Source organism: Paramisgurnus dabryanus, chromosome 3 (assembly GCF_030506205.2).
Source record: "Paramisgurnus dabryanus chromosome 3, PD_genome_1.1, whole genome shotgun sequence".
Classification (NCBI taxonomy): Eukaryota; Metazoa; Chordata; class Actinopteri; order Cypriniformes; family Cobitidae; genus Paramisgurnus; species Paramisgurnus dabryanus.
This window is the reverse complement of record NC_133339.1, coordinates 52,591,252-52,663,340: the sequence shown is the minus strand read 5'-3', so window position 1 is coordinate 52,663,340 and position 72,089 is coordinate 52,591,252. Positions and strand designations below refer to the sequence as shown.

Here is a 72,089-nt window from a genome sequence, read left to right as displayed (position 1 = left end):
ATTACTAAAACTTTTGTTTCTTCTTTTTGATGTACAATTTATTTTGTATTATGTATATTTTCTTTTTATGTATATATTATCTTGGCATTATCTACTTGGTGGGTGGTCAGGGGGTTTGTTTTACAATCTAATATGTTGTTTTCTTTATATCGATCTGGCTACTCAATTTTAGGCCAAAAAATTAGGTCATGGAGTTGTTGTGTTAGGTTGTGAGAAGCAAAGCAGATACTTTATGCACACACGCCCTACTGCTTGAATTGCAAATTAACTTTGTGCTATAGTTTGTTCAAGAAGTATTGTTCTCAGACTCACAGCTGCTCAGGTAAAAAGAGAAACACAAAAAATAACAAATAACAGTGAGTCCTTGAAATATGTAAAGATGTTTAAGTATAGTCTTTTATTTCATCTTAATATAGAGAGGTAAATACAAGTCTTGAATAAGATGAACTACATACTGAACATTGCAACGCAGGTTCAACCAACTGTGTGAGCAATGCTGTTGTCATTTAAATGAATGACTGATGAAGAGATTACTACACTTGTGATTGATGGATTAGGTCTGCATGAAGATGGATTAGCAGAGGATGATGCCCTGTGTGCAGTGCCAAGTCTGTGGGATGTCCAACCAATAATCAGTTTTGATTATTTATGCCCATTTCTATTGTAACAGTTTAATATTCAGCATATCGTCTTTCATATATGCTCTAGAGCTGTTTTCAATATATGATCAATCATAAATGCAGGACTACAGATAAAAAATGCTACATTTGTTTCTGAATGTCCAAACAGAGACGAAGTGTACAAACAGAGACAAATGAATCATAGTTTTGTTAACCAAATCACAGCCACAATGATGGCATGCAAACTGCAATTGAAATTTGAATTAAACATGGTAATAATGTGATTTAAGCAGACACTCAAACTCAGTCTGCAGATATTAGTAAATATAACAACAACAAAAAAAATTATGCCCGTTTCGCTCCACAGAAAAAAGTCCGGTGTTAAAATAATTCTAACAGAGTTGATTTCAACACATTTTCAGAGTTTATATAGCTCCACACTTATCAGAGTTAGATTTTAACATTTTCAAGATATTTAACACAATGCTAGAGTTTCTTGTTCTCACAAAAGTGTTGAAGGGGTCATATTATGAGATAAATAAAACAGCCAACAAACTTTGCAAGCAAGATGTAAAATGCAATTTTTAGCATTTGAGCATTAAAAAATTTGTGTAAATAATTTAGTTTTACTTACCGTTCAATCTGCAGGACACATGGAAACAGAAGAATGAAATGTATGGGATGTAACTCAAACTCTGAACAACAATTTACTCTTTAGGTGTTGAATTCAGCACTGAAATTTTAAATCTCCAATTTTTGCTGTGTCCATTGGCAAAACAGTGCATACATTTAATGAAAATCTAAATATCTGCAGAGGCTGACATCATTTAATTTATTTCACAGTAAAACCTGTGGCTAATAAAAAAAAAATTCCCTGTCAACCAAATTGTGTTCGAGACCTTCAACGCTCTTCCCATGCACGTGGCCATTCAAGCGGTTCTTTCACTATATGCCTCAGGCCGCACCACAGGCCTAGTGATGGACTAAGAAGATGCAGTGAGTCCATATCATGCCCATCTATAAAGGCTTCGCGCTTCCTTACGTCATCCTTCGTATGGACCCAACGAGCCGGACCCTGACAGATTTTCTCATGAAGATTCTGTGCTCTGTGGTGCCGGAGCAGGAGATGACGGCTGCTACATCCTCTCTGAAGAAGAGCAACTTCCTGATGTACAGGTCATCACTATCGGTAATGAGAGATTTCACTGCGCAGAAATCTTCGTTCAGCCTTCCTTTTCTTGGCGAGTGTAGGGACGTTTATAGATGGTTTCAGGAGTAACAAGATAAACAAACGGCTTTCGTGGAACAAACATAACTTTCTGTAAACTCTGCAAAGAATAAATAACATCAGAGTCCTTTTAGAGTAGTTTATTTCTGATAACAAGCAAATAATAAGTAGATTACCTTTGTTCTAATCATAGCTAAAGCGTAGCAAAAACTACATTGAGCCGGGGCAGAGCGAAGGAATGGCTTCCGCGGCTCAAGCCCCGAATATTTTGTCAAAAGCCCCGAATCTTTTCGGAAAGCAGCAAATAATTTAATAATCACAGTGGTGGTTAGTATTTGATGCATAAAATCATCATCTAGTGAGTTGATTTATTCATTTACTGTTTGATCAACCAAAAAGCATTTTTTTCTGTAAGTAAAATGAGATCCAGCACTTTAATTAAAGGTGACATAGAATGATTGAACGGGGTATTTATCCTTGTTCTGTGATGTGACATGTAAACAAAAAAAAAATTTGTTTGGGTCTGTAATGCCTTAGAAGCTTCCTAAAAACCTCTCTCAGATAGCTCTATTAGGGTGGGGGATTTTAAACAAGTGGTTTTGCACCTATTTGGCTCCCCCTACTGGCTTAACTTGCAATCTCATTACTGATTGGCTGACTTTGCTGCCACTCAAAAAATGTAGCCAATTATTTTAAAGTGGAGGGGCAGATAGATGCCTGTGATGTCATAAGCATTAGTTTTTCAGATTGGGTCGTTTTCTGGCTGACATTTCTAAAAGAGGAATTTCTATGAGACTGAGATGTTTAGCATGTCTAGCACTTTTTGTATGTTTGTGAATGTGGGTAGACTACCATTATTCAACAAAGACAAGGTAAAAATGGTTTTTCATTCTCTGTCCCCTTTAAAGTTTATAATTCTGACCAATTTTAAGACAATTTGCACATTAAAAAAACATTGTGACATGAAGACACACAAACATCAAGAATAAGAGTATGAATCTCAACAGTGGTGACAAAGCAGCAGAATCAGAGCAGTCAGATTTTTCTGTAAGCTCCTTATTGCTAAAAGTGGTTGACGTGTCTGCCAAAGTAAGTTTCACTTATGTAGATGATAGAAAAATATATAATTTTAGCAAAAAGCTGAAATAATTGCATTTTTGTGAAGGAATTTTCTTAGAGATCACATTCAGAACGATTTTTAAAACATACAGAGTTTAAAATTATATATATATTTGCTTAAGTTTTTTATGAATTGGCTAAGTGGATCTAGTAGAATCACGCTATTACAGATTAACATAAAACCTCATCTGGAACACGTTTTTTTCATACAAATATTTTCTCTTCATTGATGAGATACCTTGCCAATGGCGGGGAAAAAGTTAATTCAAATAAATTATTCATTTAAATAAATGTAATCTTATCGCCATACCTTCCCTTATGAAAATGAACTATGGTTTCATTGTGGTAAAAGTGTAGTAACCATGTTTTTTTTTTTGGTGTATTGATTACTTTCAGCAAAACCATGGTTTAACTATGGTTTTTGAAAACCATGATTGTTATAACCATGGTTATTTTGTGGGTACCATGGTGGTTTTAAATGTATTAAAACCATGGTTCATTTTAACCCCCAGGGGTCCAAAAACGCGGGGACGCGTTTTGACGTGTTTTCTCCTTATCATAGCAGAATCAACTTAAAATACTCCATCATTAATAATCAAACACTTACGTGTTTGACATCATTTGAAACTCTGAAGGGTCCTCTTTAATTAGTTCACATTCACAATAACAAGAGATCTTTGTGTTTTTGTCAAATAAAGAAAATAAACAGGGTGCGCATTCAGACATTTCTGTCTCCGCCAGCTGTCTCTTAAAACACGTGACAAAAATCAGTTGAAACTCCGCGAATACTCGTCACACAAACATAATACACATATCCAAAGAAAGCCTGAAATGTCTACTTTTAAACAAGCTAATTATAATCAAAAACAAATATTTCCTGTTTATATAATCTGCATTGAAGTAAAGAGAGTACAGTTTTTCCTGGCTGAGCTCATTATCTCTAATGCGGCCACGCCCTCAGGCTGTTGACATGGTAATGAAGAGACAGCAGTTCCAACAATAATAAACAAAGCGTGAAGTTTTATCAGATTTAAAGACTTTACCGCATGTTTGGATTATAAACTTTATACACACACGTGAGGAATATCTTCATTTATGTTTGGACATTGAGGAAGAGAAGCGTTTATCTTTAACGTTACCTAAGAAGAGGAACGATGGAAGACGCATTGGAGAAGGATATAACTTATTCCTGAAGAAACTGTAAGTCATTTGTCTTCATTTATATTTGCTATCATGTAATATGTTATGGCTTGTGCAGTTCAGCCTACATAAGCAACATTAGCAGACTGCACGCTTCGGATTTAAAAACGTTCGCATTGTTTACAAACGAGGGCGCGTGATTTCACGTAATGGCGGATTTCATTGATACATGCTGTAAGTTACAGTGTTAGACAGAGTTATTCACTTTCGTATCCTTCATGGCAACTTTGAGTAATGCAGCTGCACTGCTGTATCTTTTAAGTGTGTGCTGTAATATGATTCCATGTTTACATGCTTGTTTACAAACGAGTAAGTTACGCGCGTGATCACGTAATGGCGGATTTCATTGTTACATGCTGTGTACAGTGTTAGACGCAGTTATTCACTTTCGTATCCTTCATGGCAACTTTGAGTAATACTGCACTGGGGGATCTGCTGTAATATGATATTGTTTACATGCAACGCATTCCATACATTGCGCTTTACACGCGACACTGTTTTATTATGAGCTCCGCGTTGTTTACACGGAGACGCGAGCTCGCGCACATCCATTTGCGATGTGTTTTTGAAGTTCATACTCGCTTACAGAAACGCGTTTAAAACAGAAGCTAGACGATAAGGGGATGGGCATCTGAAAACAGTCATCTGAAAACAGCTTTTTATATAACTAATCATTGCAGATGTTTATTTGAGATACTAATTTAGTTTATAATAGTTTATCTGAATGTAGTGCTATCATTTACCCATCAGTTATGTATGTAAGGGTATTTCTGTGGACAATTTGTGATGACAGCTGTTCATAACTCTCTTAGAGGTCTGCATCCCTCTCATCAGTACAAAACTATGAAGTGGAAAAACATATTCACACTCTTTGGACATAAAGTTATATGGTAACATGAGCCACATGAAGTTTACAGCTCTGTTGTTTATCAGTTTCTTATACAAGTTCAGTGTTTTAATAGGGTTTGTTTCCAAATAAATTGAAAATGTCCTACTGACCTTCATTTCTATTTTGATTATATTGTTAACTTCTTAATAAACCTCAAACAAACATGTCCATTTGTCCTCACATTCTTTACTGTAGTTCCCTCCTGCCTCATTATTATGCAGCTCATTATGCGAGCCTTTGTTTGCTAGCTGTCAATCAATCCTTCTCGCATACGGCCACTCTAAACAAAAAGTGTCTTACAATTTCTAAAATAATATATTGGTTTATGTGAATGAGTAGGCAGGATGATTTTCACATCATTTTAAAGAAAAAACTCTAGACTACTAGATTATGTTTAGGAAAGTCTTGTTAAACCATGTTTAGTAAGGGTTTTGTGAACTTATATCAGTGACTTAAAAATTTTACTTTTTTAAAAACCACGCATAAACCTTTTTCTCTCAAAAATACAAACATGTACATACATGTAGCTCATATAATATTTTAGCCCAGTTTGTGCTGAACACAGTGGTATGAGACACTTGCCATTATTATGTTTTAAAGCAACTGAAAAAAGACCAAATGTAAGAGCATGTCAGAACCTCTGAGAGTGTCCCAAAATGGTTGGACCCCAGAGGGTTAATAAGCGTCTTTGTCTGGGCAGATCTAACGTAAATGACGAAAATAACTAATTTTTACCATTTCAGTCAACTATTGCACTGGTTAAAACAATACTAGTTTTACCTTGTCTATAACTTGGCAAATGACCAAGGAATAAGCTGAATTAACAACGGCATGCAGTGCATTAAATGATTTTGGCTCCGCGACGTGCATTAAAAATCCTTTAATGCTCTGCTTGTCAAATAGCACTTTATGGCCTTCCCAAGGCAGAGGACATCAGGAAACAGTGGTTAGAATTTATGTTTAATACGGTTCCGGCACAATCCAGTCAGAAGTTGTTTATATGTTCACAGCTTTTTCACAATGACTGCTTCGTGAACCGTAATGAATTTGAAGATGGATTTACGCAAGGTCTAATCCTGAAAGTTGGATTACCATGCACTTCTGGATCACAGGCTGTAAGTATTCATGTTTTTTGTTAACCTTTTACGTTACCGGAGCTTAACGTTACGTCTGTCTAGAGCGAGCTTGCATAAACCACATACCATATTTACCCACATGTTTGTTGAATTATGCAGAATATCGGTTGTTTTTATTGTTTTAATTTGTTTTAAGATGTTGATTTAGACGTGTTTACAAACTTGCTAAGTTACCAGCTAAACTGTTACGTCATGTGTGTTGCTCTATTGAGGCATGTAATATGTAATACATGAACGTTGTAATGAATAGTTTTAACGATTTATTCCCGTTGTACCCTATTGTTATAATATGTTTTTTTTTACTAATGACAGGTTTGTTTTATTTGTCTATATCCTAGATTCGCAGCAGGACACATCCTTCTACACTGTAGGCAGTAGTAGACGTGATGTATAATGCCAAACATGCAACATCAGTGGGCACACAGTACACGAGGAGTCAGACTGGCATATGAGGAGCAAAGGTATGTAAAAGGTATGATGCATTTAGCTAGTGATAACACTACCAGTCTTAAATGTATAACTGATGATGACAAAGTTTTTTTCCTCTGCATAATCATAGGAACCCAGGCAGTAGCGTCGTTTCACAATGTTTCCATCACCATCATCAGTGGATGCCTTCTGTAGCCTGATTCTCAGATTTGCAGCAAAAAGTGTGATTTTCCCATTTATTGGAATGCTGTGCAGGTATTTAAGTATTTTAGTAACTGTGTTATATAAAATAGCATTTACATTTACAAAAAAATGTATTGGTTGTTTATATTTTAACAGGTTGTACCTTGCAGCCATCCATTACAATGAAAATGTAGAATGTCACCAAGCAGTTACATAAGCAGGAGAGGGAAAGTACAAGTTATGTTCCCAAAGTCTAAAAGGGGGAAATACATTGCAAGGCCAGTAAAAACACAAGCGACATACTGTAAGTAATAATATTTTTATTACTTTACGTTTACTTATTCGTGTGTATATATATTATATAGTATATCCTCTATAGAATCATCTATGTCTGGCTCTCTCTCAAGGTTTTTTTCTTCCTAGGAATTTTTCTAACCTCTAGCGAGTGAGCTGACATGTGTGTTCAAGACTTGCAGTGCGTGTGTTCACTATTCACTGGATGGGTTAAATGCAGAGGTCACATTCCAAGTATGGGTTACCATACATTGGCAAATACTTCACTTTGCTAGTACGGTTTAATCTTTGCCGCTGTATTTTGCTGCTTATGTTGTCCACTGATTTTTCTGTTTTCTCCTGCATTTATTAATGTAAAACTGTTTTGAAACAATTCAACAAATGTGAAAAGCGCTATATAAATAAAATCAAATTGAATTGAAAGAAGCCTGGGAGACAACCGTCACCCAGTTTGTGTCATATGTTTGTTTTGTAAACAAGGGTCAATGGGTGCCTGACATCTGATATCACAGCAACACTCCAGATGTCCTCAGTGTTCGGAAGTGCAAATGATCTGACCTGAACACACTCCTTACATTGACAACAAAGTCTCCTGTGTACTTTTCGTATTTGTTTATTGCCTTCATCATCGTAATTCAAATGAAAATCCATGCAAATGTGGTGAATGCTGATGGCTTTAGGAATAAAAGAATGAGAATTTCAACTCTTAACTTGTACTGTAGCCTATGTGTGATGACAAACTTGTAAATAAAAAAACAAAAAATATTTCAGTAATCAGGCAGCTTGTGTCATCGTTCCTTACTAAATGGCTGTACCAATAAACATCGATCAGATGTTTGGAATAATTAGGAAGTTAAAGACTGAACTGAATATTTAAAGTAGTCAACGCTACTGCACAGTCTGTGTAATGGGCAGAAATGATTTTACTTGTGTTTCTGTTATGCTGTTGAAAAGATCCAGATAATGTTATTTTATAATGGGTGAAACCATGTGGATGCAAAATGCGTCAGAGATTACAGTTTATAATAATTGTTTATTAAACATATCTAACTGTATCTATCTTTATTTGAGGAATATTCCCTTGATAATCCAATAATACTGTACAAAAAGGTGACCAGAAAGCGGGGACATTTCCTAGTTCAATTGTCAAAATATCATTGAAATCTAATATGTTATTATCTATGAATTAAACAATTCTTTTGAACAAAACCTTTTTGAATGTTTTCGTCAGGACAAAACACCAAAAAAAGGAACTGGGACATCTGGTCACCTTACTGTACAACCACATATTCAGAGTGAAAAACCCATATAGACCCACAGAAATCTGAATATTTCGGAGAAACCATGAATAAACAAATCCTAAATAGTCAAATAAGTCTCTGCAACCCAGACAATTTGTCCATTATAAAATGCAAATGATTCCTTCAATTATGTTTAAATGAATTTGTATTACAATGCAAACCTTTACCCTGTAGCTTAGACTGGAAAACAGTACCTAGTGAACAAGATAAACATATCTAGCTTGACATCTGTCAAAAATCCCATCATACAGTACTAAGAATCTACAGCATACTGCAGGGGTTTTCAAACTGAGTCATCATAAGGTGGGTCACACAAAGTCATTGGCTGTTGTGGTGAATGACACAAAACATGTTTTGTCCAGTTATTGACTCACAATGACAATGAGTTTGATATGATTGGTCTTCACCCCTGTTCCTGGAGGGCACCTGTCCTGCAGATTTCACTTCCAGCCCCACTCAAATAAACCTAAACCTGCGAATCAAGTTGTTCAGGGCACCTAAAAAATAGAGGGAGGTATATTAAAGTAGGGTTGAAACTAAAATATGCAGGTCCGGTGCTCTCCAGTAAAACTTTGGTCTCGAGTCCCAGCCTCAGGTTTGCTCTCTTTGAAGGTTCAAAGCTCAGGTTAAGAGCTCCCTTCGAGGACAGCAATACAAGTTTGTTTACTATTAATGATTAAGGCTGAATGGGCACCCGAACTAGTGAAGCTGCGATTGGCCAGCAGATGTCAGTGTTTAACTCTTTATCACTATTAATCAACTGCTAACAAAAACTGTATTGAATAATACAAACTAAAATCTGAAAAATAAATACATACATGTGATTGATTTAATTGTTGTGCTCAGAAGATTCAAAAGTATTTTTTACGACTGAAAAGTGTTATATATGAGGAGGTGTGTAATGTTTATTATCATATTATTATCAGTCCTGGACATACACTATTCCGTCTAGCTGGTCACATTGTCATTTTGAAGTCATTTTATAGAATAAAAGTTTAAATACATATTTAATCATGAGTATTTTAATCCACTTGAAATGTTTTCCCTCTAGCACAATCCATAGATTTACATTAATGCATTGTGCAAACACTTCTATCCAAAGCAGCTTGGATACATTTTATAAGTATTTGAGTTTTTTGGGGGGTTTGAACCCACAAACTTTTGCACTGCCAAAACAATGCTCTACCACCACCGATGGGAATAACAGCGTTATAAATAAACAGTGTTTCTAACGGCGTTATTTTTTTCAGTAACAAGTAATCAAATAAATGTGGAAGTGGATGACATATACAGTAACTGATAATTAATTTCCATTGTTAGCCAACCAGAGGCAGGCAGAGTTCATACACAAACACATGAACAGTGCAGTGTTGCCAACTTGGTGACTTTGTCGCTAGATTTAGCAACTTTCTAAACCCCTTTAATGACTTTATTTTTTTAAAAAAACGACAAGGACAAATCTAGCGATCTTTTCTGTTTAAAGACTGATGCGAGAGCAGAGGTGGAAAGAGTAATAAAATATTGTACTCAAGTAAAAGTAAAGTTACTTTAATAATATTTAACTTAAGTAAAAGTAAGTAAATTCCCCTCATTTGGGGAATCCAAGATGGCAGCATGTTAGCAACATGTTAGTGTCAGTGTTAAGTGTTGTCTGTTTTTTACTCTAAAGTAAGGTAAAGCATTTATATAGTACTTTGTAAATGCTCCTTAGTGGATTATTTAACTGGGATATTGCTTTACATTAATTGAACATATCCCTGTGGCTGTCTGAATTCTGGATCTCATGGACATTGTTTGCCTCTCTACCTGCCTGGCCTTTCCTTTGGACCAGGGTTGCTGAAGTGCCTTTTGTTCATTTTGCACTTTATTGTCAGTGACCTGTGGTGCACTCACATACACAGATGTGCATTTTCTGGACTAAGTCGATGGCGCTTTTTGAGATTTTACTATGCGCCTTGGCTGTGTGGGATTTACGAGCAAGCAATCGTTTCGGGGTGAGTACATCAAACAATGTGGATTGCCCACTGAACTTTGCTTTTGGATGCACTTGTTCTGTGGATGTTGTACAATCTGTGCAAACTCCTAAACGGCTGGATCAGGACATAAACTTAGCATGCATGCTACCCAGAGACTTACCTCATCTTCAAAGTCTCTTGGCTTTGAATAATTACTTTATATTCAATGAGAGATCTCATTCGGATTTTACGTATGAACTGTCTAAGGAATCATCATGTAATGTTGCTAGACGAAGAATGTTGATTGTTTTACTTTTACTGATATCTGGAAATGTGCAACCTAATCCTGGGCCTGAGTTGCAATGTATTCAGATGCCATCTGATTGTAAATCCTTGTCTGGTCTAAGTATTGTTCATCTCAATGTCCGCAGTATGATATCCAAAATGGATATGATTAGAATATGGGTCGAATCAACAGATGCAGACATTGTTGTAATATCTGAAACTTGGCTGACAAAATCAGTTATGGATAAAGATATTAGCATGGATGAATATAATGTTTATCGAGCTGATAGAGCAAAGAAAGGTGGTGGAGTTGCTATTTATGTGAAAACTAAATTTCATGTCAGGGTAGTTTTGTCTGAATCAATCTGCAAACAAATGGAACTTCTGGCAGTAAATATTGACATTGTTAAGGGCCTCAGTATAACAGTTGTTGGGTGCTATAGACCTCCATCTGCCCCAATTTCTGCATTACAGTCTCTAATACAACTTTTAAGTAGGTTAAATTATAGTGAAATTATTATAGCTGGCGATCTAAACTGGGATTGGCTTAAACCAGTATCTGATGATTTTAAAACTTTTTGTGATTCTGTCCCACTTACACAGTTGATCAATTCTCCCACACATCCAAATCTTAAATGCCCAGAGAAGTCTACACTAATTGATTTGATTTTGACCAATGTTTCTCATAAATTTTCATCTATTGGTGTCTTTTGCAATGACATAAGTGATCACTGTGTTGTGGCTGCTATCAGGAACACTAAGGTCCCTAAATCAAAATCAAGTGTCATTTGTAAGAGGAATCTTAAACATTTTAATGAACGTGGGTTTTATCATGATTTATCTCATTTTAATTGGAGTAGAATAGAGCTTATCCCTGATGTGGAGATAGCTTGGACATTTTTTAATGATGGTTTTACACAAATCATAAATAAACATGCCCCATTTAGAAGATATAGAGTAAAGGGGCGTGATAACCCCTGGTTTTCCACAGAGCTGGCAGAAATTATTTATGAACGTAATTTGGCTTGGGCCAAAGCAAGAAAAACAGGTTCAACATCTGACTGGCTTGCATTTCGACAGTTAAGAAACAAATGCACCTCTTTTATTAAGACCGCCAAATCTGAATATTATTTGTCTATTACTACAAAAAATTTAAATGATCCCAGAAGATTTTGGAAAACCATAAAATCACTTTCTGTAAGCAAAAATTCGCAAGTAGTGCCCACCTTTGTTATGAAGGACTCAGTTGCTGTTCATGACAAAATGGAGATCTTAAATAGTTTTAATGAGCATTTCATATCTTCAGGTTCTCTATTTGATAATACTTGTTCTGCGTCTGTGAATCCCATTATTGATAAGCCAGGATATATTAATCAGCCTTTTAATTTCGTACCATTTTTGGTATTCAATTCAATTCAATTCAATTCAATGAACTTTATTTATCCGTTAGGAACTTCATTTGTTTTGAGCATCAGTGCATGTACAATCCCACAACTCAGCATGATCCCCATGATCCAACACACACACAGACACAGACACACAAACATATAGGCAAACAGTAAATAGTTACCGGTAAATAGCAGCATAAATATAAGTAGTGACCAAAGCTTGTAAAATACAGTAAATAAATACATGATAAGTAAGCATTAAAAATAGTAAGCATTAGGCATTAAAAAAATAAAATAAAAAAATAAAAAATAAAGAAACAGCTAAAATATGAAATGTATCATTCATCATTGATTCATAATTCTAATAGATGTAGGCACAAAACTTGTCATGGCTCTCTTGGTTCTGAATACAAGTGATCTATATCTCTGGCCTGAAGGTAAAAGACAGTAGTGACTATGCAGTGTGTGAGTAGCATCTGAGGCTATTTGTGTACCTTTTGCTTTAGTCCTCCTATAATAAATACTAATAAGTGGTTCCTGCACCTGTCCAATTATTTTACTGCTTAGTGTTATTACTCTGTTTAGTGTATTACGTTGAATGTTAGATAATGATCCAAACCAAGCTGATATATTAAAAGTTATTATAGACTCAATAAAACATTTATAAAAAGCTATCAGCACTGACTGATGAACTTGAAGTTTACGTAGCTTCCTCAGGAAAAAGAGTCGCTGCTGACACTTAGAAAAAATGTTCTCACTGTTCAATTTGAATGAAAGTTTATGATCAAGTATTGTCCCAAGGTATCTATATGATTCAACCCTTTCTATTGGCTGATTGTTGACTAACAAGGCGGGGATAATGGAGATATCCTTACGAAAGTCAACAACCATTTCCTTAGTTTTCAAAGCATTGAGACCACAGTTCTGCTTACACCACACTGCGAAAGTGTCCATATCAGTCTGCAACTCTCGTAATGAATTAGTGGTGTCCATAATCACAGTGTCGTCAGAATATTTAATGTATGTTATACCTGGATTATTGCTCCTACAGTCATTAGTATATAATGTGTACAAAACCGGTGAAATTACAGAGCCCTGTGGTGCACCGGTGGAAATTATCTTAGACGAGCTGAGGTGACCGTTGACTCTGACCCTTTGGTGTCTGTTTGTCAGAAATGCAACCCTGTATCACATGAAATACGTTCTGAGGAAACTATTTTGCAAATCGCAATTACGTTACATGCCAACATATAAGCAGTGCTATTACGTTGGTCCTTAACCTAATATAAGCAATGCTATTACGTTGGTCCTTAACCTAATATAGCCAATTTTTTGCATTGCTATACGTTTGTCCACAACATAATACATCCAAAGCAGGTTTCTTTTCACACGTAGCAGCTAATGCTGTTCATTTTGTTTTAATTATTTACTCCCTTTATCCTCATCGGGTTACAAAATATTATCTGTGCCAGGGGGAGTCACATTGCGGAACCCAGATAATTTTTATCTGGCCCTCCAACTGGTTTTTGATGTTTAAAACCCCTCGCAATCTGATATCAAAGTCCCCGCAAAGGTTTAGCGTTTTCAGCGGTGAGTTTAACAACGCACGTGATCATTCAGCGGTTGCAAGTAAGCCGCTTTAGCGTTCTCTTGTCATAGGATAACGTATCGGGGGGACGATTAAAAACTGTTGAGTCAGGACAATACGTTGTGTTAAGAAACTTTAGATTTGTAAGGTGGCCATTTCTTATGACGATAAATTTTATAGAAGAAATTATAAAAATATAGCTTTCTGCACCAAATGTGCAGTTTGCGTTATTCAAGTTTAAGTAGCCTATTATAGGCTGACGTTACATTAGCTCACAACTATTATCCAACATTATACAGTTATTTATTTATTTATTTTAAGTTCTGCTGTGGCTTTGTTTGGTAATTTTTTATATTAAAATAAATGGGGAATTTATATATATATATATATATATATATATATATATATATAAAAATTCCCTATACTTGCATTAATTAACTGTTTGTCAAATTTTGTTATAAATTGTAATTAACAACTTTCACTGTATAAAGCGAATATCACATTCAATCTAGCCCATTCTGGCAACACAGATTAAGACAATACTAGGTCTGAAATTTTCAATTCTGTTTTTTTTTCCTCTTTTCTTCTTTAGGTCCCTCAAATTTGGCAGCTTCAAAGCACCATAGACATACACTGAGGCACTTTTAAAAGCCACGCCCATCTTGTTACTCTGTACTCATCAGTCAGTCTCTCTCTCTCTCTCTTTAAAATATTTTCAAAACTCCGACAATAATAGATGTCATGGCAACGCGTAGTAATGCAGTCGTGGAATCGCGTGCATTCCCCCCTTGACGTACGTGTAGCAAATAGCATTGAATTTTTGGCTAACTACTTGCATTTTCATTCAACAGCTTGGATGTAAACCCAAAACTGTATTAGACAATATGGAGAAAAACTGTTAATTCCCTGTTTGTAAAGTGATAATAAAGAATATGTTTCATTTCATGTTAGATGTGAGATTTTGAATAGGCTATTCTTTTAGATCTATTCATGGGACCTATATGCAACGTTTGATTACGTTCTGCAACTTTAGTATATAATTGCATCCAAATATATAATGTATTGGTTAAGCCTAAAAATATGATTAGGCCTATTATTCATCATGGGACGACATGACTAGAGTCAAACCTGTATATTTCATGATACAATTTATGTCATTTTTCATCAGCTAATATACAGTATTTAGGACGTGAATTTGCGGGGCACACATGCATCCCTGATCCAACCTGTCATTGGATCCAACTAACGTGTGTGTCAATGAGTTATTATTGTTTGGGCACTTACTCTTCTTCGTTTGTTGATTACAATAGTCCAGACAGCCTTCCGACAAACAGCGCCCCGTGCTGTGTCTGCAACCACTGCGCACTTTTGTCACTACTAGAATGTTGTGCAGATACAGATTCTCCGAAATAAATACATGACTAAAGTAAACCCATTTTAAAACTGCATTATATTACTCAAAATCTAGACTGCAATTTAAAGAAATAGGGAAACATTATGTAATGTGTTTGACCAATTACATCATTGAAAACCCCAGGTGATTTGATTCTACAAATAAATTAAAAAGTACACATAATAATGCTTCCAAATCTGACCTTTTGTTAGACATTTAGATGTGACTTAAGTCAAAACATTGTCCAATAGAGCATAATACATGCATGATACTTATATTATGACCTCAACACTTATGCACAAAGATATATTTATTAATGGCTATACAGAGTAAATGTCCAGTAAAATAAACCATATTACGCTCATTAAAAAATGGAAAATTAACAAATGAATTATATTCTTTTTTATTTAGACTGATTAAAATTACAATGGCAAATTCCAAACTGGTGCTAACTCCAACATCTCAAAGGCAGGACAAAGGCTCCCAACTGTTCTTCCATTTGGTCCCACTGTTTCAAAAGAGAGTAAGAAATCATATGAGAAAATGCAGCATCTGTTTTAATCTGTCTTATTCACTCTCCTATTTAACCTAAGTACAGTAGGGGCTTCTGTTTATGTAACGAAAGAGAAAATACTGTATTACCATTCAGCATGCACAGCTTTATATGCACATGACCGAGTGTCCATATTTCAGTAATATAATTGACATAGAGATTTTTTTACTATATATAGGACTGCAATAATAAGAAAATGTATATTATGTCATGTAAGTCTTGTTCTAATAGCTGTCCAAGTTAACAGGCATAATGTTTCACCTATAAAAGATATGGTTAGATTCATATCGTTACATAGTTTTGTCTTTAATAATGATCATTGTTCCCTCTGTTTGTATTCCCACACAATTCTCAAGTACAATTCCTCTCTAAGCTTTGTCTCATCAGGAACCTCACTTGGGTGCAAATGCTTGTTCAACCCAGACGTCTCTACACCACCATTCAGAAATTTGTAATGACCCAGGAATGTTCAAGTGTTTTGATAAAAATCTATTCCTTCCTTCACCAAGGTGTTGTTAAATTGATCAGAAATGTTAGTAAAAACCTAATTATTTACGGATGAGCTAAAACACTTATTAGGACACAAGTCTTTTTTGTTGTATTTAAATAATTAATTATAAATCTGTCATTTCCAACAGTGATAGACATTTGCAACATAGGCACTGGTAAACAATACATATTTTTATTAATTTAATGTCACCTTGGTGAATGAAGGTGTAATTTTCTCAAAGAAACACACACATTTCCTGGTGATTCCAAAGTTTTAAAGCAGAAGCTCGGTGTCACGGTGATCCGTGTCATGTTTTGTTTGTCTCTCCGATTACGTCACCTGGACATTCACGGACTGATTCATCACACCTGTTCCCTGTTTAGTGTTGTGTATTTATACTGCTGTCTGTTTCTCACCTGTCGCCGGATCATTGTTATTGTCATTACGTTCGTGTCTGTTCCCGTTCCGTCTGTTGGATGTTCCTGTGTTACCCACCTGTTGTTTTATTTCCGTTCTGTTAATAAATGTTATTTATTTCATGGTGAACCCAGCAATTGCGTCCTCACTCCTGTTACCGATCGTGACAGAATGATCCGGCCAGACTGGACGCAGCGGGTTCACGGAGGGCGGCTCCCCCAGGAATTTCGTCGAGGGGGAGTAGTGACATCGGGGTTCATTCTCCACCAGCCCCGATGTCTCTTGGGGACCACCGTGAGCGATCGCTCGCTCCTGCGGGTCTGCGGGAGGAGGATCGGCCCAGGCGGTCCCCCAACGGTTGAGTCGTCGTCGTCGACGGTCCCTCGGAGGACCACCGTCCCGCTCGTAGGGGGATCCGGAACGGACCACGCCCGATCTTTTCCCCGGGGTGGCTACCGAAGTGAGGGTCCCCATTTCCGCGAGGGGACGGGAGATGACTTCCGGGGGGCATCGGATCGTCGGCGATTCCCAGGAGGGGGGTAATTCGCCTGCCTCGGTCCTCGGAGCGATCGCTCCGGTTCTCCTGGCGCAGTCCGGCCCACCGTCCTGTTGGTTTCGTCCCGGCGGCTGCCGGCAGCGTCAGGGTCCTCAAGCCCTCCACCCCTCCCTTGGACTCTTGCTACCAGACTTTTGTGTTTGTTTTGTTCATGTGAGTGTCTGGTAGCCACTCTTAGAGGGAGGGGTCATGTCACGGTGATCCGTGTCATGTTTTGTTTGTCTCTCCGATTACGTCACCTGGACATTCACGGACTGATTCATCACACCTGTTCCCTGTTTAGTGTTGTGTATTTATACTGCTGTCTGTTTCTCACCTGTCGCCGGATCATTGTTATTGTCATTACGTTCGTGTCTGTTCACGTTCCGTCTGTTGGATGTTCCTGTGTTACCCACCTGTTGTTTTATTTCCGTTCTGTTAATAAATGTTATTTATTTCATGGTGAACCCAGCAATTGCGTCCTCACTCCTGTTACCGATCGTGACACTCGGTAGATCTGGGCTAAGTTTTCCGATAACGTTGTCTCTTAGCGCGCTACGAAGACTTTTAGGGGCGGTTTCCTGGACAGGGATTAGACTAGTCCTAGACTTAAACAGTTTTAAGAGCTCTCCAAACTGAAAACAACTTGCACTTACATATCTTAAAATACATCAGTGCCCTTTGTTTTACCTCAAAATGCACACAGGTAATGTTTTTAGTAAGGCATGTTTGTTAAAACTAATTATATTTCCTAATTAAACTAAGGCCTAGTTCTGGATTAAGCTAATCCTGGTCCGGGAAACCGCCCCTTAAGGTATAACTTAACTGAAGGTATACCATTTGTAGGTGTGTTCCCCGATCTATACCTTAGGAAGCTGCTTAAAGGAGACATATCATGCTAAATCCACTTTCTTGGCTCTTAAATGCATTTTGTTGTATATTTGTAGTGTTTATAAGTACATAAAAGTTGAAATTAGTCTCTTCAGGTGCTTTGTTGATATCTTTATATTCTGTTTTGGTCATATTTTCCAACCGGTTCTGATTTTTCTATTATCTATTACGTTTTTTGAACAATTACGTCACAGTATTTGCAGCGGAACTGCTAAATAAGGACATCGACTTCCAGCCCAACACTACGAGCAATCCGCCATTTTATATTTCTCGCTGCGATATTGTAGTCCAAGCTCAAGGATGCAGAAGTTACGAGAGCGTAAGAAATGTACTCACATCTGTGGATAAAGTCATTTTTGTGTGCCCGAGGCACTTTAAGGATAACTACTTCACCAATCTCCGCCAGTATAAAGAAGGATTTACCGATAGACTTCGTCTGATTGAGGGGTCAATTACTTCTTTCTTTGGAGACGACGAGCAGAGCACTTCGGTAAGCAGTTTATAACTTAAAGTAAAAAAGTAAAGTACACGGTGGTCATGGTTTAGCAGTGCTGTTTCTCACTCCGAAGGCTGCAGCCTGCGGAGATCGCTTTTGGGCATCAAGCCTGGTTTAAGTTAACTGAGCATTACATTTGCAAGTCATGAGCATATTACAACAACTTACGATTAACTAAGAATAATAGTAAACTTTATAATTGTTAATATTCTGAAATAAGACCGTCTTGATGACGCATGCAGCCTAGATATGCGACCTCCGGAGGCTGCAGCCTCACACCATTGCGATACCTCAATATGAAGACGTTGTTCTGCAGGTTCGTCGTCTTCATTTTCCTCTCAGTCCGTTTCCGACTCTGGCGCGAACATATAAGGCTGGATGGACAAGTCTTCCGTTGTTGACATTTTGTGAATAACGAGTAAATAAAAAGTTTCTGTGCAGCTAGATAATCGTATCTCTGCTATAAAACTACAAAAATGGCCGAACGGGGTGGAGTTTAACCGAGTGTCACCTCTGCAACCTTGAGAGGGGGCAGGGTATGACGTGCATTTAAAAAGACAGTACCAAAACGAGTTGCTCTCAGATGCACATCAGAAAAGGGGTAGAAAGGGGGCCTGTGGGGCTATAATAATGAGGAATTCAGACCCAAGCATTGCAGTTTCGCTTTACATAGACCACAAATAGATGATTTATATGTAAAAAGGACAGATTTAAAAGCATGATATGTCTGCTTTAAGAAATAACTTCTTATGTGCGACGTTACCCGGTGCTGTCCATATTGATGCTGCTGAATCTGTTGATATCGATGGCTCGAGAATCAATTATTCTCTTGTGCAGGGGCTGTTTATGTGAGAAAGCGGTGTTCTTTATAAAAAAGGCACTTCATAAATAGTTAAAAATTATAATAGATGCATTTATTAGGACTCATGGGATATTATAAAAAATAACCCAAACTATAAAAGCCTATAATAGCCTTGCCGACATATTTTAACATTGTATCATATATTGCTGCCATAATAACAATTTCAATTATTTATGTGGTTTCTTCTCTTTCCTATTTTTGTTTGCTTAGATGGAGCTGTGATTAAATATTGTTCTTGTAAATACTTTACAGCATTTCAGTAATAAAAGTGTACATCATACGTATGGTGCTCGGCAGTGATCAAAAAGGATTTAAACAGTAGAATTTGAATCTCTTCTTGTAAACTCGGAGATGTGGATTCAGACGGCAATTAAATAATCGTACGACCTGTTTGGCAAAAAACAGTAGGTACTAATTTGCCCAGGGATTTTTACGCGGGTTGGGTGAGAAAAAAACACTGATTATGGATTGGACGGCACTAAAATAACCGACTTACTGTACGAGCCCATGACCATGAGAAACAATATTATTGTCCGAATAGGACTTAACTGACAGTAGCCTATGCTTTCACTGGCATTTAAAAGTGCTCGTTAATTAAAATAAATTTATAAAATTGTATTATATACAATAATATAATTAAAATTCTAACAACAATCAGTGTAATGACAATTTTATTATTTGCATGAAAAAACACTTGAATTAGCCTAACTGAACACTGTCTTGGTGTATTAAAACTTCAGAATTATATTCATATAGACCTGCAACAGTGATAAGGTAAAGCTAAGAGTGGTTCAGACCAACCTTACGAAAGTATGACTTACAGAAGGTATACTTGACTAAGAACATTTCGGGAAACACGTATTAATGATAAGGTACAGCTTAAGGTGTAACTTAAGAACGACGTAGCGTTAAGAAGGTTTCGGGAAGCCCAGAACAGGTTTTTGAACCATCCAAATGATTTCTAGACAGTTTTATTAACTTAAAATTGTTACCAAGTTCTGCTTTAAAATCTAGGGGTTTTCCGAGGTTCTACATATTCAACAGTATACAACCATTATGGAATTTACAGGTGGCAGACTTGCACATAAGAAATCCCACAAGACTGACAGCCTGATTGTGTCTGTCTCCTTGTCTAGCCTGGGCAGTGTTGTACCAATTAATGCCACCCCAAGCAGACCCACCTGGCGTAATTGTAATGAGCTGAGCAGGATTCAAAAACACTGGCCATATTGATGAGGTTGTGCTGCCAAACAGCGACTTAAAGTTCTGCACCACATGTGGGTGATCCAAAGTAATGATCATACATGTTTAAATGTGTGCCAATAATATGGCAAGACAAGACACTAAACTAAAAACTACACTTTCTACCTACTCATTCTCTACTGATTTCATTCACTAATAAGTGAATTTGTACACTTTACTGTAGCCTTGGGTTAAAACTATACAGAGCAACCAAAAACTGGTCTTGAAAACATCAAAACCAATGGTTCTCAAAACCTCTCGAAGAAACCCCCAGCCATGCAATATATTAGACCAGGGGTGTCAAACCGGTCCTAGGAAGGCCAAGTGTATGCAGGTTTTCTCTTTTCCCTTGTACCAGACTGATGGAGAAGCTCACTAATTGGTTAGGATCTCTCCTCACCTGGCAGTCTAGGTCCTAATTATGCTCTAATTGAAGGGAAAGACCAAAAACCAGCATACACTAAGGCCCTCCATGGAACAGGTTGCCCCACCCCTGTATTAGATGTATTCCAGAGCTACAGTAACACCCTGAATCTACTTGGAGAGCTTGTTCAGGGCTAGAACAAAACTGTGTGGTGATCAGGGGTCTCCTTGGAGAGTTTTGAAAATCACTGTTCCAGGACATAGAGTGTGTTGTAATGTTGCGTAAAATTCATACATACCAGGTCGCACACGGACGCCATTGAATAAATACCTGAAAAATATGCATATGTTTTTTTAATCATTCAACATTTACATTAGACATTTACATCAACTGTGCAATGGATTGTCTTGTTTGTCTCCTTCACACCAGGTTTCTATTCCCCTATTAGTAGAACCCCCTGTTTAATAATTCACTTGTCCATCATTGTTTCCTGTCATTGTGACATCATGTGTCACGTTACATGCCTTCTTTGCTGCTGCTAGTGGATTCAGTATAAAGTTAAGTCTTCAGTTTAAGCCTTTGTTAACATTCCGTCGTTGGTCTCGCCCAAAATATGTTCTATTTGTGCCTGTGTATTAAATTTAATCAACATTACAATGCATTTTTATGGATTAATGCATCTCCCTCCTACCTACCATTTACCAACATCATCAAAATGACCCTCATCACCAATTCTGGACCAAAAAACCAGGGCTGCGTTTCCCGATAACGTTGTCTCTTAGCGCGCTACGAAGACTCTTAAGTTTAACCTTAACTACAGGAATACCTTTTCTAGGCGTGTTTCCTGAACTGTACCTTAGCGGGTTTCTTAAGGTATACTTTCTTACGTACGATGTTACCAGGTGCTGTCCATGGCGATGGTGCTGAATAGGTTGATATCGATTGCTCGACAATCAATTATTCACTTTATGTATAGGTTTTGCTGATTTATGAGATAGCTGTGTTATTTATTAAAGAAACATTTTAGAAATAGTTCAAGTTAAATTTATTAGGAATATCTTGTAAAAATATTTCAAATTGCAAACAATTAAATTCAACCTTATATATTTTATTTTATAACAAACCCGTGCAAAACCTGTAACTTCATTTCCAAACGTATAATGCATAAACTGCTCCAATGCATCCTCTATGCCTTCACTTTAAAGGGTAATTTATATCAAGGGTTCTCAATAAGTGCGTTGCACAGGGGAATAAAGTGGGTCATGCAAGTCACCTGGCTTGGCTGTGCATTACACTTAAAATATATAAAAACAAACTGTTGTTGTTCATTAGTTCACGTGTTTATTGTGCTTGGACACTGGATGCCAAGCAGCGCGGTTACAATGCGGATAAAGCATATGGACGCATGTCTGGAGCCTGTCTGTCTACCTCAAATATAACATATACAAATCTATACAGTATCATATAATATATGAATATATATTATGATTGCTTTAGATTTATGCTTTGATTAGTTTTAATGTGGAAAATTTGTTGACAAGCAGTAATCAGGTGGAGCAGTTTCTTTTGAATGCAGTTGCCTCAAAGTTATAAAACATAAAAAAACTTTGACGCAAAGTCGAAATAACATTAATAATCATAATTAGAAAAATCAACAATTATGATTTCTTGATGAATGTGCTCCTGTGGTATTCGATTTTTACCTGATTTATTTATTTGCAGCTAAAATACTAGCCGGTAGACTAAAGATTTAACGGATATGAAATGCACAAATGAAATAGTGAGATTCGCTGTACAACTGCCATATTTTTACCAACTGCTCCACCCAAAATATTTTTTAAATAGTTTTTTAAGTCTGTAGCATTTTATAGTTTGAAGCTGATGTTCCTTTGGGAAACAAAATAAAAAAATCTAACAACCATCAGTGTAATGATATCTAATTGTGTGAATGTTTTATTCTTTAAATATATAAATATTTGTCTAATTGAACATGGAGTGTATTGCAACTTTTTTTTTTTTTTACAAATATTTAGTTTTATAGACTGCAAGCTTTTATCACAGTGATTGTCCCTAGCGGAGTCAAGTGGAATAAGATATAAGAGTGCTCAAGACCAACCTTCCGAACGAATGACTTACAGAAGGGATGCGTAACTAAGAACGTTTCGGGAAACACGTATTAACGATAACGTACAACTAAAGGTACAACTTAAGAACGACCTAGAGCTAAGAGGGTTTCGGGGAATGCAGCCCAGTTCCACAATATTTCATTACTACTGTCTGGTCTGGTACATATTTAGACCTGGCTCATCAGGTGAGTCCAATTAAAGACATAGAACAGAAACTCAGCAGGCTTTATCTTTACAGTGTAGAAACAGACCACATTCCCAAAGTTGCTAGTACCAATCCCTAGAGCTGAACATAGAGACTACCATATTTTCCGGACTATATGTCGCACAAAGTTGCACTCAGCAAAAAACACATTGTTGCAAGGGAAAAACATATACTGTATAACTTGCTTTGGTTTATAAGTCGCATTTATATTTCAAGGCCCATTTAATGAACACATTTCTGGTAAACAAAGGCATGGTTATAAACTTATGCTTGTCTACTTACAATTTAGACGTGTATATGAAGATATCTCCAAAAAACACCCCAAAATAAGACAAGATAGTACCAACTTTGCTATGCCTCATTTTATAAATACAAAAACTATTTGTACTACTGTCGAAGTTTGGTACGATTCTGGGCATTATTAGTGGGGTAATGTACGAAGCATGTTTGGATCTATTAGCGCATGCATTTAGTCCATCAGCTGATAGCGCTTTCTCGACCAATGTTTTAACATATAAGGATATAAGCTGATGAGGGGTTGTTTGGAACGATGTCAAGTTGCAAAAAAACCTATGGTTAACTAACTCCGAACCATCACTTTAAATGTATTACTGACATTTATTATGCAAAATTTATATTTTATGAACCAAAAGCAGATTGAGCTTCCAGATTTGGGGATTTTATTTAAAAAAGAACATACTGTCATAAAAAAATACCACCCCCACAAAAAAAATCTTTATGAAATAGAAGAATCAATAACTTACCAGATCCCCTCTTTTTTTAGGATCTTTGAATAAAGAAAGTTTCCGGACGATGTCCGCTCTGCACATTCCTCGCATGGCAGACCTATATGATCACAACTGACATAAGCATTACGGAAGCATTGATGTTTTGTAATCAACATTATTTGATCACTTCAGAATGCAGTATATCAATAAGATGATAAGGAAAAGGAAACAAGATATTATACAGATACCTCACTTTTACATGTACAGGCAATTATAACACTAGGAATACCTTGATCTCTGATCTCTGTCTCGCTTTTTTTGCAAGAAAAGCACAGCAAAGGGCCAAGACGTTCCAAATACTTATGTGTCTTTTGACAACTTTTTCTCCCTTTCTTTTTTGGGACAACTTCTGTGTTTTTGGTGTCCTTGACTGCAACAAGTTATGATGGACAACAGTTTTTATAGGTTATTTACATTTATTTTTCATGGTTCTAAAGTGGGCCTAAACCCAATGTGAATGAATGCCTACCGTGCTCTGCATGCTGAACCAAATCACCACTGAATGTTGTTTGTGCCATGTCTTCACATTCAGCAACATCCATTGTGGATTCTGTCACTGCAGCATCTGGTCCAGCAGAATCCTCACACACAGTTTGATTTTCCTCCACACATGGGTTAAGGGTGAGCACCACAGTGTCAGATTCATTTTCCTCCACACATGGGTTAAGGGTGAGCACCACAGTGTCAGACTCATTTTCCTCCACACATGGGGTAAGGGTGAGCACCACAGTGTCAGATTCTAAAGGACCTTATAACAAAAGAAGAGTGTCATATAATGTTCTACCCATTACATAATAACAACATTTTTCATAGGTGGACATTACAAAAAGAGTTCACAGATACAGGCAATGTGATCATGTTTCATAAGAGCATAGTTGCAGAAAATGAATCTCCACATTAACTCTCAGAATAATTACCCTAGAGCTCAGGAAAATATTGAGACCTGCATTTTCTTTTTAAGAGTAAATGGATGGTCACAAGCCATCAAACAATGCTGAGCTGGTTGAATATTTGCACTAGGGATGGCATAAAATCACCCAATATCAATGTCAAACACTGGTAGAGAGCATGCCAAAATACTGTGATGCTTGTTGAGAAATGGAATTCAATTCAAATGTTCAAACAGTTTAGAATGGTTTACTAGATGAGAGTGTTGTGCATTTAGGACCTTGAGGCCTATTTGATTTTCTGCAGGGTCATTTAAGACACTGAGGGCCAGATGTACTTACATTTGCAAGCGCAGTGTTATTTTCACCTTGAAGAAGATGCAGAAAGCACTTTTATTGAGACCGCACCTTGCTTCATATTTATGTAGGTTTCAGGTGTTTGTGTAGTCTGCGCCTGTCTCCGCCCACTACATTGTACATTGCGCCCTTTAAACAATTGAATGGGCCTCTTTCTCTCTCTATCGGTCCGGTCAAAAGGGTGAAAAAAAGATTTAGCGATATGATCTGCTTGTTTATGAGTAGGCATCGAATTTAAATATTATACATGGACGGAATTCCACACCGTCAAAAATGAATGCCATCTGGACCGAAATTACAAATGATGTTGTAATATCCTCGACCCCCAAATACTGTAGGTGGAAAAGGTGAAAAAAGATGGCAGGACCTTAAACTTTTGCACCTATAGGATACACACAGATCCCTTTCTACGTCAGTGTGGCGTTGACTGGAAAACAGTCTGTACCTTGCTCCATCATATCCTCTTCCTGACCAGCTGACTCCCTAGCAGGGATACTGTCTTCAACTTCAGCTGCCTTCTCCTTCTCCAGATTTCGAGAGTGTACTAAAGAAATAGAAACAATTTTACAAACACTTCAGACAATAATTATGAACATTTAGAAATCACAAATATGAAATATTTCTAAATTAAATTATTAACCATAAATGTACAGTAATTACCACCAAATACATGTTTCGATTTTGAACATTCACTCACACTTCAGGATTGACCCAAAGACCTCCTTCAGCTTTCCCAGAAGCTCCTCGTGAAGATTCAGCCCAATGCTGCTGATTACATCTGCAGTAAATGTTGATTTTTTTTTACTCCCCAAAAGTAATATGGGGTAGTATCCAACAGCTTCAAGGCGATCCAGCTAAAATGTGATCACACCAAGATATGTGTAAATTACATTGCAAGTACACTAGTAAACTAGTAACAAACTAGTAATTGTATTACTTATTTCTTCTGTGAATATGAAAAGCTGCAATATGATCTCCATAATGGACATATGGCTCTGCAACCCGATTTCACCCCTTGCTAACATGGGATTACACTGTACATTTATGTGTTATTCATACAACAAATTACATTTTTTGTGTGCTATAGAAATGACATAGTTTTATATTGTGAACGGTTAAGGTTAGGCAAGAACTTACAGAGGTTAGGGTTAAGATTAGGTAAAAGTTTACATAATATATAATAGTGTACTGTAATTACAGGGGTCTGCGTGGCATAGTGGGCTAAGTCGCTGCATTGCCGGACAGTCTGCGTCAAGATGGTCGTAAGTTCGAGTCTAACATGTACTGTCTGACTTTCCTTGGGCCACCTGCCCAGGGTTTTGTTTACTTAAATCAGATTCTCTATCCTGTCATGTGGCTCTCCAGCGACTCCTTTATTGAAGTATATTCAATTAATGTTACCCATAGGTCTCAAACCAGTTCCACGGAGGGACTAGTGTATGCTGGTTTTACTCTTTTACCTTGAACAAAACTGATTGAGTAGGTCAGTAATTGGTTAGGATCTCCCATCATCTGGCAGTCTAGGTCTTAATTGGTCACTACTTGAAGATAAAGACTAAAAACCAGCATACACTAGGCCCTCCGTGGAACCAGTTTGAGATCTCTGAAGTAAACATTCTGTGCATGATCCGAATAAAGGTGAACAGTGAGAAAAAGTTGTTGGTTCAAGCGACATATTGTTGGATGAACCATGTACGTGCCCCTTGTCATCCCACAGACCTATACAAGTAGCAGCGAAGTGGCAGACAAGGCAGGATTTGCAACATGGAATTCAGAAGAGTTCACCTACTAAGAGTATTTGGGTAAAAAATAAATGTGAGTACACTGAAAAAATGGACAGTTGCGGTTGTAGATTAACATAAAAATATTATGTTTGATTAACATAACTATATTGTGTTTAACAGTTATTGTATTTTGGTGTTTAACACAATATAGTTATGTAAATCAAACATAATATTTTTATGTCAATCTCACAACCCAGCTTTCCTTTTTTTTCAGTGTAAGTATACTTACATACCATGCAGATTAAAAATGTTCAGAATAATCTTAATTCAAAAAGTCAAACTTTACAGGAAATTGCATTCTTATTAGTATGCACCACTTACCACTTTGAAGCACATGGGTTTGGTTACAGTTCTTCTTTATGCGTTTGACATATTCAGACTTTTGAGCTGCAAACTTGGTTCTGGCCTCAATCAGTCTTTTCTTGTAAGGCTGCTGTGCTTTGCAGTGAGGGCATTTTTTGCATGCAACATATATTAAATGCTGGCAAGCAACACACCGACGTTGGTTTTTCTTACCTCCCGGCATACCTGGATAAATACACACAGCTTTTAATAAAAACAAATAAAAAAATGCCCCGACCTTCCGGACCCCAATATCAGTAAAGCAGGCTGTCGAAATGTAGAACTATTGTACTTACTTCTTAATGTGTTCGGTTGATCGATTTTTTTCGCGATCGTCTGCAGTAACGATGGGCGAGAATGGACTCTGGTCCAGATGTGTGATGTCACAATAATCGATTCCCGCCAAGGCCTCCCGCTATAATCCTCTAATCAGTATGCGCGTAGGCGTAGTTTATTAAGTAGCCTGGGGTTCCCATTAGGCTTCTTCGACTTTATGGGGCGGCGTAAGAGCGGACAGTGGGATGACGTCAAAGTACCGCGTGACCGATTAGAGAAATCATACGAAGTCTAATTTCGTCTCGCTCTCGCGGTACTTCGATGTCATCCGGCTGTCCATTCTTGCAGCGCTGCATGAAGTCGAACAAGCCAATTGACTGTATGCTGCTGCTGCCTTGCGCGCACGATGTCTGGCGAGGCTATTCTAAGTGTAGTTCTGAAATTGTAATCTTTAACGTCCGACTTGAGTGCGTTCACACTTCACAATAACTGAATCCAAGTCGTCTAAATCAGGGTTTTAATTCTAATGAATTAAGGGTTTCGGGGAATGCAGCCCAGTTCCACAATATTTCATTACTACTGTCTGGTCTGGTACATATTTAGACCTGGCTCATCAGGTGAGTCCAATTAAAGACATAGAACAGAAACTCAGCAGGCTTTATCTTTACAGTGTAGAAACAGACCACATTCCCAAAGTTGCTAGTACCAATCCCTAGAGCTGAACATAGAGACTACCATATTTTCCGGACTATATGTCGCACAAAGTTGCACTCAGCAAAAAACACATTGTTGCAAGGGAAAAACATATACTGTATAACTTGCTTTGGTTTATAAGTCGCATTTATATTTCAAGGCCCATTTAATGAACACATTTCTGGTAAACAAAGGCATGGTTATAAACTTATGCTTGTCTACTTACAATTTAGACGTGTATATGAAGATATCTCCAAAAAACACCCCAAAATAAGACAAGATAGTACCAACTTTGCTATGCCTCATTTTATAAATACAAAAACTATTTGTACTACTGTCGAAGTTTGGTACGATTCTGGGCATTATTAGTGGGGTAATGTACGAAGCATGTTTGGATCTATTAGCGCATGCATTTAGTCCATCAGCTGATAGCGCTTTCTCGACCAATGTTTTAACATATAAGGATATAAGCTGATGAGGGGTTGTTTGGAACGATGTCAAGTTGCAAAAAAACCTATGGTTAACTAACTCCGAACCATCACTTTAAATGTATTACTGACATTTATTATGCAAAATTTATATTTTATGAACCAAAAGCAGATTGAGCTTCCAGATTTGGGGATTTTATTTAAAAAAGAACATACTGTCATAAAAAAATACCACCCCCACAAAAAAAATCTTTATGAAATAGAAGAATCAATAACTTACCAGATCCCCTCTTTTTTTAGGATCTTTGAATAAAGAAAGTTTCCGGACGATGTCCGCTCTGCACATTCCTCGCATGGCAGACCTATATGATCACAACTGACATAAGCATTACGGAAGCATTGATGTTTTGTAATCAACATTATTTGATCACTTCAGAATGCAGTATATCAATAAGATGATAAGGAAAAGGAAACAAGATATTATACAGATACCTCACTTTTACATGTACAGGCAATTATAACACTAGGAATACCTTGATCTCTGATCTCTGTCTCGCTTTTTTTGCAAGAAAAGCACAGCAAAGGGCCAAGACGTTCCAAATACTTATGTGTCTTTTGACAACTTTTTCTCCCTTTCTTTTTTGGGACAACTTCTGTGTTTTTGGTGTCCTTGACTGCAACAAGTTATGATGGACAACAGTTTTTATAGGTTATTTACATTTATTTTTCATGGTTCTAAAGTGGGCCTAAACCCAATGTGAATGAATGCCTACCGTGCTCTGCATGCTGAACCAAATCACCACTGAATGTTGTTTGTGCCATGTCTTCACATTCAGCAACATCCATTGTGGATTCTGTCACTGCAGCATCTGGTCCAGCAGAATCCTCACACACAGTTTGATTTTCCTCCACACATGGGTTAAGGGTGAGCACCACAGTGTCAGATTCATTTTCCTCCACACATGGGTTAAGGGTGAGCACCACAGTGTCAGACTCATTTTCCTCCACACATGGGGTAAGGGTGAGCACCACAGTGTCAGATTCTAAAGGACCTTATAACAAAAGAAGAGTGTCATATAATGTTCTACCCATTACATAATAACAACATTTTTCATAGGTGGACATTACAAAAAGAGTTCACAGATACAGGCAATGTGATCATGTTTCATAAGAGCATAGTTGCAGAAAATGAATCTCCACATTAACTCTCAGAATAATTACCCTAGAGCTCAGGAAAATATTGAGACCTGCATTTTCTTTTTAAGAGTAAATGGATGGTCACAAGCCATCAAACAATGCTGAGCTGGTTGAATATTTGCACTAGGGATGGCATAAAATCACCCAATATCAATGTCAAACACTGGTAGAGAGCATGCCAAAATACTGTGATGCTTGTTGAGAAATGGAATTCAATTCAAATGTTCAAACAGTTTAGAATGGTTTACTAGATGAGAGTGTTGTGCATTTAGGACCTTGAGGCCTATTTGATTTTCTGCAGGGTCATTTAAGACACTGAGGGCCAGATGTACTTACATTTGCAAGCGCAGTGTTATTTTCACCTTGAAGAAGATGCAGAAAGCACTTTTATTGAGACCGCACCTTGCTTCATATTTATGTAGGTTTCAGGTGTTTGTGTAGTCTGCGCCTGTCTCCGCCCACTACATTGTACATTGCGCCCTTTAAACAATTGAATGGGCCTCTTTCTCTCTCTATCGGTCCGGTCAAAAGGGTGAAAAAAAGATTTAGCGATATGATCTGCTTGTTTATGAGTAGGCATCGAATTTAAATATTATACATGGACGGAATTCCACACCGTCAAAAATGAATGCCATCTGGACCGAAATTACAAATGATGTTGTAATATCCTCGACCCCCAAATACTGTAGGTGGAAAAGGTGAAAAAAGATGGCAGGACCTTAAACTTTATGAAGAAAAAGTTGGCTTTAACAGACGATGCAGGTCCCGCAGTACACAAATTCAATGTACCACAATTTAAGAGGTTGTGCATAAACGCTGGTTGCTGTGGAATGCATGGAATGAATCGATAGCTGAGTAAAATTCACCCACCCAGCCATTGCTGATATTAAAAAAAGCTACCGGGATTATTGCAACACTTAAAATGTTCATTTATACTTGTCCACACATGGTTTTGTATTTTCCAATTAAAATGTCTAACATGCTAATGAAACGTAACTATAATATATGCCATCTTTAATTTGGACATTAAGGCTACATTTGGAGTTTTGGTTAGGCTATTGGCCATCTTTAAATGTAAGCTTACTAAATCGATTTTGTGTTTGGTCATTTCATTTTGGTAATTTCTCCGCTAGCTAATAAGGATAATAGAAAATGTCATAAAGCATAATTGTGATTTGCATTTGGTATATTAGCCTATTAGAAAGAGTACTACGTCTGGGCGCATATCCTGGTTCGCACCTGCTTTTCCCGAGGCAGAGAATTTTCACTGCAAAATAGTAGCGGTTTTAGTAGGCTACATAACGTCGAATACATAATTAGGCGCAGTTAACGCTTCCCCTCCCATCTCTTTATGTGATCCTCCCATGAATGCATATGCATTACACGGAAGGCGCTATTAGCCATTTTCAGTTTCAGCGCCAGGCAGTTTGCCTTTCCACCTCGATGCGGCCTGTTAGTACATACCTCGCCATTACAGCTAAAATTACTGTTATGGTACCCATCAATGTCTATATTTTAGCTATGCTACAGCTGATTCTAAAGATGTGTGGCTGGGTAGCAACAATTCTTTTTCAAATTGAAAATAGTAATAGAATAATTGGTTTTACATGGTTACAATGTGAGATAATATTAATATGAAATACAGAATTTGGACAACTATTTGCAAGCCCATTGTACATTCTTTTGCACCTATAGGATACACACAGATCCCTTTCTACGTCAGTGTGGCGTTGACTGGAAAACAGTCTGTACCTTGCTCCATCATATCCTCTTCCTGACCAGCTGACTCCCTAGCAGGGATACTGTCTTCAACTTCAGCTGCCTTCTCCTTCTCCAGATTTCGAGAGTGTACTAAAGAAATAGAAACAATTTTACAAACACTTCAGACAATAATTATGAACATTTAGAAATCACAAATATGAAATATTTCTAAATTAAATTATTAACCATAAATGTACAGTAATTACCACCAAATACATGTTTCGATTTTGAACATTCACTCACACTTCAGGATTGACCCAAAGACCTCCTTCAGCTTTCCCAGAAGCTCCTCGTGAAGATTCAGCCCAATGCTGCTGATTACATCTGCAGTAAATGTTGATTTTTTTTTACTCCCCAAAAGTAATATGGGGTAGTATCCAACAGCTTCAAGGCGATCCAGCTAAAATGTGATCACACCAAGATATGTGTAAATTACATTGCAAGTACACTAGTAAACTAGTAACAAACTAGTAATTGTATTACTTATTTCTTCTGTGAATATGAAAAGCTGCAATATGATCTCCATAATGGACATATGGCTCTGCAACCCGATTTCACCCCTTGCTAACATGGGATTACACTGTACATTTATGTGTTATTCATACAACAAATTACATTTTTTGTGTGCTATAGAAATGACATAGTTTTATATTGTGAACGGTTAAGGTTAGGCAAGAACTTACAGAGGTTAGGGTTAAGATTAGGTAAAAGTTTACATAATATATAATAGTGTACTGTAATTACAGGGGTCTGCGTGGCATAGTGGGCTAAGTCGCTGCATTGCCGGACAGTCTGCGTCAAGATGGTCGTAAGTTCGAGTCTAACATGTACTGTCTGACTTTCCTTGGGCCACCTGCCCAGGGTTTTGTTTACTTAAATCAGATTCTCTATCCTGTCATGTGGCTCTCCAGCGACTCCTTTATTGAAGTATATTCAATTAATGTTACCCATAGGTCTCAAACCAGTTCCACGGAGGGACTAGTGTATGCTGGTTTTACTCTTTTACCTTGAACAAAACTGATTGAGTAGGTCAGTAATTGGTTAGGATCTCCCATCATCTGGCAGTCTAGGTCTTAATTGGTCACTACTTGAAGATAAAGACTAAAAACCAGCATACACTAGGCCCTCCGTGGAACCAGTTTGAGATCTCTGAAGTAAACATTCTGTGCATGATCCGAATAAAGGTGAACAGTGAGAAAAAGTTGTTGGTTCAAGCGACATATTGTTGGATGAACCATGTACGTGCCCCTTGTCATCCCACAGACCTATACAAGTAGCAGCGAAGTGGCAGACAAGGCAGGATTTGCAACATGGAATTCAGAAGAGTTCACCTACTAAGAGTATTTGGGTAAAAAATAAATGTGAGTACACTGAAAAAATGGACAGTTGCGGTTGTAGATTAACATAAAAATATTATGTTTGATTAACATAACTATATTGTGTTTAACAGTTATTGTATTTTGGTGTTTAACACAATATAGTTATGTAAATCAAACATAATATTTTTATGTCAATCTCACAACCCAGCTTTCCTTTTTTTTCAGTGTAAGTATACTTACATACCATGCAGATTAAAAATGTTCAGAATAATCTTAATTCAAAAAGTCAAACTTTACAGTAAATTGCATTCTTATTAGTATGCACCACTTACCACTTTGAAGCACATGGGTTTGGTTACAGTTCTTCTTTATGCGTTTGACATATTCAGACTTTTGAGCTGCAAACTTGGTTCTGGCCTCAATCAGTCTTTTCTTGTAAGGCTGCTGTGCTTTGCAGTGAGGGCATTTTTTGCATGCAACATATATTAAATGCTGGCAAGCAACACACCGACGTTGGTTTTTCTTACCTCCCGGCATACCTGGATAAATACACACAGCTTTTAATAAAAACAAATAAAAAAATGCCCCGACCTTCCGGACCCCAATATCAGTAAAGCAGGCTGTCGAAATGTAGAACTATTGTACTTACTTCTTAATGTGTTCGGTTGATCGATTTTTTTCGCGATCGTCTGCAGTAACGATGGGCGAGAATGGACTCTGGTCCAGATGTGTGATGTCACAATAATCGATTCCCGCCAAGGCCTCCCGCTATAATCCTCTAATCAGTATGCGCGTAGGCGTAGTTTATTAAGTAGCCTGGGGTTCCCATTAGGCTTCTTCGACTTTATGGGGCGGCGTAAGAGCGGACAGTGGGATGACGTCAAAGTACCGCGTGACCGATTAGAGAAATCATACGAAGTCTAATTTCGTCTCGCTCTCGCGGTACTTCGATGTCATCCGGCTGTCCATTCTTGCAGCGCTGCATGAAGTCGAACAAGCCAATTGACTGTATGCTGCTGCTGCCTTGCGCGCACGATGTCTGGCGAGGCTATTCTAAGTGTAGTTCTGAAATTGTAATCTTTAACGTCCGACTTGAGTGCGTTCACACTTCACAATAACTGAATCCAAGTCGTCTAAATCAGGGTTTTAATTCTAATGTGAACTGAATAAACAGAATTGCTGTATCCTAACGAAATCACATAAGTATGTTGCACACATTTAAAATAGATCCATTGGTTGTGTGTGTAATGCATGTTAAACTTTGTCATTTTTGCAGCAAGTTATCAGTCGTCTTGTAAAATAAATCTGAAATACAGAATGAGACTTACAGTTTATTAGCACGTATTTAGCTGTTTCCACTCTCAATTTAAATGGAGTGATAATGTGACAAATGGCCTTTAAGCCAAATGCATTCAAAATATTTTAAGGAAAATAAATGTTTGCAAATTATTCTAGCAAAAAGTACTGTATTTAGTGCCCCTGTAAGAACAAGCTGTACCCCCTGCATGTGGCCAGCCTAAACAAAAATGTATATTGTAACTGGCCCCCCTAACAGTACAACTGGCCCCAGCTTGGCCCCCCAGTTGAACTGTTCTACAACTGCCACTGGGGCGTTGGACTAAATGAGATGTTGGAGGGGACACATTTCATATTTGTAAGTGTTCTTACTATTATACTATGCCAGGGATCTCATTACAAATTGTAGTTAGGGTCCCTGTGAATTCCATCACAGTTGTTAAGTGTGAATATATGTAATCATATATGTTCTGACTTAAGTCTTCCATGTTGAATGAGCTGTGAAAAGAATCAGACCATCTCGTACCTTGTTATTAACAAGATAACACTTAAAGTGTGAATTGAACATTAGAATTTGATTAAGCTGAAAAATTGGGTAACCCATTTTGTGTGTGTGTGTGTGTGTGTGTGTGTGTGTGTGTGTGTGCGTGCGTGCGTGCGTGCGTGTGTGTACCTGGTAATTATCACGTTGTGGGGGCCAATTGTCCCCACAAAGATAGGAATACCAGTGTTTTTGTGACCTTGTGGGGACATTTTGATGTCCACATGAAGAAACAAGCTTATAAATCAAACAAAATGAGGTTTCTTGAAAATGTGAAGTAGGAGAAGGGTTTGTGTGATGGTTGGGGTTAGGGAATGGGGTAGGTTAGGTAAATAGAATATACAGTTTGTACAGTATAAAATGCATTACGTCCATGGAATGTCCCCATAGAACATGGAAACCAGAATGTGTGTGTGTGTGTTAATGCAGCTTATAGAAATCAAAGATATGGTATCTCAAAAAAATCAGAATACAGATTTTCTAATACAGAAATACTAATAATAAATCAGCCTGAGAAGCATTTGCAGAGACTTTTTATCTGTCAATCTGGTTCAGTACAACCACAATCATGTGCTGACTTCAGATGCACCAGTATATATTTTTTTAACCACTATGCGTGTACACTCCGCATATGTATTCACATTGGTTGTGTTCTGTTTTGAATTTATATAATCCTCAACCTAACAGCCAACAAAGTCTTCTAGAAGTTGAGGAATGAGGAAAAACTCTACAATGTTCCTCTGTGAGATATTTAGCATCTTGAAATACAATGGTGTGCATAAAACTCCACCAACCTGCTACAGAATACATGTGTTCTGTCCAACACAGAAGTTGATGCATTTCATTCAGTCTGAGTGACCAATACTGAATATACACATTTATTTGTGTCTGAACATTTTAGCAAAGCAATAAAAATATAGTAAAATTTGAGTAACTTCCAAAATACCTCACAAATATATTGTCCAGTTCCTTTATATTTAGGAAGCGATGTGCACATCATCTACAATAAACATGATTGTGCATGCACTTTATTGTTCAATGCTTAGGGTTAGCAGGCAGCACCCATGAAGGTTTGGCTTTAGCAACAGACAGGTCCAGGCAAAAGGCCTGAGGGCAAAACTGCCCCTTACAGAAAAAAACAAACAAATGCATTTTACATGTGAAAAAGCACATGTGATCACATGTGGTTTTTAAACACTTCACATTCACACCTGTGTTCACACCAAGGGTGTAACTTTGGGTTCCACATTGGGGGGGGGGCTGATATCTAAGTTAATAATTCATCATCATGATAAGATTTTTATTTTTATTTATTTTTATTTTGTGTGTGTGTGTGTGTGTGGGGGGGGTTGGTTGCACTGACCAGTTTTGATTATTTACGGGGGGGTTAAATTACGCCTATGATTCACATGTGCGTTCACATGTGATTCATGATTTTCAAATATAGCAATATGTCACAATAAATTACATGTGGTTTTTATACACTTCACATGCATCCACATGTGATCACATGCGTTCACATGTGAAATTCATGTGTTTTTTGTAAGGGTGTTGTCTTCTTTAAATAAAACACCAAAAACTAATGAGGATTTAACAGGCTGAAGACACACCACAGAGTAATCTGTTGTCAGGTCAGGATGTTACTCAAGCAGTTTCGTTGACAGTTCGCAATTTAAATAATGCCAATTGTATAAACAATTATAAAATATACCTATTCGCTTATCACAGGTAAATGTAAGATATACATTTTATTTTTAATGTTTTGTACATTCGTTTTTTATTTATTTTTTTATTGTTTTTATATGTTTTGTACAATACTGAAAGAATAGAAATGTAGCTAATATATTCAATGAAACGGGAAATAAATTTGTAATGGTGCCATTTGAACCTGTCCTGAACCCTAATTTTCCGGAAGTGGGGTTTACGCGCAAGTTACGCGGGCCATATCTATCTATGACGCGGGCGGCATATATGAAGATACACCACTGCGAGTTTAATCCAGTTGAACGATATATTGAATAGACAACATCTAAAAAATAAGCAAACGTAAAATATTGCGTATTTCTGGAGTAGACGTGACATGGCAAGAAGGAAAAGACTACCGAAACAGATGGCTCTTGATGGGCCTAACGTTTCTACACTCACTGGAGACGTGGACGATTATGTTGATAGGCGGCTAATTGATATAATTAGTTCCGAATTAAGAGACAAAGTACATGAAAAGGTAAGCAAAGAAGTATATACGTTATGTTAGCCCAAACGAGTGGTAGCCAAAATAACAATTTATAAGCGTTTTAGATCAGTGTTTCACAAACAGCTGTAGGCCAATAATTCAAGACACGTAGGCATATTACAGTTTTTCTCAGTCGCTTTGGTGCATTTCTCACATCACTACTTACATTTGCACAACAGTTAATGCAGTTCTCAAAACAATTAGTACACCTCAGTTAGTTACACCTTACTGTATTTAGTGAGTACAAGACACTGAATATTGTATGTATGTTTCACATTTTTACTGCATATGCTCTTTGCAATTCTAATTTGTTCACAGCATTGTGCAAAAGAAAAAAAATACACCCTTCTTTACAACATACATGCACTCTCGTTGGGTAGAGCTTTGAACAACTGTAAACAATATTGCAGTACCTATTGGAACTGTGAACCATATTGGAACTGAACATACAACACATATAGTACTGTAATCATTCATGCACATCCAGACATTCCTCTCTGTCTGGCCACATAATTTTAGAAAATGCTCAATTTAGGAGATATTTTCGGGGGGGAAATTTTTTTTTGACAACTAGTTCAACATTTTTGTATGTAATGACTCAAGCAGTGAATTGAGGACTATTAGATTTATATGTAATGACTATTCAGCATTCACAAGTATAGTTAATTTTGACTGACATGACATAATCAAATGATAATGTTATAAAACAGCAGAGAATTGTATGAAAGCATTTGATGCATGTCCAAAAGCATTTGTAATTTGTTCGAAAGAATGAGAAACTGCTACTATGATGTGCACCAATGACTAAATGATGTGGAGGTTGAACTAACTGTTGTGCAAATGTAAATAGTGATGTGAGAAATGCACCAAAGCGACTGAGATAAACTGTAATATTAGGGTACTAAAGAGGTACTTTGGCTACAGTCACACAAAAAGGATGGTAACAACTGTTATAGGTTGCGGTGCCTTTCTAGTGAGATATCAATTTTTGTTATATTTAATAGACTCCAATGAATAACCTTTACAGATTGAGAAATGCTTTTGAGCATAGATTTAAGTTACCCATCTGAACCCAAATATGAACTGGATTTACTCAAATATAAAGAAATGTAACTAGACACATTCTCAAAATGGATGCAATTATAAAAATGATAACTGTTGCCATTTATTTCCATACTAGACTATACAATTCAATGAGTACAATTTCATTTAGCTGCAATTTATTAATCCGTACATTTATTCCAGAAGGATCCATGTAAAGATAAATGTAAGAGCAAGAACATTGACTCAGTGCGGTGGAGAAAGAGGGACCAGTTGGGACGATTGACTATTGAGAATCGAACTCCCTCAAGAGATAGTATGTGCCATGTCAATTATAAGCGGCATTCCTCTAAATTGTCATGAATTTTTAGACATTCTCTAAAGTTTTTATATGTTGTTTAGTCACACCTGAATGTCGAATGAGGTCAACACGACCTCAATATGAAGATTCATCAGAAGACGTTGCTGATACAACAGATGGTGAGAATGTACTATTATTAATTTTTATAACTAACAACATGCAGAACTGTTGTACATTTTAGCACTGCATGTATTCTTGCTGATTGTATTGTGTACCTATTGTATGTATTCCTACACAGGCACTTCACCCCGACGGTTTGAGGAGACACTTCAATTGATTGGTAAGAGACAATGTCAGATACAATATACTGTATGTACATAACTAATTTTGCATTTTACAGGATATGAAAATTCTATGGCTGACGCCATTTAGTACTAGCCTGGTAGAACCATCCTCTGCTATTTTGCTTCGCTTCATAGACAGAGTCTGGCTGGGCATAATTGACAATCATTTTCCTTCTCATGGGAGGGGCTTGTCTGAAGTTTAAAATCATTGGTCTAAACGTAAGCCAATCACATAACGTTTGGATATGATGTGCGTTATGCGCCAGCTCAGCCGCATCAAATTTCTGCTGTAAAACACATGCATGATGTGAAAACAAACCCATCGAGCGAAATACCGAAGTTAACATGGCTATGAACGACTTCTGCAGATTATGTAAAGTAAATCGGGCCAGAGCTAGTTGAACACTATCCTTACGGTGTCTTTCCACTCACGTCTAAGTGGAGGAACGCCCCTCTCTCCTCTCAAACTCTTCCACCAGACGGCCATAACCATATGTAAATTAAATCTTCCTACCTTTTTTTCTGGTTAATCAGGAACGTCACCAAAGAATGTTTGCCCACGCGTCCTCCACCATTAACTGTGAACAATGAAATTTCCTTCCATGATATCTCGATTGTTGTGCACGTCAAGCTGTGCTGCACACAGTTTCTTGCTGACGATCGATAATAGTTGATAAATTAAACTTTTCCCAAAACCTGTCGGGAGTAGGGCAACAACATAATCTCCCTTCAAAATGTTTAACAAACACTTTTCTTGTTCGGGATTAAGTTGGCAAGTGCCGGTTCTCCACAACAGAGCAAATAGCTTTCTGTGCCTCCATGTCCACTACAAACTACAACCGTACATTCGGCGCTTAGCGTCTACGTCACGGCTCTCAGCCCGCCCTCTGTTCATTGATTCTGCCGGTTGTTTTGAGACCTGAGGAAAACGGTTTGAATGGGAGGTATCTCAGACTGAGTACAGAAGCGTAATGAAATTTAGCGGAAGTACAAAGTCTGACGTAGTCAGGCTAATTTAGTACAGGGCTGGAAAAAACTGTGAAATACTTTAACTCCATTTATCCCTCTCCTCTAAAGACAAAAATATTCAAGAACTCAAGGAGAGCTTAGACAGCCCAGACATTTATCGATCAGAAACTTACAACATACGGACCTGGGGTTTGCGGCATGAACTATCTGGCGAAAAGTGGCAAAAATCAAGACCACATCTTTTACAAGCCATGTTAACAAGCGGAAGGACACCTCAACAAGCTTGCCAACAGTGTCATGTGGAAGAGGCTGTTATTCGATGCAGAGACTGCCTCCCCAAAGAACTGTATTGCAGTAACTGTGATGTGTCAGTGCATCACCAGTATGTTCTACACAACAGGGAGTCATTTGTGGGAGGCTTTTACAAAGCCATTTCACCGAAATGCATCGTTACAAAAGACAGCACTGGTGAACATGTAGTTAGTGAGCAAGGTATGTGACCGCTATATGGATTGGATTACATTACATATCAAGTGTAAACTGTTAAAATTAATATTGATGTCTGTTTTTCCAGATTGTCTCCTACCGATCGCTTTGCCCAACAAGATTTGCTGTTGTGGTGCTGAGGATGTTTCAGTGAATGCTGGTCGTGCCATTATCTTCATAAATATTAATGGTGCTTACCTTTGTTTAACTTACAACATAAAGTGTGTAAAACAAGTACACAGGCTTTGTATAGTTGAATGTATGGTTGTGATGAATATCTCTGTTTGACCCAACAGGTCGCTATGATCTCTCCCTTCCTTTGGTAACCTGTAAGTCTTGCCTAAAATCGTGGACACCTGAGGTCAAAGACCTTATATTAAATGGGTACTGGCCTGGAACCATTGAGTTTCAAACAGTTTACACTGTTGACCTGTTCAGTACCTTTGAAGACTTTAAAGTCACAGCACCTGGCCTATCCAGACAGGCCTTTGTGAGAATGCTGCAAAGCCGCTCAATGCGTTCTGGCAGAGTAAGTCAGATTATTACAAAATGTAATAATGTAGAGGATAAATGGGTGAGGGGGTTTATAGCCATTGACATAAAGGTTTGTTTTATAAATAAGAAAGTTGTGGCTAGATGTCAGGTTGTACTGTATAGTTCAATGCAAAAATGTATCTGTTACTTCTTAATCAACTCTCACGATAACTATTTTATGTTTACTAGGTTGGTACAATATCAGTGGACTGTTTTCAGCGCAGTTTTCTGGAATGGACGTACTGTAGACATGAGATGGAAACACTTCTTGGAGATGACCATTTCTCCTGTCCAGCTTGCAGTCAGGATATGGTGGCAGTGTCTCTTGATGGGAACAGGAAAATGTACAGGTTTAATCGCAACGGGTAAGTTAACAAAGTAATTTAACTTTTAAAAGACAAAACCTAAACCTGTCAGAGTCCATTCAGTGTTTTTTGTATTTTTGTAGGATAAATGAAAATCCATATTTTGACGGAACCTTCTTTGCCAAAAATGAAGAGGTTGCAGAGTTTTTGCAAACTATCAGAGACAAAATCAAAACTGTAAGTTATGGAAAAATACAGTCAATTAATGCTTCAGTCATAAGAGACAATTTTATCATGTACAACTTACAGGTCATCTATGATGATTTAACAACAATAATAATTGTTTGTGAAAATATTCTCTTAGTCACCAGGCCGACCCATTTGTGGAAACTCACACTTTAAAGCTGGTAGTGAGTCTAACAAGAAGTCTCAATCCAAACTTGATGAAGAGGGTGTGATGATTTCAGTCTGTAGACACTGCATTCTTTTGAATGGTAGGTTCAGCACTCTGATGAAGCCAAGCTAACCAAGACTTTCTTGTCTTTGATTATACTAGAATTCTGAACTAACTCTTTTGTAACAGGACTACAGATGTACCGTGGAGAAGTGTTTGCATACCCTCTTTATCTTCAAAAAGAGCTTGGCAAGACACAAAAGATTGAGTTTGTCTGCACTGATGTAATGTGCAAATATTACCCATACTTAAAAAGAGTGTGTGAGGCCTTTCCTGATCTACAGTATCTTTTGCAAATGCGACCATTCTTATCAGTTATGCATGCAAAAGGTCATTCAACCAAATGTGAGGTAATTGTATTTATTATATATTTATTTTTAATCAAATACATAATGAGTATTATATGAGTAATTTTGATACAATGCTGCAATGATTAAGCATAACAGGTGGAGTGGGGTGGCCGCAACCAAGAGGGAGCTGGTGAGTTTTAACTTTAGAGCAGTGGTCTCAAACCTGTTCCATTGAGGGGCCTATTGTATGCAGGTTTTCTCTTTTACCTTGTACCAGACTGAGTAGGTCACTAATTGGTTAGGATCTTAATTGGTCACTATTGAAGGGAAAGACCAAGAACAAGCATACACTAAGCCCTCTGTGGAACCGGTTTGAGACTCCTGCTTTAGAGGATCTACTGATAAACCTGTCATTGGATTATTCTCATAGACAGGTTAAATGTCCATATCGTAATTTAATGGCAGCAACTTTGACCCCTATGCCACTCGTACCCCGATGGATCTGTTCCTTAACATTTTTTATATTTCCTACTAATGCAGGTTTGATTGTTGGGGAGGAAGTGGAAGCAGTCAATTCATTTATGTCTCGTGCTGCATTGACAACAAAATATATGACCAAATCTGGTGAGTCGTTGGGTTTAATTAAAATCATTGTTAAATATGTGCAATATTTAAAATGGATCTGTTCATTTTTTTTATTCAGCACGCACAGATATGATCACTATCCATGTTCGTGGATGGAACCTAAGGAAAAAGTTAAATCTTCACAATTATCTTGCTCAAAGATATGTTAAGGTACATTTGGAATTATGTTTTTGTTTATTAATTCTAATTTAGATTAACCTTTGCATTCAGTGTTGGGTAAAGTTCTTGAAAAGTTCATTTTAGTAAAGTTCACAAGTTTTGGGAAATACCTAATTTAGACAAAATAATTGGGTAAATGGAGTTCATATCTTAACAGTGTTCTATAAACCAAATACAAAGAGTAAAGAAAATATTAATCATAGTCACCGGTAAGATATGAACTCCATATACCTGATAATTTTGTCTTAAAGGTCACATATTGTCAAAATCGACATTTTCTGGCTTTTATTATCATTATGAAGGTCTAGGTGCTATGTATTTACCTTCCAAGTGTCTACATGACGATTGTCAGACAAACGCACACTGCCTATATATAGAACAGATTTAGAAGCTGTGTCTGAAAACGAGCCGTTTTGAATTCCTGCATTTTGAGATGTCACAAATGCCTAGGCTCCTCCTTCAGTCACTGCACACACACTACAGTTAATTGTTCCCTGTGGCTGCCTGCTTGTGCATCTTTCAAATGGGCAAATCAGAAGAAAGGCTCGTGAACATTAATTAGACAGACCAAATCGACCTTTTTTTAGCAGAGCTACTGAGAAAAGAGCTTGCAAAACGCTATTTACTTGGCGTTTGATACTTATAACTGCAAATATAATTTCATAAGTATACAATTATAATAAAAGGTTACAATATGAGACCTTTTATTAGGGACTTCCCAAAACTTGTGAACTCAGAAAATGAACTAAAATAAACTTTTCAAGAACTTGACCCAACACTGTTTGCATTATATGTATAACTTCATGTATGTTACAGACATTACAGAGAACAGCTGAGGTGGCAGGGGAGATTGAGATGACCAAATCCCACCTGAACAAAACAAGTGAAGATCTTCAGCAGTGGGTCACAGATGTTCAATTGTGGGCAGCATCAAGTAAGTTTGTTACTAAATCTAAAGAAATCATGTCATGTGTGCAAGGGTGTAGGAATGAGTTTTATATTGAGGGGGACTCATTTTATTCAACAATCGTTGTTTTTATTGGGTGGGACCCACTAGGTTAACTGCCACTAGGGATCATGTCCCCCCTTCCCCACCCGCTCCTACGCCCCTCCATTTGTGAAATTTGAATGTTATAACTTTTTTAATATTATGTTTGTAAGCTTATCATTTTGTTTGCAAACAGCTCCGAGTACCATCAGTTCAAATGATCCACAGGGGCTGCAGCGTCTAATGGAAGGCTTGGTCCTTAAAATCCACCAAAAGAAAATGGAGTTGTACAGAGAGACAGGTTTGTGATTGAGTTTTTTTTTATTATTATTCATTTTGTAGGATGCTACACATTCTTGTGAAAGTAATCTATAAATCTGAATGGAAATGTCATAATGTGTGTACTTTATTAAAATGACATTTTACTGAAATCTGTGTTCATGTGTTACCTCCTTGTAGACAGCAACAAAGACAGGCGACGCAAGCGATCTGCCATTGCTAAAGAGAAGAGCAAACTAGAAGAGGCCATAACATCATACAATGCTCTGGTCTCAAATGCAGAGGCTGTGGATCCAGCAGACACCCTTTTAGCACAAGACTTTTTAATATGGCCTTGGGAAACAGGTAGAGATTGGAGCAGGAAATATTATTGTCAACGCAGTATTTAAGTTGTCTTTGTCTTCACTTACCACAATATTGCACAATTAGATTCCATGTAGTTAAGTTTTATGTTACATTTATTTATAAAGAGAGAATCAGACTGAGTCCTTGGTCTCTTTTACAGCTGAGCCTTGTGGACAGAATATGTAAAAGATAATTACAAGAAACATTATTAAGAATAACAATTACAGCACATTCAACAGAAAATAATTCAAGTGTAACTCTCGCCAAAATTTAACCTACGGTGGTTTTTTTATGTTTTCGAGTCAACCTTTTCATTAATAGCATAATTTGGATGTAAAAGCCACGTTTAAGATTTATTGTAGTCTCATTGTTCGGTCAAATAGCTGTTTGAATTGAAGTGATAGTCATTGCTATGATGGCATAAAAATTGCTATTCCTAAAACCCTAAAAAGACTCAACATAACATGAAACTTCTTTCAAATTATCACCAGGGGCTCTAGACATGAACTTGAACATTGAGAACATTGTGTTCAAAAAGTTTACAAAAATGCAAGGTTTTGTATAAATTATTTTTGCAGTTCGTGATTCCGGTGTCTGCCAATTTTGCCAGTCAAAAAGTGTCGATCTCTGATTGCAAAGTGACAGGGAGGAGAGTAAACATGAAAAAGCTCCTAAAGCTTAGTTCCATATAAATGCATGGGTAATTTGTTGTTTTGTCGTTAGTGAACAACAATATTGACCTTGTAGTTCCTAATATGGAGTCTATTCATTTGCATTCGGAGATCGACACTTTTGGACTGTCAACATAGAGGGGGCTGGAGAGAAAAACAGCTATGTTGACTTGTTAAAAACATTTATTTTTAGTAAACTCTGTGTACACAAACAATGTTCTAAATGCTTTAGATCATGTGTAGAGCCCCTGGTGATACTTAGAGAAAAGTTTAATGTTATGTTGAGCCTTTTTAGTGTTTTAGGAATATCAGTTTTGATGCCATCATAGCAATGCCCCTATCACTTTAATTCAAACGGCCATTTGACCGAACATTGGGTCTCATTCATGAAACATTCGTAAATATATGAGTAAATATGTGAGTGATTTGCGCGTAAAGATACATTCCCGAAAATTCTTCCCTGATTCACAAATACTTCGTAATCGTCAGATATGATAGTGAAATGTGTGTGTGGGTTCTCTCAATTAACCATAAATCCCGCCCATTAAAACCGACTGACAACTATATATGAGTATATATATATATATGTAATTACTATATATAAATTTTTTTCAAAATGCAGTGTACATATTTACCGATTAAGGTAAATTAAAATGCAGCTTATTAATGAGCAAAACGTTCGGATGTAAACACACTATTAACGCGTGGCTGGGAGCAGGTGTAGATTTCTTTTGTACCAACTAACATTTGGAAAATACGAACATTTTAATGAATCCAAAAATTTACGCCAGAACGTCTTTACCCCAGATTTACACATTCGTTCTGCTTGTGTTTCATGAATGAGACCCCATGAGAAAACTTTTTTTTAGAAAAAAGATCACGGTATTACGGTCTCACAGTATTAGTAAATATATAATTGGTTGCAAACTTTGGCATAAGATAGTGAAGCACACTCCCGCTGGGCTCTGGAGTAGTGAAAACATCTCAGGGCAGTTTCACACCTGAAAGTCCGGACTAACATTTGTGTTTTAGTACATTTTATACATTTTACATTATACATACATTTTTTGGTTTCACAGTCATTTTGCTAGCACACTAGTCCTTGCATTTTCCAGCAGGACAATGACAACCACAGTCTGCTTTGGATTAAAAACTCACCAGAGGACATGTATAATAGAACGGGCAAAAGTGTTCTTGCTAAACTGAACCAACTGGCATCTTTACTTCCCAAAAGCTTATTAAATGTTATTGATGTTACATAAAACAGTGGTAAACAGTCGCAAATATTTTGACTTGTGTTGCAGTCATCATTTTTAAATTTAGTGTATATTTTCTAAAATAAATGGAATACTACTATGTTTTCAATATAGTACAGAGTGACTGAAATTTTTTTTGCATTTTCAATACTGTCAACTTTTTCAAAATCAGGTTGTACTTTTATAGTGCAATACTTGGTTATGTTTTCTTTCTCGGTTGATACAAATCTTTATAGTAGAATAATAAAACAAAAGTACCAGAATACATCTATATAATGCTAAAGAAATATGAATATGTACAAATTACTAAGGTAAGAATGCACTGAAATCAAAATTGTATACACAGTGCTATTGGATTTTATGGCTTTTATACACAGATGGCACTGTACAGATTTAGCAGCACTGAAATTGTTTACAGCAGCTGTGAAAATTACATTTGAAAATGCAGTGGATAGGAAATAGGAGAGTGAATAAGACAGATTAAAACAGATGCTGCATTTTCTCATATGATTTCTTACTCTCTTTTGAAACAGTGGGACCAAATGGAAGAACAGTTGGGAGCCTTTGTCCTGCCTTTGAGATGTTGGAGTTAGCACCAGTTTGGAATTTGCCATTGTAATTTTAATCAGTCTAAATAAAAAAGAATATAATTCATTTGTTAATTTTCCATTTTTTAATGAGCGTAATATGGTTTATTTTACTGGACATTTACTCTGTATAGCCATTAATAAATATATCTTTGTGCATAAGTGTTGAGGTCATAATATAAGTATCAAAAGAACAAAGGCCTGTATACTGTATTATGCTCTATTGGACAATGTTTTGACTTAAGTCACATCTAAATGTCTAACAAAAGGTCAGATTTGGAAGCATTATTATGTGTACTTTTTAATTTATTTGTAGAATCAAATCACCTGGGGTTTTCAATGATGTAATTGGTCAAACACATTACATAATGTTTCCCTGTTTCTTTAAATTGCAGTCTAGATTTTGAGTAATATAATGCAGTTTTAAAATGGGTTTACTTTAGTCATGTATTTATTTCGGAGAATCTGTATCTGCACAACATTCTAGTAGTGACAAAAGTGCGCAGTGGTTGCAGACACAGCACGGGGCGCTGTTTGTCGGAAGGCTGTCTGGACTATTGCAATCAACAAACGAAGAAGAGTAAGTGCCCAAACAATAATAACTCATTGACACACACGTTAGTTGGATCCAATGACAGGTTGGATCAGGGATGCATGTGTGCCCCGCAAATTCACGTCCTAAATACTGTATATTAGCTGATGAAAAATGACATAAATTGTATCATGAAATATACAGGTTTGACTCTAGTCATGTCGTCCCATGATGAATCATAGGCCTAATCATATTTTTAGGCTTAACCAATACATTATATATTTGGATGCAATTATATACTAAAGTTGCAGAACGTAATCAAACGTTGCATATAGGTCCCATGAATAGATCTAAAAGAATAGCCTATTCAAAATCTCACATCTAACATGAAATGAAACATATTCTTTATTATCACTTTACAAACAGGGAATTAACAGTTTTTCTCCATATTGTCTAATACAGTTTTGGGTTTACATCCAAGCTGTTGAATGAAAATGCAAGTAGTTAGCCAAAAATTCAATGCTATTTGCTACACGTACGTCAAGGGGGGAATGCACGCGATTCCACGACTGCATTACTACGCGTTGCCATGACATCTATTATTGTCGGAGTTTTGAAAATATTTTAAAGAGAGAGAGAGAGAGAGACTGACTGATGAGTACAGAGTAACAAGATGGGCGTGGCTTTTAAAAGTGCCTTAGTGTATGTCTATGGTGCTTTGAAGCTGCCAAATTTGAGGGACCTAAAGAAGAAAAGAGGAAAAAAACAGAATTGAACATTTCAGACCCAGTATTGTCTTAATCTGTGTTGCCAGAATGGGCTAGATTGAATGTGATATTCGCTTTATACAGTGAAAGTTGTTAATTACAATTTATAACAAAATTTGACAGCCAGTCAAATAAATAAAATAAATAACTGTATAATGTTGGATAATAGTTGTGAGCTAATGTAACGTCAGCCTATAATAGGCTACTTAAACTTGAATAACGCAAGCTGCACATTTGGTGCAGAAAGCTATATTTTTATAATTTCTTCTATAAAATTTATCGTCATAAGAAATGGCCACCTTACAAATCTAAAGTTTCTTAACACAACGTATTGTCCTGACTCAACAGTTTTTAATACGTGATACGTTATCCTATGACAAGAGAACGCTAAAGCGGCTTACTTGCAACCGCTGAATGATCACGTGCGTTGTTAAACGCACCGCTGAAAACGCTAAACCTTTGCGGGGACTTTGATATCAGATTGCGAGGGGTTTTAAACATCAAAAACCAGTTGGAGGGCCAGATAAAAATTATCTGGGTGCCGCAATGTGACTCCCCCTGGCACAGATAATATTTTGTAGCCCGATGAGGATAAAGGGAGTAAATAATTAAAACAAAATGAACAGCATTAGCTGCTACGTGTGAAAAGAAACCTGCTTTGGATGTATTATGTTGTGGACAAACGTAATAGCAATGCAATAAATTGGCTATATTAGGTTAAGGACCAACGTAATAGCATTGCTTATATTAGGTTAAAGCAACACTATGTAGTTTTTTTACCTTTAAATAATGTCTCTAAAATTATTTCAGTGATAGAACAACTTTTAACTGGACAAATTGTACTGTTGCTGCAACCTGAGCAGCCTCCTAGCTCCTAAAAGCACACTCTGAAAGTGGCGGTGGAGGGTAGGAAACACAGCTCCGCCCCTCCCCCTGCCTGCAGAAGAGTGTCTGATACCAGGCACTGTTTCGCTTTTCAACCACATGGGGGAGCTGTAAGTCATTTTTACATGGAAACTACATAGTGTTGCTTTAAGGACCAACGTAATAGCACTGCTTATATGTTGGCATGTAACGTAATTGCGATTTGCAAAATAGTTTCCTCAGAACGTATTTCATGTGATACAGGGTTGCAGAAATGATAAAGTCCATAAAATGAGGTGCGGGTTCACATCCATTTGAAGCAATTTTTTTCCCAGCAGGTGTGGTTGCACTGTATTAAAAGCACTCGAGAAATCCACAAAGACCAGTCTAATGAAGGACTTGGGCATTTCAAGATGGGCATTACAATCCTTGGATTGTAGAAAAACCTCAGGACCTGACCTTATTGATCCTTATTTCTTGAAACTGGCGGCTGATTTTGTAGCTGTGCCTCTTACATATCTTTTTAATCTTACAGTGGAAAATAAGGAAATAATTGAAAGGAGGTCTCCCCGCAATTTTAAATAATTATAGGCCAATGTCTAATTTATCAGTTCTAGTTAAACTTCTTGAAGGTCTTGTGAGTGATCAATTAAAGGAGTTTTTATATTCAAATGCTATTTTATCAACACATCAATCAGGCTTCAGAAAAAGACATAGCACAATCACAGCCGCAATGAAGGTGGTAAATGACGTTTTGGTTGCGCTTGACAAGAAGCAGCATTCAGCATTACTCTTTATTGATCTGTCCAAAGCTTTCGATACTGTTGATCAGGAAGTTTTGAAATGTAGACTCATTAACTCAGGACTTTCAGAGCAAGCAGTTGCTTGGTTTTCAAATGACCTTAGTGATAGGTCTCAGTGTATTAGATGTGATGGTCTATGCTCCAAAACTGCAACAGTGACTAAGGGTGTACCACGGGGTTCTGTATTAGGTCCACTTTTATTTACTATTTACATAAACAATATGGGTAAAAAGGTGTTAAATGCCAATCTCCATTTTTATGCTGATGATACTGTCATATATTGTAGAGCCCCAACTCTTGTACAAGCAATTGAATATTTGCAAATTGCGTTCATTGAAGTTCAAAATAACCTTATGCAGCTAAAATTAGTTTTAAATGGAGAAAAGACCAAACTTATGTTGTTTCTAAATCCAGAATTAGGCCTCAAAGCCTCCCTCCAATAGTCACGATGGGGGGAAGTGAAATAGAGGTTGTTAACTCCTATAAATACCTGGGTCTTTTGATTGATGATTCCCTGACTTTTAAACCACATGTGCAGACCATGGTGAAAAAGCTGAGGCTAAAACTGGGTTTTTATTTTCGAAATAAGTTGTGTTTTTCTTTTAATGTAAAAAGGCGACTTGTGGCCACCACTTTTTATCTGTTTTAGACTATGGTGATCTTTTATATATGCATACGTCTGCACAGAATATTCATATGATTGATACAGCTTACCATGCTTCGTTAAGGTTCATTACAAATTGTAAAGCACTGACTCACCATTGCAAGCTATACACTCGGGTTGGATGGCCTCCTCTAGCCACCCGAAGGCTATGTCATTGGTACGTTTTTATATATAAAGCAATTCTTGGTTTGCTCCCAAATTACTTATGTGATTATGTCATACAAAAAGGAAATGGGCAACACTTTTTGCGTTCTCAGGACCTTTTTATGCTTTCTGTGCCAAAGACTCGTACGGAAATGGGAAAGAAGGCATTTCAGTATTCTGCACCTTCATCATGGAATACGTTGCAAAAGGACTTGAAACTAACTGATTTAATCTCGCTAAATGCTTTTAAAGTAAAAATTAAAGACTTAGAGGCAGACGCCTTAATATGTAAATGTTTTTAGACTGTAAGCATCTAAATTGATTTTATGAGGCATTGTTTTTTTTGTGTGTGTGTGTGCGTATTTGTTTATACTTATGTGTTTGTATTTTTTTATATGCTGCTGCCTGTCTTGGCCAGGTCACCCTTGCAAAAGAGGTTCTTAATCTCAATGGGATCCCTAACGAAAATTAAAGTCTAACACAGTATACATAGCAAAGGGTTGGTTAGTTTTTTTGTTGTTGTTGTTGTTGAAAAAAAAGATAGTAAGTCTTATATTAGGAAGTGAGGTAATGTCGGAAGAGATGTGTTTTTAGCCAATTCTTAAAGACAGCTACAGATTCAGCCGATCGTGTCGCGACCGGCAGATCATTCCACAGTTGTGGAACAGCTCCAGAGAAGGTACACGCTAATGTTTTTTTCCCTTTTTGAGATGGCACCACAAGCCACCCCTCGTTGACAGAGCACAGGGATCGAGAGGGTATGTAAGGCTGTATAAGCAAGTGAAGGTAGGGGGTGCTGACCCAGTGGTGGTTTTAAAGGCCAGGAGCAGAGCTTTAAATTTGATGCGAGCTGCTATAGGAAGCCAGTGTAACTTGATGAAGAGAGGAGTGACGTGCGCCCTCTTTGGCTCATTGAAGACCACTCTTGCCGCTGCATTCTGAATCATCTGTAGGGGTTTGGTCGTGCAGTTGCGCATTGCAGTAGTCCAGCCTGATTTAACAAGCCGCGCCCCTTCCTAGTTTCCACCTCGAGGAGGTCCCAAAGCCACCCCAATGACCAGACAAACAGAGTATGTGAGTATAATTAAAAGTATCTTTATTTAAATTATTAAAAATATTAAGGGGAAAGGGAAAGGGTAGGTTAAAACTGGCTTTCTTCTAGCCTCCTGGAGTGGGTTCCGTGTAAGGCGAAGGGACGGGGTTCCTTTACTATGGCTTTCTTGAACCCGTGGCGCCCTCTGCTTTCCCTGGAGGCAGAATACACGAGAGACACAATCAATGGATTAATCCAGCAATGTATCGCTACCTTACACTAGATCCTGCAAGGGTCGATGGGGGTACACTCGACCCTCCAATGTCTTCTCGGTGTCTGATGCTCTTCTCTCTCTCGCCCTTTAGGGTCTCTGTGGATGATTCGAATGGACTCCTCCCGGCCAACACGGTAGGCCCCTCTCAGTACACGGAGGTAAGCATTTCACAGGTTCCTGGGGCCTTAACCTTCTTCCTCAGGATCGTGCTGTAAGCAGAGGCAAGTAGTACACTAGGCTGGGACTTAACTTTCTTCCTCAGGTTCGTGCTGTAAGCAGAGGCAAGTTATATACAAGGCTGGGACTTCACTTTCTTCATCAGGTTCGTGCTGTAAGCAGAGGTAAGTTATACACAAGGCTGGGACTTCACTTTCTTCCTCGGGTTCGTGCTGTAAGCAGAGGTAAGTTATACACAAGGCTGGGGCTTCACTTTCTTCCTCAGGTTCGTGCTGTAAACAGAGGTAAATTATACACAAGACTGGGACTTTACTTTCTTCCTCAGGTTCGTGCTGTAAGCAGAGGTAAGTTATACACAAGACTGGGACTTTACTTTCTTCCTCAGGTTCGTGCTGTAAGCAGAGGTAAGTTATACACAAGACTGGAACTTTACTTTCTTCCTCAACCACAATGGTTAGTTCGCGCAACGTTCACTCTGGGGCAGTGGACTTACAGGGCAACAAATTTCACACAATGTACCTTCGATTTACAGGCCTCCAGAAAGGCAGGAGTAACACACAGCCTACCTGAGGCTCCTTAGGTATCGGGAGGACGTCGTGTATGGCCGTGCAGAGCCGAACGCTTCCCTAGCTCCCCCTCCTTGACGGTTCCAGGGGTACTGAACAGGGGCGAACTCTCAAAGAGGCTCCACACATAAGATAGTTATTTCATGCAGACGTTTATAGCAATGACCCTCAGTCCCGAACAAGATTTACAAATATTTTACTCACACTGGTTTGCAGGTACGTTTCACCACTGCCCTTTTGCAGAGTCAGAAAGGGGTTGTCGCTCGTATACAGGAAGTCTTATTTGCAACAGCTTTTTACCTCTGGTTTCTCTAGCCTCAACGTGCTGTAATCTCCTCACTGTTCCTCTGGGCTCAAAGCGGCCTCTGTCATCACAAGCAGAGCACTACACTGCAAGCTTTAAGTGTACACACACACAATGAAGACAAAGACTCACCCACGGCACTCCACACACTTTACGTGAACTAAGGACTCAGCCGAACTCGTCCCAGGGCTCTCGTGTGGCTGGTTGGGCGTTGTTCTCAGTAGAGGGGAAAAGTACCTAAGTGTAGACGTCGGACCTCCTGTATTGCTCCTAGTGGAATTTCTCGGCCCGCCCACGTTCCTCTTCACAGTGGGGCCGCTGATCTATTCATTCAACTCACTACACACATTCAGCAATATGTGCTCCTTAATACCCCGTATTGCAGTAGCGGGTGTTTACTCACATGACAGGACAATATAAGGACTATAGCCAGCTTTCCACTTAATCCACACCGGATCGATTCGGCCAACCACACGCAGTACGACCCGGACAGAAAAAAGCACTTTTTCCGTGGTGCTCCTTTAACGGCCACAACTCCTTTCTTTTCGCCTGTTTCGGCTACCGCACTCTTCCACTCGCTTTAAGCGATCCCCGGATCAACGGCGCCCTCCGGCTCTTCCATGGAAGGAGCGTGTGGTTTGGTCCGCCCTAGGCGTAAGGGAGCTTACCCCGAAAATCAACTTCTCCTCTTGTGTTTCTAACCGATCTATTTATATGTCCCATCTTCACCACCTCTTCCAATCCGAGTTGCTGCCTTAATTTCCCGCACCTGTTGCTCGTAAGCCGTGATTTTGTTGCCCCAGGAGACCAGGAATTAAAAGGTGTTTGTGAAATGAGGTCTGGCTGGAAACCATCTTCGGGCGGAACCAATCTTCGCCATCATTTAGTTCTGCCCTATATAGTCACCCGGTGACACTCACATCAATGGGTATCTGCTGAAATATATGATGTAATGTATACATATTATGTGGTTCTAAGATTGTAATTTTAAATCTATGTTTAGTATTATTTTAAAGGTCATGGTGCGATGAGTAAAAAGGTCTCATTTCTATAAGTCTAAGATAAGATGGATCAAGGTTTTAGAACTAAGGATAGAAGATGCATTTCTTGTAGAGGTGGGGTTTTGCCAGGATACTTCTGGCTAGTTTGACCGGGTGTTCTTTAAGGTCACTTGGTACAGGTCAAACTGGATTTTTGTAGTTTTACGATGTCTTTGTCTCAAGCTGTGTATAAAAGGTGGCCTAGCAAAATATTCTGGGAGGCATTTTGTTCAGAAGCTCCCACACTATGTGTGTCTTAAAACATCATGGAAGAAATCTTTAACAAGAATCTTCCTACACCATTTTGGGTGTATTATATTCATGATCAGAGGCGTCATGCCCATTCAAACTGAGGGGGCACAGTCCCCTTGGTTTTTTGAGCCAAATGGATTTTGCATGCAACCTGAAAATCAAACAAGCGTCCATCAATTGGTAACTTGTCTTTTAATCTGTTTAATATGCACAATATTATTAATTCTGTGCTGCATCCTTGTCACTTTTCAGAGATATTTGCTGTTATGATAGTGTTTTGAACATGTTACATTACTTTCTGGCGGCAGGCGCTGCAGTCAGAGCAGCTGCAGACGTCATCGTGAGCGCGCTCACGAGCTTTCATGTTGCTGCTGCATTTGGCTATCTGAGGAATTAAAACGTGCAAGAAACGCTCACAACATTTTCAAACCCCAGTACGGTAATGTGCAGTTAACCGCCTCTGTGTAGAAAATGTATGGTTTAAAATGTGACCGTCTCGACGTTATATTAGTAGAAATTTCTAGATTCATCTTCTTGGCATAACGCCAAAGCTCGCCAGAGTTCACGTGGGCACGGGATCACACATGTTCACATATGAGGTGAAATTTAATGCAAAAATTCGTTCCTCCAATCATTTTATCTAAACATATTTTTAAAAATCATTATTGAACATTAAAATCAATCACATTGCTATAGCTTATTTCATTTTCGTTGTTTATATACTTTATGGATTTAAAATGACATCAATTTCATAATACAGTCATTAAACAAAACTTAAATAAATAAAACATGTCGTTTCTGTTTTAAATATGATACCAATATCATGTCATTATTCCGATTGAATAGTTTTTGATATGAAAGTGAGTCAACACTTTATTTTGGAGTTTTTTGCATGAAGGCAGGGGCGCTCATATTGTTAGAAATGTATCTGTTTATGATGGAAGTACTCTGTAGCCAGAGATCCCTTCACCCACGCCATTGGATTCCGTCGTTGGGCCAATGGTTGGCTCCTTACACTGGCGAAAGAGGAAGAGGAGGACGTAGGGTTATGAACCCATCTGACACTACTACATGCCTCTGTCAGCAAACTTTTTAAACTTCAATGAAAGCAAAACTGAGCTTATTTGGTTATACGGTCCCACTTCTTCTGAAAAGTCAGTTAGGTCAGCTGACCCCTTTTTGTAAACTTGTAATTAAAAATCTAGGGGTACTATTTGATAACTCACTTTAATTCGATAAACAGATAAACTCGGTTGTCAAATCAAGTTTCTTTCATTTACGCCTGGTGTCAAAGGTTAAACCTTTTCTTTCGTTTTCTGATTGTGAAAAGCTGTGTTACAACCCCTTGGATCCGAGAGCCTCAACTGATGCGTGAAGTTTTGTTTCCATTCACCATACGAAACAACGCGATGTATCCAAACAGTCTTTATTTAATAAATCAGTGCGTCGACTTGCGACACCCCACAGCACCGTGAAAACTATACAAAAATAAATTCATATTCAAACATCAAATTGCATAAATAAACATCACAATCATTACACAAACATTCATTGATACGTTCATTTCATTAATCGATCAACATACCTTGCTACGCTCTCCAAGGAGTGCAAACCAGATATCATAATCGTGTTGTCAACATTAAACGTGCGTCCAATTTCATTCACATGATGCGAAGTATAAAAAATACACCTTAAAATAGCAACTCAAACAACTGGCGTCTAGCATATATGTCCACCTGCCATCTCATCATGATAACTTGTGCACCTGTCCACTACGGTGCCTGAAGAGGACAATTTCAACACAAATATCAGTGAGCTTCCGTTTGCAATTCACATACACCAAGTAAAAAGACATCAATTTGTATCGTGAATCAAGTTACAAAATTAATTACACAAATGCATTTAATAATTCATGACCTAATTCATACTTGCATAAAATACATAAATACAGTATTTTAAGTGGTCCCTTACAAGCTGTTACATGCGTTTGTGTGTACGAGACTTGATTACTGTAACTCTTTATAAGTGAGTGTCTGTCAAAAGGTATTAAACCATCTGCAATCAGTCCAGAACGCTGCCGCTAGGCTGCTGACGAGAACTTGCAAACGTGATCATATCTCACCAATTTTGTTGTCGCTGGGCTGGTTGCCTGTCCAGTACCGGATCGACTATAAACTTTTGATTTTTGTTTTTAAATCTCTGAATACATCAGCCCCATCTTACCTGTCAGAGCTTTTAGTAAGGCATAAACCGTTCAGAAACCTAAGGTCTTCGGATCAATCACTTTTAGCTGTCCAAAAAACAAGCTGCAAACGAAAGGGTGATCGGGCGTTTGTAGTGGCAACCCCAAAGAGGTGGAACAGTCTGCCTTCTCATATTAGAGCATCCCTAACGCTAACAATTTTTTAAAGTAAATTGAAGGCTCATTTTTTACATCTTGCCTTTCAGCCGGTAGTGTGTTGAGTTGTTTGTTTTGGGGTATGTTTTATGTGTCTGTATGGTGACGTCTGTTTTTTAGCTTTTTATTAATTTATTACACCTTTTCGTGCTGTTTTTTATGTACATTGTACAGCACTTTGGTCAATGCTCTGTTGTTTTAGTAGTGCTTTATAAATGAATAAATGAAATGAAATTTATATATTTGCCGCATCCAGAAGTCGAACAGAGGCGGAAAGACATCTTTAAAAGGACGTCTCTGCCTCAAAGCGAGTGAGATGCTGTAGGAATCACTTTTTTACTGTGTTGATGAAGCACACAGAGGAGCTGTGTTAAATGTTTAAGACTAGTATAATGATTAACACAAGAACCAAAATAATCGCCCCCAAAAAATCCTTTGTCTACTGTGTGATGCTGTGAAACATGTCAACTGCATCAACACAGACATTAATGTCATTTGGGCTTTGGATGGGTAGACAAGCCCCTAGTACTCCTGAAATCAGATGGTTGATAACTGTTACGTCCCGGGATTGTCATGGTTCTGTGTGTGTGTTCTCACCTTTGTGGGCGTGTCATACCCTCTTGTGTCTCTCCCTTTCCTCTGCCTATTTAATCTTCTGTGTGTGTGAGTCTCTTTGCGTGCTCGTGTTGTTTTGTTCGGTTGATCATTGCCACGTTTTGCTGCTCTGTTTTATTTTCTAGTCTGTGTTTTCCGAGTTCAGTGGTTGCCTCCAGGATTCACTGCTTAACGTGAGCTCCCGGTTTAAAGTTCCCGTTTCATCACAAGTGGATTTACCCTTTTTTCTCTCTCCAGTACTTCCAGCTTTCGTGTGACTGTGAATTAACCTCTCCCTCTCCAAGCGGGTGCTCGGTGTTTCTCGCCTTCAGAATAGAACCGAGGACTCTTTGTGACTGTGGATTATCTATTTCTCTCCAAGCTGGTGCTCGGTGTTTCTCGCCTTCAGAATAGAACCGAGGACTCTTTGTGACTGTGGACTATCGCCTTCATACCTGGCTGGTCATCAGGAGATTTACAGGGTTGCCCTTTTTTAAGAACTTTGGACTATAGCCTTTTAATACTTGGCTGGCCTTCGGAAGATTATTTATTGAGTGCTGCTACCGCTGTCTGTCTGTCTTCAAATAAACTTTTTACTTGCATCAGATTCCGTGTCTGACTACCTGATTCCTAACAGTACGTACACGGCAAAAGTATGGAATCTGCAAGTAATGACAGTCTGGAGGCGATGCAAGCAGCTCTGACCCAGCAGGGAGTGGTCATTGACCAACACTCTTCCTTACTCACGTCTGCTTCACATGATTTTCAGCGGCTCTCGGACCAGCTCTCGTCCCTTAATGATCGTCTGGAGCAAGTAAGATCAGCTGTTGGTGGTATGCTTCCTACTCCTCCTCCAGACGCAGCATCAGGTTCGGACCGAGAGCCTCAGATTGTTAACCCCCCCACTTACGACGGAAATACGAGTGGATGTAGAGCCTTTCTTGCACAGTGTTCCCTGGTCTTCGTCCTCCAGCGTTACGCCTTGGAGACTTCCAGGGTGGCTTACGTTTTAACTCTACTCACCGGGAGGGCGAGAGACTGGGGAATGGCTGTGTGGGAGGCCAAAGCACCATGCACGCTCTGCTTTGAGAGTCTCCGTATCGAGATGTTGAAGTTGTTTGACCGTTCGCTCCAGGGTGATATGGCGGCCACAGAGTTGGTCAGACTTAATCAAGGCAATAATTCTGTTTCTGATTACGGCATCAGATTTAAGACTCTCACCGCCTCCAGTGGTTGGAATGAGATTCAAGATGACATTGCATCACACGATCTACCTGTGTCCATGAAGGTGGCGATTGAGCTGGCTTTGCGGGTGGAGACACGTCACCATCAACGTAGTCATCGTCAATCATTTCGACAATACCTCACCAACTCCTCATCTCAGGAATCTAGTCACTCACACACACCGCCTTCTGCTGCAAACGGAGAACCCATGCAATTAGGAAGACTTCGGCTTACCAGCAGGGAGAGGCAGCACCGCCTATCTAATGGGTTATGTCTCTACTGCGGTAAGCCGCAACATTTGGCTGTCAGTTGTCCAGTAAAAGGGTCTGCCCGCTGGTAGAGTCGGGAGTACCGGTGGGCGCTTCTCCAGTTTATAATTCTCCCGGGGGCCGTACACAGCTTTCTGTGATCATAAACTTTAATAACTCTGAATTTCATTCTGTGGCTTTATTGGATTCCGGAGCTGAGGCAAGTTTTTTGGACGCTAAGTTAGCCGAATCCTGGGGCATTCCTGCTGAACCTTTAACCAAGTCTTTGTCCGCTTGGACATTAAAGGGCCAACACATGGCTTTGATCACCCAGTCTATTTGTTTCTGGCAATCATCGTGAGGAGATTGAATTTTACATTTTACACTCATCTTTATCTAGCCTGGCTCCGCCCTCCTACGTGCTTCCGTTTAATTTTCATTTCGCTTCAGCAGTACATCTGGGATGGCTCTATAGAGTTTCGTTTTCTCCTGCAAAAATCTGCAGGACCAATCAGCGAACAGATGGGGGTGGCTAAGAACGATGACGTTGAGGTTGTGCGTCAGTTTGAGTTGTAGTTCAGTAATGGCAGCGGAGAAAGACGTGAGAAAAGCTATTCGGTCCGTTGTTGCAAAACTGCCGAATATACAGAAGTTAAAGCTGGAGCAAGAACCAGGTTTGCTAAGTTTTGTTTGTCTGATTATTCTGACTTGTTGTTTCCGTCCGGTTTCGGTGCATGATATACGTCACGACCACACGTTAGCGATTGGCTATGGCAGATCCTGAGTGACTCTGGGCAGATCCAATAGTTTTAAACTTCAACAATGGACCCTCTTTAACGGAAGTAATGCTTTGCAATGGAGCGTGGCCAGACTCTCTGTACAAATGAAATGAATGTACGAGAGTCTGGTTGGACCAGGCTAATCTTTATCTCCCATCATTTTGGGGCACGATTGGTTAGTGAAACATAATCCTCATGTTGATTGGCAGAATAGTGTTGTCCTGTCTTGGAAACCGTCTTGTCATGTCTCTTGTCTTGGTCCTGCTTTTTCTTGTTCTGTCTGTTCTGTATTTCAGACTCCTGCTGCTGATATCTTGGGGGTGCCGGCGGAATATTCTTATCTGCATCAGGTGTTCAGTAAAGCCCGAGCCACCTCACTACCTCCTCACCGATCGTATGATTGCTCTATTGAGCTTCTCTCAGGCTCTTCTCCGCCTAAAGGTCGAGTTTATTCACTTTCTGAACCTGAGAGAGAGGCTATGGATAAGTACATTAATGAAGCTCTGAGTGCCGGTCTCATTCGCTGCTCCACCTCCCCAGCTGGGGCTGGATTTTTCTTTGTTAAAAAGAAGGATGGCTCTCTACGTCCGTGTATTGATTACAGAGGGTTAAATGAGATTACGGTTAAGAATAAGTACCCCTTACCGTTAATGTCATCAGCTTTTGAATTATTACAGGGAGCCTGTGTGTTCACTAAGTTAGATCTGTGCAATGCTTATCACTTGGTGCGTATTAAGGAGGGTGATGAGTGGAAGACAGCATTTAAAACACCCTCCGGACACTGGGAATATTCCGTTTTACCGTTTTCCGTTTTACCGGTCTCCCGAACGCTCCGGCTGTCTTTCAGACTATGGTTAATGAAGTGTTGGGAGACATGATCAATAAGTTTGTCTTTGTGTATCTCGATGACATACTCATCTTTTCCCCCTCTATGCAGATACAAACCCAACATGTTCGCCTAGTTTTACAACGGCTATTAGAGAATCAGTTATTTGTAAAGGCGGAGAAGTGCGAGTTTCACAAGGAATCGGTTTCGTTTCTGGGTTTTGTTGTCGCTGATTGGCCAGTTCCCGACACTCGTAAGGAGTTACAGCGATTTCTGGGTTTTGCCAACTTTTATCGGCGATTCATCAGAAATTTTGGTCAGATTGCTAAACCCCTTACCGCTCTTACCTCCACTAAAGCTTATTACCGCTGGAGTAATGAGGCTCAGAGAGCCGTTGATGATTTAAAGTCCCGCTTCATCTCTGCTCCGGTTCTCTCTATTACAGATCTGGCTAATCAATTTATAGTGGAAGTAGATCCCTCAGATGTCGGGGTAGGCGCCATTTTGTCACAGCGGTCACCTGTTGATGGGAAAGTGCATCCGTGCGCTTTTTTCTCCCACCGGTTAAACCCAGCGGAGCGAAATTACGACATAGGTAATCGGGAGTTTTTGGCGGTCAGACTCGCTTTGGGGGAGTGGGGTCACTGGTTAGAGGGTACATCGGAGCCCTTCCTGGTCTGGACGGATCACAAAAATTTAGAATATATCTGTTCCGCCAGGAGGTTAACATCCAGACAGGCTCGCTGGGCACTTTTCTTTGATCGTTTTAACTTCACCCTCTCGTACCGGCCAGGTTCTAAGAATATCAAACCTGATGCTCTCTCTCGTCTGTTCGATCACTCAGAATCCGAACGGATCGAAACCATTCTCCCGGAGGGGAGGGTGATCGGTGCCCTCGTCTGGGGGATCGAGCGGCGAGTGAGAGAGGCAGGTCGAGGGGTGGAAGTTCCAGAGGGGTGCCCGGTGGGTCGTCTGTGGGTTCCCGAGGCGTTGCGCTCCGATGTCATCCGGTGGCGTCACGAATCCAAATTTGTCGGCCATCCCGGAGTTCGGAGAACGTTGGCTGCCATCCGTTAGCGTTTACCCATTCCCTCCCGCCCCTGGTCTCACATAGCTCTTGATTTTGTAACACTGTTATTTTGACTGTGGTGGATCGTTTCTCTAAAGCGGTTCATTTTATTCCCCTGCCCAAACTTCCCTCTGCTAAGGAGATGACTCAGATTCTGATTAATCACGTTTTTCGTTTACACGGTCTTCCGACTGACGTGGTTTCAGATAGGGGTCCTCAGTTCATCTCTCGTTTTTGGCAGGAATTTTGTAGACAGATCGGCGCCACAGCCAGCTTGTCTTCTGGTTATCATCCTCAGACCAATGGGCAATGTGAACGGGCCAACCAGGATCTCGGCCGTACGCTCCGCTGTCTGTCGTCTCTATATCCGAACTCGATATCATAACTCCCTTCCCGTTTCCTCGACTAAATTATCTCCATTTGAATTATCTATTGGTTTTCAGCCCACCCTTTTTCCGTCACAAGAACCCGATGCAGTGGTACCATCTGCTCTGGCTTTCGTTCAAAGATGCAAACGCACTTGGAGGAGAGCTAGAGATCTTTTATTAAAGAACTCCAGACGGACCAAAGCTGCGGCTGATCGTAACCGGCGACCATCTCCTCGTTATGTATGTGGTCAGAAAGTGTGGCTTTCTTCCAAGGATCTGCCTTTCCATGAGCCTTCTCGTAAGCTGGCTCCGCGATTCATTGCGCCATACAGTATCATTGAGGTTGTCAGTCTGGTGACAGTTAAGCTTAAGTTACCTCCTTCTCTTGGTCGGGTTTACCCTGTTTTTCATGTTTCCATGTTTTTCGCATTAATTCTCCTGTTTCTGCCCCTAAGCCCCCCGCCCCTCAACTAGTGGATGGTGCCCCTGCCTATTCAGTTAGGAGATTACTAGATGTCCGTCGTAGGGGCAGAGGTTATCGATATTTAGTGGACTGGGAGGGTTTCGGTGCGGATGAGAGGTGTTGGGTACCGGCTCGGGACATACTGGACCCTAATCTGATTGAGGATCTTCGTCGGCGTCGGGGTGAGTTTCCCCTGGATCCGGTGCCGTCCTTTAGGGGGTGGGTACTGTTACGTCCCGGGGTTGTCATGGTTCTGTGTGTGTGTGTTCTCACCTTTGTGGGCGTGTCATACCCTCTTGTGTGCACCTGCTCTCTCCCTTTCGTCTGCTGATTTATTCCAGCTGCTGCTTATTCCCTCTGCCTATTTAATCTTCTCTGTGTGTGCGTCTCTTTGCGTGCTCATGTTGTTTTGTTCGGTTGATCATTGCCATGTTTTGCTGCTCTGTATTATTTTCTAGTCTGTGTTTTCCGAGTTCAGTGGTTGCCTCCAGGATTCGCTGCTTAACGTGAGCTCCCGGTTTAAAGTTCCCGTTTCATCACAAGTGGATTTACCCTTTTTTCTCTCTCCAGTACTTCCAGCTTTCGTGTGACTGTGAATTAACCTCTCCCTCTCCAAGCGGGTGCTCGGTGTTTCTCGCCTTCAGAATAGAACCGAGGACTCTTTGTGACTGTGGATTATCTATTTCTCTCCAAGCTAGTGCTCCGTTTTTCTCGCCTCCAGAATAGAACCGAGGACTCTTTGTGACTGTGGATTATCGCCTTCATACCTGGCTGGTCATAAGGAGATTTACAGGGTTGCCCTTTTTTAAGAACTTTGGACTATAGCCTTTTAATACCTGGCTGGCCTTCGGAAGATTATTTATTGAGTGCTGCTACCGCTGTCTGTCTGTCTTCAAATAAACTTTTTACTTGCATCAGATTCCGTGTCTGACTAACTGATTCCTAACAGATAACCCTGTACATTTGTTAAATGTTGAATGTAGTATTTATGGACCAGTGCTTGTGGTATAGGGTTTTGATTAAAACTTAACATGTACTAAATATTTCATTAAATAAATTCTTTATGCATTATAGTCTTAACCATCTTAGTGTTGTAGTCTAAAGAAGCAAATCATTATGTAAAAACAACGTTAACCCTTAAATATAAAATGTAATATTTTGACACAAAGTACAGGATATTTACTACTCCTCTTTCTTCTACACTTTCTTTCTTTCTTTCTTACTCTATCTTTAATTCTTTATGTCTCAGGTAATATTTTATACAGATTGGAAACAGTTAATTGTACATGTATTATTTACAACTTTATGCATTCATAGGCTGTGTCCCAATTCAAAGGCTGCGACCTTCTAAGGATGTATTTTAAGACCGATTGCGTCACAGCAGCGCGACTTGAGGCTAGTAAGGCCGTCCCAATTCAAAGGATGCTTAGAATGGAGCCTTAAAATGCGTCCTCATTTCTCCGCGCTTTTAACACTCTGGGGTCGGCTGCGGCGCGGGCGCCGCAAACTCTTTATTTTTCGATCACTCCCCAAAGAGACTTAGATAACTCTGCTGATTTTTGACATACAGATATGATTTATACATCATTTAAAACGTTAAATTGTCTAGTTTTTTTCTGTCCACTCCCAATAAAAACAGCATGTTGTGCTTTTTGCAAAATTAAGAAAATAAACATGATGCGCGTTTTGTTCTCTCTCCCTCAGTGAAGTCCTTTCAGAAACACATCAGAAAATTAACTGTAACTTAACGAATATTTGTCATATAAACAAAATATAAATGTCTACATAATGCTTGGAATGTCTGCTTTTGGAAGATGTAAGTGAAATCGAAAACAAATATTGTAATTCGTTGTTAACTGTATTAGAAGAGAGAGATGTACCGTCTTTCTTCTGTTGCTTCATTATCTATAATGAGCCACGCCCCGCTCCATTGAAGAAAAGAGCAGAGATCATCCATATTCATTAGTCAACCCCACAGTCAATGGACATTCCGTCTCTGCTGTGTTGAGTTTTAATCCGAGTGCTGGAAACATGACATCTACTTGTTTACTCGTGACTGTAACTAAAGTTATCTCCAGACGCGAGTGTGACTCGATCGACGTCCAAACGCACACACAAACACACAATGCCTCATATTTGAAGCGCTTTCTGGTATCATTATAAAAGATGCGATTGCACACATCACATACTTGTTTACTCGCGCCTAAATCTCCAGACAGACGCGAGTGTGTGTGCTTCGTCAGTGTGACGGGATCAATGTCCGACATATAAATCCTTATTTACTTGCGGATGTGTGTCAATATCTCCAGACGCGAGTGTTTTCTTTGTCTTCCGTCAAACAGCTGAGGCGACGGGAACGCACATACACAAACAGGCGAGTCAGGAAACTCGACGCGCTTTTTGGTATTCTTATAAAATACGCGATTGCAAACAGTACAATCCTTATTTAGTTGCGTCTAAGCGCACATCTCCGCACAGCACGTTTATTAAACACAGGATCACTCGCATGTGCACACATTCACTGCTTTCATGATCAACACGTGAGGTAATGGCGGCGGCTGTAAACAAACATTGATAAGTTTATAACGCGTGTCCCTGGTTGTGTTTCTACTATAATGATTACAAAAACACAAATAGGAGTCCAGACAACGATAGGCAGTTGTTCTTTTGAGCTTTTTACTGCACAAAAGTAAACCTCTCGCTGGCCAACCAAACACAAACCCTGTGTTCACTTTATGATGGCCAAACAGTACCTTTACCATGATTAGGCTACTATGGTTTTTAAAAGGTAACTTATACTTGTGATATTAATAGAAAATATTTCTATAGAAATATATATATATATATATATATATATAATGTGTGTGTGTGTGTGTGTGTGTGTGTGTGTGTGTGTGTGTTATGTGGCTCATTATTCAACTCTTTTGGCTCTCAGCTGTCAATCACTGATTATTCAGGAGCTTTCCCGCCTCCACGCATACAGCCTTTCCCAAGCAAAAGTGTCTTAGATATTGTAAATCAATGTATTGCTTTATGTGATTGAGTAGGCCATATGATTTTCACATCATTTTGAAGAAAAAACTCTATAGACTACTAGATCCTATTTTGAAAAGTCTTGGGAAAACATGTTTAGAATGAGTTTTGTGGTGTTATATCAGTGACTTAAAAATTTTGCTTTTTCAAAAACCACGCATAAACATTTTTCTCTCAAAAATACAAACATGTACATACATGTTGATTATATGATATTGTAGCCCAGTTTGTGATGAACACAGTGTTATGAGACTTTTGCCATTAATATGTTTTTAAGCAACTGAAAAAAGCACAAATGTCAGTGCATGTCAAAACTTCCCCAGGGCCCTAAAAACCCCTTAGACCCCAGAGGGTTAAGGATAGAACGAATGGATCCTTAACAGCCGAGGATATCCCAAGAGTCATTGCGCGTCTGCAACAGCTGCATTTAATGGGTGGATATTTAAGCAATATCGCTCGAGTAGGAGTGTGATATAGCTCCTACAGCCTTGTGCCTCTGGCCTAATCACAGCCGTGATGATATAGAGCTATATCACACGACTCCAAGAGCGATATTGCTTTTATACAAGCGATATTGCTTTTATACAACAGTTCGACGGCACATGTTTGAAAAAAGAAAACTAGAAAACAACAACAGAGTTATTTTAAAGCCTCTTTGTTTGGGAACTACTTTCTTCCGTCACTGATTTGAGTTCAACCAGAATGACAGGTAACACTCGGCTGCTTTGAATCTCATAACACCTCAATGGACGGAATAGCCGTTTCTTTATATTAACGTTTCTTGGTCACAAAGTGTAGTTTTAAGATTAGTTAAGTCGAGAATATATATGTATTATATTTAAATCTGCAGTCGATTAGTAAAGATAGCGCCTGTTTGAACGTTTGCTTAGCAAGATTCGGTGCGTATGAGAACCAGTGCATGAGCGGACTTCAGTGTTCACTCTCCCTGCTGACCACCGCCCTCTCTGGGCTACATCTCTGACAGGGATTCCCTGGCTCTGATGTTGGCCCTGTCTGTATTTGATGGTCAAAAATTAGATCAAATCAGCAGTATTTGGTGTCATGATGAAATTATTACTTGTTTTCTTACTCATATTAAGTGTCTTTTGCGTTGTTATAGTTTTGACGCGACGTAAAAGTTAATAAAACTATAATTATATAATTTTACTATTGCTTTCCCATTTAATCTTACGCGATACGAGCACTCGCTTGTTATTAGACTTTGTTCTTGTCAATACTATATTAAACAGTTTTTTATAAGTGTCAGAGAGATGTTTTTGCATGCTGCTTATAAATATATCAGTGGTGATATCTCATAACGCAGTGGTTCTCAACTCCAGTCCTTGGGACCCACTGCTCTGCACATTTTGGATGTCTCTCATATCTGACACACTCAGTTCAGTTCATGGAATCTATCCTAACGAGCTGATTATTTGAATCAGGTGTGTTAAATAAAGGAGACATGCTCAATATGCAGAGCAGTGGGTCTCGAGGACTGGAGTTGAGAACCACTGTCATAATATGTTTTAATAGTCACGTCACAATAAAATAAATGATCAATGTCCACATTTAACAGCTGTGGTGCTTACCTGCAGTTCCACAGTGTTTTCGCATTCTGAGGAGAGAGATCGCTCCAGAAAAAAATATTGTTTACATTCCTCTTTTCAAGTGTTAATCGTCCACACGATGTGACAAGACATTACTCCCATTAAGTTTAACATAACATCCAAGAGCGCTGATCTTTGACGGAATCATCAGTTCTGATTGGGATTCACAGACTGATTTACGAGCTAGTGAATTAATGGGACACATAAACAGCGCGTCTGTGTGTGTGCGTGCAGTTTTTCCAATCAGAGATGAGCCTGTTTAAAAAAACCTCCATTCACTAATACTTAAAATGACCAGCAGGTGGCGGAATGATACAAAATGGTGAAGCTGTTACTGTGCCGTTATCAGTAGAATATCGCACGCCTCTTAGCCAATCAGATTCGAGAACCAGAAAGAACTGTTGTATAATCTAAAGTAAACAAATAAAACCTTTATTAAATAAAAGTGTATTTATCAGAAAACATTTTTTCTTGTCGCTGTTTTAGTATTATAAGGTATGTTTTATGTTAATATTATTCTTTTGATGTTGCATATATTTCTAAGGTTGCTTAATTTGATAAACTGTTGAATAGTTTAATCAACATCAACGTGTCATATTTTTAAAAATAAATTAATATTTTTCTGGATTCATATTTATAAGTCAGAAACGGGCGCGTGCAGCAGGTGATGCCAATTATGGGTCCTCCGAGGTTAGACCATCTCATTTAATTTCTCTTCGCGAACTTCTGAGGCTTCCACCTTGAAAGATCGAGTGCTCACCTTTTAAGGTCTCATGCTTATGCTGAACTGTTCTACTGGCCGTCCTTCAACGTGATGCCCAGCTGATGCCTGACCAACTATCACCGGCAGAACCCGCTTAATCTCCGCTAAATCTCCTTATCCGTTCTCCCAAGGGTTTTTCCCTCCTAGGACTTATTTTTCCTCTGATAAAAGCCCGGGTTTTTTTTTCTCCTAGGGGGTTTTTCACCCCAGGGAGGCAGCCTTTTTGGGCTTTACTTAGCTTCCTCTACTAGACGTTACTTTAGTAATACGTTCACTTATAATATTGAGTCATAGCCGCAGCAAATTTAACTGCTTATGCTATCATGTATTTTGTTGTGCTATCTGTCGTTTTTCTGTGCTTTTCACTGCTTCTATTTATGTAAGGCTGCTTTGAAACAATTGACTTTTGTGAAAAGCGCTATATAAATAAAATAAAATTGAATTGAATTATAAGGTTGCAGCCCTTGAATTTGGACACAGCTATAGTGTAACCATTTCAATTGTGACCTTAAAGGTGCAATAAGGAAATTTTGGCGGCATCCAGCAGGGTGTATTGGCTTAGGTCACAATTCCTTTTCGAAATGCAATGAGAAGCTATGGTAGCTGCCACAGGACAAACACGTCATCATATTAGACAACGTAGTAACAAAATTTGCTCTATAGAGGCCTATACATAAGGCCTATTCCCCATTCCTCAAATGGTGGTTTAATGTGGCATTCACACCAGTCGCGGTAGAGGTGGCAAGAACGTGCTATTTGCGTGTAGTTGGACGCTTGAACATTTTGAGTTTACTCGCGGGTGAAATTCTAGTCTTTCGAGACATTTACTTTGAAATTCGGTCATGGGAGGGGCTTTTGCAACTCCGCTCGCTCCCTGTAATCATGTCACTTCTAGAGCAAGCTCCTGATTGGTTAATGCGGACCAAAGTTCAGATTTTTCAACTCAAGCGTTTTCCGTGGCACCGTTCAATTCGCACGGAACGCGGCATCCACAGGAACCGCGCCGCATGTTGCCTATTCACATCTTTGCATTGATGTAACATGTAAATCATGTTTGCCGCCTCTTCCGCATCTGGTGTGAATTCCACATAAGAGTGCAAATTTTAGAGGCCTTTTATTGTTGCTAGCCTAAGGCACACCTGTGCAATAATCATGCTGTCTAATCAGCATCTTAATATGCCACACCTGTGAAGTGAATGGATTATCAATACTTCACAGTTAGTGTTTGACATGACATGCCGTGTGTCTCAATCAGTTTATTAGCTCCCTTGGTTATAAACAAGGGCACTTGGGCACTGGTAAGGACCATATCTCACTATACATTGGGACACTTGATTTATTTTCTTGACTTATTTTCTGGTGACAGAACTTTTTCATAATAAAAGGATCATAATAAAACATCCAATCACATGGCAGCAACTCAATGCATTTAGGCATGTAGATGTCACAGGGCGGAGAGGACCACTTCTAACGTGAGTCACGCCCCTCCCTCAGTTTCCACCCGAGGAAGTCCCAAAATGCCCCAATGACCAAACAGATGAAAGAGCAAGATAAAATATAACAAATCTTTATTAAATATTAAAAGAAGGGGGAAAGGGGAAGGGATTCTTAAAAGGGTGAGTACGGGAACTTTGAATAGCTCTGAGTCGCTTCTGACTCTCACGGGGATCACAGGTAAGTCCTCTTAGCCTGTCTTTATCTTCTTTATTCTCTCGTGAATTACAGGGGTATATTCTCAACTTCCGCTCTTTGTGTTTTTCAGGTTGGCTCCCGATGGACGCTCCAACCTCCCTTCCTGGGCGTAAAACAGAGGCAGGTAAGTACACTGGGGGATAGGTAGGTAAATACCTTAACAGGCCACCTTCGGCGTGTAGAGGGGTACGCTGAGCTTACAGTACGGCATCTAGAAGGTACACAAGTGTGTGCCTGGACTTGGAGCTGGAGACGTCTAGAAGGTATACAAGTGTGGGCCTGGACTTGGAGCTGGAGACTTCTAGAAGCTATACAAGTGTGTGCCTAGACTTGGAGCTGGAAACGTCTAGAAGGTTTACAGGTGAGTATACAGGAAGGTACACTGGCCGCTTGGCTTTTGGCGTATAGGTGAGAATACAGGAAGTTACACTGGGCGCTTGGCTTTGGGCGTACAGGTGAGTATACAGAGAGCCACCAGCTCACTTCCTTCAATCCAGGGCTCTTTTCTTCAGCCTAGTGAATGATTGCTGACAACATTGACACAGCACAACACTACAATTCTTCAAGTGTACAAACGTCAAAAGACTCCCCCATGGCACGCCATACACACTCACGGTGAATTAAGGTCTGATCACCACGTTGGGCCGGGAATTGGTCCTAAGCAGCAGAACGGGGTTGATACGGAGGATGACCAAATGGAGACGTCACATCCACAACTTGTAACCACACTCTTTCCTCTTCGTAGCTAGCTTCGGCTTGCCCACCACTCCTTTCTATGGGTGTGCCTGTATACACGCTGAGCGAGCACTTAGGAGATGCACTAGGACACACAGTTAGCAAGCAATGTCACTGGCAAAACAACAACTCCACATACTCACAGTTTGTTGACTCTAGACGTTTACCTCTCTCTTCCAGAGGAATAGCGTATACAAGGTTGCTAGTAACACACTCCTTTGTTCCTTCCAACGTTTTACACAATGACTCTCTTCGAAGTAAACAGCACAGGTCAACACAATTACTTCAGCAGGAATTTCCTAAGTGTCTTCGCCCAGTCTGCAATCTCCACAATAATACGCCTCTCCAACACACCAAACACTTCCGTCTCCCCACAACGCTTGCTGAAATAAACTTCGTCTTCCTGTTTTCCTGATGCTCTTTTTATACTCCTCTTCTCTTCTGAACTTCCCAATCGCCACGCTTGATAAGCACACCTGATGCTCATATCACCTGATTACGGTTGCCCGGAGTTACCGGAACTGGCCGGGTATTTTCGATAAAACGGTCCGGGCGGGACTACTTCCGCCATATTTTTAGTTCCACTGCCTTTAGTCACTCCGTGACATAGACATGGTCAAGACGATCTGCTGCAGTTCAAACTGAGCGTCAGAATGGGGAAGAAAAGTGATTTTAGTGACTTTGAAAGTGGCATGGTTGTTGGTGCCAGACGGGCTGGTCTGAGTATTTCAGAATCTGCTGATCTAGTGGGATTTTCACACACAACCATCTCAAGGGTTTACAGAGAATGGTCAGAAAAAGAGAAAATATCCAGTGAGTGGCAGTTCTGTGGGCGCAAATGCCTTGTTGATGCCAAAGGTCAGAGAAGAATGGCCAGCCTGGTTCGAGCTGATAGAAAGGCAACAGTAACTTAAATAACCACTCGTCACAACCGAGATATACAGAAGAGCATCTCTGAACGCACAACACGTCGAACCTTGAGGCGGATAGGCTACAGCAGCAGAAGACCACACCGGGTGCCACCCCTGACAGCTAAGAACAGGAAACTGACCCCTGATTTACACCGCACGATTTTGTGGCGAGTTACGGCTCCGAAGAGGCAACCGAAACAGATCGCGGTCATTGTAGTAAATGCTTGTGTTTACACCAGATGCGCCGCGGCACATTTCAAGAGCATCCCAGAAGCTGATCTCTGCGCCGCTTCGCTAAAGATAGGTGCCTAGTCTATTTTTGATGGACGTCGTGTCCCTACCGCACAGCAAAATAAAAGTCAAAAAATCATGTCAGTTTCAGAATATTGGCAGGAGGCCAGAGATGGACGACAAGCAATTCATCCTCGAAATACAAAAACACACAGTGTTATATGACACCAGAAATCCTTTTTACAAGGACAATGCCAAAAAGGAGAAGGCCTGGAGTTTGACTGCTGTATTTGTAGGAGTGGAAGGTGAGTACCATAACCTCCAATTACCAGTGAGTTTGTATGCATCATGAAACCCTATTAAAATGCTTAATGACCTTGCATTACAAAGAAAATGTGATATATTACTTGATATATGAAGATACGTGTTACATATAGAGATCGACCGATACTCATTTTTTTAAACCGATAACAAATATTTGGATGCTTATGTGCCCGATAACCGATATGCTGAACCGATTTTTATTTACTGTTATACTTCTGATTTTGACATAATTACTACAACACTACTTAACTGAACAAACCCTTATAATAATTATAATCATCACAATCAGTCCCTCTTTGCATACAAAGTAATAAATAGAGGGGTCTGAAAGAGTGAAGAATAATATTAATTTAATGAATAATGTAGAAACTATATTCCCAATACATGGACCAATCCAAACACCCCTATCATTTCGTCAGAAATGGACTGATCCAAAGTTTGCGCTTAGGTTGCAAGGTAAAGGAGCGGGAGAGAAAGAAAAGTATAGCGGAGTTGGCTGCATATTCTACATAGTTTATATAGTAAAACAGGTGGATTAAGTGCCTTTTTTGGGATATAATATCTATGTATATGTAATATCTAAGGATGCGTTATCGCCTGTCGGTCTACGTGCTTGTTTTTGGACTAAGATTACTTGTTACAGTCTGCCGCTGGTTGTG

The 72,089-nt window shown here is 38.9% G+C and overlaps 2 protein-coding genes and 1 long non-coding RNA gene across 3 annotated transcripts; 1 reads left to right on the top strand and 2 right to left on the bottom strand.

Annotated features, from left to right (window-relative positions):
• Nucleotides 1-15,397: 15,397 nt before the first annotated feature.
• On the bottom strand, nucleotides 15,398-24,035 carry LOC135745371 (uncharacterized). Its single transcript, XR_010531206.1, has 3 exons — nucleotides 23,954-24,035; nucleotides 21,157-21,188; nucleotides 15,398-15,516 (listed from the first exon to the last, which is right to left on the bottom strand). It is a non-coding gene; the product is annotated as an uncharacterized lncRNA (long non-coding RNA).
• A 57-nt stretch (nucleotides 24,036-24,092) lies between these two features.
• LOC135745390 (uncharacterized) lies at nucleotides 24,093-34,006 on the bottom strand. Its single transcript, XM_065263691.1, has 11 exons — nucleotides 33,911-34,006; nucleotides 31,946-32,102; nucleotides 31,694-31,792; nucleotides 29,518-29,796; nucleotides 29,349-29,418; nucleotides 29,025-29,106; nucleotides 25,919-26,075; nucleotides 25,667-25,765; nucleotides 24,447-24,725; nucleotides 24,207-24,347; nucleotides 24,093-24,103 (listed from the first exon to the last, which is right to left on the bottom strand). The coding sequence occupies exons 1-11, from the start codon at nucleotides 34,004-34,006 to the stop codon at nucleotides 24,093-24,095; spliced, it is 1,470 nt and encodes a 489-aa protein (XP_065119763.1).
• Nucleotides 34,007-40,534: 6,528 nt separating this feature from the next.
• On the top strand, nucleotides 40,535-42,050 carry LOC135745352 (uncharacterized). The gene is made up of 7 exons (XM_073814135.1): nucleotides 40,535-40,554; nucleotides 40,671-40,761; nucleotides 40,956-41,131; nucleotides 41,215-41,308; nucleotides 41,436-41,565; nucleotides 41,655-41,875; nucleotides 41,964-42,050. Exons 1-7 carry the CDS (start codon nucleotides 40,535-40,537, stop codon nucleotides 42,048-42,050), a joined length of 819 nt encoding a protein of 272 aa, XP_073670236.1.
• The last annotated feature ends 30,039 nt before the right edge of the window (nucleotides 42,051-72,089 follow it).

Coding starts and splice junctions, on each gene's coding strand:
- LOC135745352 (XM_073814135.1), top strand. CDS start 40,535: ATGATCTCTCCCTTCCTTTG. Junction 41,132..41,214: donor TACAGGTTTAATCGCAACGG/GTAAGTTAACAA, acceptor GTATTTTTGTAG/GATAAATGAAAATCCATATT. Junction 41,309..41,435: donor TCAGAGACAAAATCAAAACT/GTAAGTTATGGA, acceptor ATATTCTCTTAG/TCACCAGGCCGACCCATTTG.
- LOC135745390 (XM_065263691.1), bottom strand. CDS start 34,006: ATGCAGCGCTGCAAGAATGGACAGCCGGATGACATCGAAGTACCGCGA. Junction 29,419..29,517: donor GGTTCAGCATGCAGAGCACG/GTAGGCATTCAT, acceptor AACTTGTTGCAG/TCAAGGACACCAAAAACACA. Junction 24,348..24,446: donor GGTTCAGCATGCAGAGCACG/GTAGGCATTCAT, acceptor AACTTGTTGCAG/TCAAGGACACCAAAAACACA.